At 41.7% G+C, this 72089-nt stretch overlaps 1 protein-coding gene across 1 annotated transcript; it reads left to right on the forward strand.

Annotated features, from left to right (window-relative positions):
* Positions 1 to 25188: 25188 nt before the first annotated feature.
* Positions 25189 to 56676, forward strand: EHF (ETS homologous factor). The gene is made up of 8 exons (XM_089684631.1): positions 25189 to 25291; positions 29689 to 29925; positions 35318 to 35377; positions 37159 to 37218; positions 41304 to 41369; positions 42480 to 42551; positions 47352 to 47547; positions 49536 to 56676. Exons 1-8 carry the CDS (start codon positions 25189 to 25191, stop codon positions 49633 to 49635), a joined length of 894 nt encoding a protein of 297 aa, XP_089540757.1. The 3' UTR covers positions 49636 to 56676.
* The last annotated feature ends 15413 nt before the right edge of the window (positions 56677 to 72089 follow it).

A 72089-nucleotide genomic window follows, 5' to 3' on the forward strand; every position in this document is an offset into this window, starting at 1 on the left:
AACTGGCATCCTATCGATGCCACTGTCAAACATGGCAATGCAGAACCATAGTACTGCCAGAGGAGAAGAGGTTCTCAGCTAGACCCACTTGGTGGCTAAGTATCTAAAATGTGCTGAACTCACCTTGAGGTAAGCAGGGGTCATAAAAAAAAAATATGGGAGGGAGAGTTAATATCCATTTTAATAGCTATCCGGAGTTCAGCTTGGAGGACAATATGGAAAATGTTCTTTTATCATTTTGAAAACCCAGTTTTGCCATCATTTTGATGTCTGAGCATCAAAAGCAGAAGTTCAAAGTGTAACAGGGAATTCTATTACTCTTGGAAAAATTCTAAAGGTAAGAACCTAAAGTTCATCATTTGTAGCATTTCCTGTACAGTAGCTTCTTCCCACAGAAATACTGTTCATAAAGAAATAGAAGAAGTTTACGTTCCGCTTTTTGATATCATTGGAGAATATCATGGGGCAGTATTTGCCCATTTTAGTGCATATGGACATTTTGTTTGAATCTTATCTTGTAAACTCTAATCCAAAGTGCATTTGATTCAGTAAGTATTAGCAACTTTATTTTTTGTGTGTAAATTCTCTTTATTCAATATAAAAGTGTTATAGAGTACAAAACAAAGCCTATTGGGCATACCCAGGCTTAGATCATAACAAACTGAAGCAAACCATAAACAGTAAACGGCAATCTGCACCTTTTAGAACTTTACAGCATAATCACGGTAGCCAATATTAATGGAAAGGAGTAGAGGGGATGGACAACCTCACGGTACAAATCAAACTCAAATATCCCTATAAGTGAACTAGACGTACTAGAGCTATCTCTGGTCGGAAGTGGAGGCAACAGAATTCCGGGATTCCATCCAAATATGCCAAACTTTGGTACAAAGGGCAGCCTCTAGATCCATAAGTGTATTTATAGAGTGGGAGGACCATTGACTAGGTAAGTATTAGCAACGTTTAACAGGCATTTATTAAAACTGAATGTAATGAACAAAAAGTTGAACTAAAATGTATTAATTAATGGACACAAACGATATAAATAAATGACATCATCACTATGGTGCACGTTGCCTGTGCAGAGAGCAGAGCTGTGGGAGGGGCCCAGCAGGCTCCACCCACTGCAGACTGCCTGCAGAAAACTGCAGGAGGGGGCATTGACAAGACCAGTCACCCTGCCGAAGGAGAGAGAGCAGCAGTGAGTGGTCTTTATTACAGGAAGCTCTCTTTTCCTATTATAGGGAATGTAACTGGAGGAGCTGGAACACCCCAAACTCCAAGGTGGACAGGAACAGAGTTTTTGATTTTTATCAGGGACATTTCACTGTTGGAGTATCCAAGACACATGAGAAAGCAGGTATGCATATGCTGAAAGCAGTAAGGGTGCCATACCAATGGTGTAGAGTCCAGATTGGTCTTTTATATGCAATAAGACAGGAAAGCCAATGCGTTTCACATACTCCTCCTTCTGGGTTACACTTAACAACAAAAAATAATGTGTGTGTGTGTGTATATGTATGTGTGTGTGTGTATATATATATATATATATGTATGTATATATATATATATATGTGTGTGTATATATATATATATATATGTGTGTGTATATACTCTTAACATCACCGGTGGGCACCCTGCTTTCTACATATCTTGATATCCCCAAGGACCAGGTCCTTTACTTGGAGCCACATTGGTATGTAAAAGGAGCCTCACTGAAGAGTCTGCTTAATACTTCGCAACTGGGCCAGACATCCTCGGTTGGGAGTGGAATACCAAGGTTATGGCTGCGGCAATGTACCATAACCCTGGTATTTTTTTCTCAGCTGGCGATTGCCTTTCTGCTAAAAGTGATCCTAGCAGTGGATTCGCCGCTGTATCACTTTTAGAAGCGGCGGTAGGGGTTGCCCCCTCACTTTCTGGTATATCTCGGGCTTACCTGGATGATCGGTGAGCCCAAGAAGATCGCGGTGGCTGGGCATAGAGATGAGTGAAGGAAAGATGGCCTCCACTCATTTTTACGGCCTAGGGAGACCGGAACAACATCATTAAGTCACTTCCAGTTCCGGCATAATGTAAACAAAGCCATTATTTTTTAAAGCATTAGATCAATGCTTCTTTTATTTAATGCTTTACAATGTAGAAGAGAGATGTGGGGTCTTATTGACCCCAGATCTCTCCATAGAGAGGATCTGTCACTGCTTATTTCTATCACAAGGGATGTTTACATTCCTTGTGATAGGAATAAAAGTGATCACATTTTTTTTTCTTTAAAGAGACAGTGTAAAAATAAAAAAAGTAATAAAATAAATAATAAAAACAGTTTTTAAGTGCCCTCGTCCCCCTGTGCTCGCCCGCAGTGGTGAATGCATAAGTAAGTCACACCCACAAATGTAAATGGTGTTCAAACCACACATGTGAGATATCGCTACGAGCATCAGAGCAAGAGTAACAATTCTAGCACTAGATCCCCTCTGTAACTCTAAACTGGTAACCTGTAGAAATGTTTAACACCTCACCTATGGAAATTTTACAGCACAGTAGTTTGGCGCCATTCCACGAGTGTGCGCAATTTTAATGCATGACATCTATTTACTTGGCGTAACATCATCTTTCATATTTAAAAAAAAAAAATTAGTTATATATTGGGTCTGATTTACTAAAATTTACTGGAGTTTGGCGCCATTCCATGAGTGTGCGCAATTTTAATGCATGACATCTATTTACTTGGCGTAACATCATCTTTCATATTTTAAAAAAAAATTTAGTTATATATTGGGTCTGATTTACTAAAATTTACTGCACTAGATTTTGCACTCTCCAGATTCAGTAAATCAACCCCATAATGTAAAGCGCTGAGCAAACTGTTGGCGCTATATAAGTCCTGTATAATAATAATAACTGTGTTTTTGTTTTTAATTAAAGTGTTTGTTTTTTTTTTAAATTGCGTTTGAAAAATCGCTGTGCAAATACTGTGTGACATAAAACATTAAGTACAAAAATACATAGATTGCGCTAGTAAAAAAATATTAAAAAAAATATAAAAATAATAATCGTGACAAAAATATATTAAAATATAATAAATCATGTAAAACTCCCAAAAAACTAAAATATCAAAACATTGCATAAAACATTGCACCGCATACCGCTATTTTATTCTCTAGGGCCTCTGCTACAAAAATATATAATGTTTGGAGGTTCTAAGTACATTTTCTAGCAAATAAAACATTGATTTTTACATATATGAGGGAAGTGTCAAAATTGGCCTGGTAGGGAAGATGGTCACTTACAGCACAGAACATATCTAGCGTCTCTTATACATGTTTTCCTCATTAGACTCCAGGGGCTGACTCAACCCACCAGGCTCCATCTGTGGCTAAATAATGACTATTGGGTGGAGTGACCCTCTAAAACATATTTTCTGATGTGAAGGAGCCCTAAGCCTTCAAAATAAACTGTGAGAGAGCAGTTAATCTTGACTGATTTATAAAACAACATGGAAACAATTCAGTTAGGTAGACTGACATTTGGTTTTGCAGTGCAAGTTTCTTTAAGGTTTTGTAGTATTTATTGAAGTCACTTTGCTATTCACATGAAATATGAGAGACTGATTACATCTGCGACAGCATCTTCTTGTGACCGTGTGACTGACCTTGTGCTTTAATAGAAAAGTCTTGTTCAAATATAAAGTAGGAGAGGGCTTTAAAAGGAGGAGCCATTAAAATTTTTAATTTAGTTTATTTAATTTGGTTTTACTTTTTTTCTGGTTCTAGAGCACCAGATAAGGAATTTAGCAATTGTCCATTGCTGGTACCAGATTGGGCAGTCTTTGCCAGCTCTCGAGTGGCTCCAGTGGTTAAGCTCCAGCTCCGGACTCCAAATCCTAAAGAAAGGACTTGTGTCCTGGGCTGATCTAGAAATGATAATTTGACATCGTAAATATCTCTGAAGCAACACCGCCATAAAGAAGTACAAACAGTATCTTCTTAATACTTATTGAGGAATATACTAAATCTGAACAAGTCCCGTTGAATGTGACCAACTACACCGTACTTGGTGTCATTCTGGACTCCAACCTATCCTTCCAGCCCCAAGTCCAATCTTTAACAAACTCGTGCAGACTCCACCTCCGCAACATCGCCAAAATCCGCATGTTCCTAACCCCAGAAACCACTAAACAGCTCATCCACTCCCTCATCATATCACGACTCGACTACTGCAACTCCCTCCTCACTGGCCTACCTCACCGCTGGCTATCCCCGCTTCAGTCGATCCTGAATACGGTTGCCAGACTCTTTCACCTTTCCAACCGCTCCATCTCCGCCACCCCCCTCTGCCAATCCCTCCACTGGCTTCCGATTGCACAACGGATCAAATTCAAAATCCTAACACTGACGTACAAAGCTGTCCACCATACTGCCCCGTACTACATCACTGACCTAATATCCAAGTACCACCCAACACGCACACTCCGCTCCTCACAAGATCTCCTTCTCTCTAGTTCCCTGGTCTCCTCCTCCCATGCCCGCCTCCAGGACTTCTTCAGGGTGTCGCCCATCCTCTGGAACTCCCTGCCCCAACCCATCAGATTATCACCTACTCTCCTCTCCTTTAGGCGCACCCTGAAAACCCATCTCTTCAGGGAAGCCTACCCCACCCCCTGCTAACCTGCCGACCTCCTCCACTCTTCCTACCACTCCATCCCCCACAGCTATCTCCTCCTGTACCACTATCCCCTCCCTCCTAGATTGTAAGCTCGAAAGAGCAGGGCCCTCGATCCCCTCATGTTTTGCATTGTATTGGTATTGTTCTGTCACATGTTCTGTCCCCCTTTGTAATGTACAGCGCTGAGCGAACTATTGGCGCTTTATAAATACTGTATAATAATAATATAATAACTACTCTTAGCTTTACTGTTTCAAGTTAATATTTCCCTGAAGGAATTCTAACCTGTATTTATATAGGGTCTAAAATCCTTGTGCCCAACCTACAACCCTTTAACACGTCTTGTGTGGCCCTTACGGCCCCAGAAATTAGTGGTGTGTGTTTCCGTACCTAGTTACTTACCTTGGGCCAATAAAAGAATAGGTTCCTTCACCTAACTTCTAGTAGTCAGATGATTTGGTTTCTTCTTTTTTCTTTGCTATCCATGTTTTTTCTCTTTTTATAATATTTCCCTCTGATTTCTTTATCATGGATCTTGCGAAACAAATATCAAATATGGAAAAAGTAGGTTTTGAGAATGCTGTAAGGAGTACAGATGTGGAAGATTTGTAAAGGAGATGGAATAACAGTGATCATGAGCAGTCTCATATAATGTGCCTCCAGTCTATGAAGCATGTCCCCAATCTCCATCAATTCCTAAAACATGTCTATAGCCTCCAACCAACTCTTGTAGCATGTGTGTAGTCTCTGACCATCTCCCGTTCCATGTCTGCAGCCTCAAACAACTTTCTGCAACAGGCCCGAATCTAGGAGAGTGCTGGGGTGGGCCGTGACCCCCCCCCCAGATTTTAGATCCATGATCCATGAGGCACTTTAATGGGGACAGTAGATGTAAGGGGGGATCTGATGGGAGTTGATGTATGGAAGCATTTGGATGAGATATCTGGTGTACAGAGCTATTTTGATGCAGGCAGATGATACAAAGAGGCACTATGATAGGGACACCTAACGTAAGGGGGCAGTCTGATGGAGATACTTGATGTAAAGAGGGACTCTGATGAGAATCCTGATGTAGGGAAGGACTGTGATGAGGACACCTGATGTAGGAGGGCACTGTGACTGGGACTCCTGATGTAAGGGGGCACTCTGATGGGGACACCTGATTTAATATGGCACTGTGATTGGGATACATGATGTAAGGGAGAACTCTGATGAGAACCCTGATGTAAAGGAGTACTTTAATGGGGACACCTGATGTAATAGGGCACTGTGATTGGGGCACCTGATGTAAGGGGGCACTCTGGAGACACCTGATATAAAGGGACACTGTGATGGGGACACTTGATGAAAGAGAGACTCTGATGAGAACCTCGATATAAGGGAGGACTTTGATGGGGACACCTGATGTAATAGGGCACTGTGATTGGGACATCTGATGTAAGGGGGCACTCTGATGGGGACACCTGATGTAATAGGGCACTGTGATTGGGACATCTGATGTAAGGGGGCACTCTGATGGGGACACCTGATGTAATAGGGCACTGTGATTGGGACATCTGATGTAAGAGGGCACTCTGATGATGACGCCTGATGTAATAGGGCACTATGATTGGGACATCTGATCTAAGGGGGCACTCTGATGGAGACACATGATGTAATAGGGCACTGTGATTGGGACATCTCATGTAAGGGGGCACTCTGATGGGGACATCTGATGTAAGGGGGCACTCTGATGGGGACACCTGATGTAATAGGGCACTGTGATTGGGACATCTGATGTAAGGGGGCACTCTGATGGGGACACCTGATGTAATAGGGCACTGTGATTGGGACATCTGATGTAAGAGGGCACTGTGATGGGGACACCTGATGTAATAGGGCACTGTGATTGGGACATCTGATATAAGGGGGCACTCTGGTGGGGACACCTGATGTAATAGGGCACTGTGATTGGGACATCTGAAGTAAGGGGGCACTCTGATGGGGACACCTGATGTAATAGGGGCACTGTGATTGGTACATCTGATGTAAGGGGGCACTCTGATGGGGACACCTGATGTAATAGGGCACTGTGATTGGGACATCTGATGTAAGGGGGCACTCTGATGGGGACACCTGATGTAATAGGGGCACTGTGATTGGTACATCTGATGTAAGGGGGCACTCTGATGGGGACACCTGATGTAATAGGGCACTGTGATTGGAACATCTGATGTAAGAGGGCTCTGTGATGGGGACACTTGATGTAGGAGGGACTCTGATGAGAACCTCCAATGCTATGAGGGCTCAGAGAGGGGCAATTGATATAAGAAGACACAAATTCTGTTTAATCATCCCACTGTTGACATTATACCCCCTAATGGTTTATAATGTACTCCCAGATCAGATAGGCTAGATCCGGCCCCGTTCTGTAACTTTATTCACTGAATATTATATGTGGGTCTTTGGTGATGTCAAGGGTTTCTCTTGTGGCCCCCTCTATCTAGTAAGTTGACCACAACAAAGCTATATAGTTAGGTTGAAAAAAAAAAAATACAAGTCTATCCAGTTCAACCAAAAGAAAAAATAAATAAATAGAAAACCTTTATATTTAAAAAAAAGACCTAAAAACACCCATAATGTGTGGTGCAATTAGCCTAGTGGGGGAAAAAGACCTTTCCTTATCCTCCGAAATCTATGAGATATTCCATGGATCACTACTGATCTAAAAGACCCAAAGGCACCCCAGTGCACCTACTGTAGAATGTTGTGATTCTTGAAGCATGCCATGATGAAAAATTGGTGAGACTGTTTTTGCCCCCCATGTTATTTTTTTCCCATTTTCCTTCTCCTTTTTTTCTTCTCCTTTTTTTCTTCACTCTTGTCTTTATTTGCTCTCCATTTGCTACTGAACTCACTTCAAACTGACCCAATAGTACTCTGGCCCTGGTCCTGGACCTGAAACGATGGACACCAAAAAGCACCTTAGAATTCCAAGTGACCTAATGCTTTAAATTGCCATTGGTCTTCAAAAAAGTCAACTTTGGAATAGATTTGGTCCTCATAATATTTTTCTCAAAAGTTTTCTTTTTGAATGCTTTTTGCTTTCTGTTTTCACCTGGTGATCTGGCCAATAACACACCTCCTGTGTTAGAGTGTCCCCACTCTGGCTGAAGGAGTACAGGGGGCACCATTGGATAGTTGCAGTGTCAGTCTGAGAGGAGGCTAGTATTAGATGTTCTAGCAGATTTAGACACACTAACATAACACAGCCAAACTCCAGCTAACACCTTTTTTAAGTAGTTACAGCAAACAATTTATTTTCCTTTTGGGATAATGTTTTTACATAAATACATATAAGCTGATCATTTTAAGCATCTATGTCAGTGCTAAATGGTTTGTCTCATCTCTCAAACTGCTACATCTGCACAAGAGTTTGTTCTTTTGAAAAACAACAGACTTACTAGATCTTGGCTAGATCACCAGGTGAAAATGGAGGAAAAAACCCTAAAAAATAAAACTAATGCAGATGTCACATCTAAGAATTGGTAAGCTGAAATACTATAAATATTTACTTTTGAGGTTATTGCTGTTTCAATTCCATATATTATTATTATTATACAGTATTTATATAGCGCCAAAGGGTTTGCTCAGCGCTGTACAATAGCAAGGGGGACAGAACATGAGACAAGACAGTAACAATACAATACACGAGGGGTTCGAGGGCCCTGCTCTTTCGAGCTTACAATCTAGGAGTAGATTCATAGTACAGTCTAAGATAAACAGTTTTGTCCCAGCCCTCATCAATGCAAGAGTTGGAGACTGAAGATCTTACAGAATGGGATATAGGGAGTAATGGCCAGTCACGTGATGTGAGTATGTAAGAAGTAACCAAAAACCCCTCAGCTAAAATACGAAGAAGTACCAATGCTTTCTTAAAAGATATAACCACTTCTGTTAATGCAGGGGTTTGATTCCTCATTTAGGGTGGTGGTGGAAATATTAAAATCACCCTCGGATGCCCCTGTGGCAAACTGTGTCTCCAGTTTATAGCACAGATATACAACCTAAGTATAAAATCCAGGATTTCCCCATCAGCGCATTTTTGTTTTCAGTTTTACTCATTGAAGTGCTTGGGCATCATTTGCCTGAAAACAAAAAACATATTCCACTTATTTTTTTGTGCACTTAGGATATTATAGTTGATTTCTTTCACTTCTCTCTATCTATCTATCTATCTATCTATCTTTATTTATTTTTTGTATATTTGACCACTATTTGTATTCTGTGTCTTTAAAACTTTCTATAGTACTTTTTACTTTTTTGACTATCTTTTTTTCAGTAAAAAAGGTTATATATTGAAGGTAATGTGGGCCATTTTTGACCTAAAAACAGGTCCAGAGTTCAAATAATTTTCTGTAATGCTTAGGAGCTGCTTAAATCCCATGATACCCTTATAAACACTTTCAGGCTCCATGCACACTAGTGTTTTTTTTAAGCTCAAAAAATTTTTTTTTAGATAAAAAAAACGCTGGTAATAGCATTTTTTTAGTAATGTTTAGGAGCGCTAGTGTTTTATTAGTGTTTTTACAGTAAATGTATAAAAAAAACTGTTAGTGGCGTTTAATAGCATTTAGCAGCATTTAGGAGCCTTTAATGGTTTTTTTTCTGCTGGAAAAGCTCTCCAAAAAACTCTACAAGAACATTTTTTTTTCTGCTCCTAAACGCTGAAGCTCAAAAACGCTACTAGGCTAAAGCAGTGTGAATGGACACAGGAGAACACTATTTAGATTCTAGGAGCAGAAAAAAACTGCTAATAACAGTTTCTAGGAGCTTAAAAAAATGCTAGTGTGCATGGAGCCTAAAGCAGCATTAAAATCCAAAAATGTAATGCTTAGATGTGATGGCTGCATTTGTTTTCTATTTGTCAGGCTTTCTTTCTTTCTCTGTTTTAATTGATCCGGTCAGAAACAAACTTCCTGTATTAGAGTCCCCCCATTCTGGATGAAAGAGCACAGGGGGCACCTTTGGACAGCAGCATTGTCAATCTGGTGGGGGGGGGGAGTGTTAGATGTACTAGGATATTTAAATACACTAACAAATTAAGGCCAAACCCCAGCTAATAATTTATAATCAGTTACAGGAAACAATGTTTTCCTTTTGTGGTAAAGGTTTTATATAAATACATGCTTGAGGTGATTGTAGCCGTATTAGTGCACTTGCAACAGAAACAATTACCGTAAGTACCGATACTTTTTTTATTTGAACTAACTTACAATTTTCAGGACAAGTTTTCAGGGTATGTCCCCTTCTTTTGGACCTAGAAGAAGAGAACATACCCTGAAAGTTTGTCCTGAAAATTGTATGTTAGTGCAAATAAAAAAAGTATTGGTACTTAATTGTTTCTGTTGCAAGTGCACTAATACGGCTACAATCACCTCAAGCATTTATTTGCATGTAAAACCTTTATCACAAAAGGAAAAAACTGTTTGCTGTAACTGATTATAAAGCATTAGCTGGGGTTTGGCTTTAATTTGTTAGTGTATTTAAATCTCCTAGTACAATAAATCATCCCTGGCCATGCGGGATCTCCTGCATGGTAGGGGTTGGGGAAAGACCTGCCAACCTACCCTGTAAAATAATTGCTAAGAAAATTCATGGAAAAAGTAACTTACGAGTGACGGTCCATGCAATCACCAAGGGTCGGATACGACTTAGATAGATAGATAGAAGATAGATAGAAGATAGATAGAAGATAGATAGATGATAGATAGATTGATGATAGATAGATTGATGATAGATAGATTGATGATAGATAGATTGATGATAGATAGATTGATGATAGATAGATTGATGATAGATAGATTGATAGATTGATAGATAGATAGATAGATAGATAGATAGATAGAGAGAGTTCAATAAATAAAACTGTTGTAAGCACCCCTGCTAGTGTTACATGGTTTGTCTCGTCACTATAACTGATACATCTGCAAGAGAGCTTGTTTTTTTTAAAAATAACAGTCTGGCTGGATCACTGGGTAACAAAAGAAAAAAGAAAGCCTAAAAAAAACAAATGCAGACATCTTCGAATTAGTAAGCTGCAATATAATAAATATTTACTTTTGGGTTTAAGACCATTTTAATTTCTTGTTTCCTATTGACTTCAATGCATTTTGCCACAATCTCTGGATTTTCACAAAGATTTGGGGATGAAAACTCTCAATTTGACACCACTATGGTGTTCTTTTATGACACAGAGAATAGCTGCGATTCAGAGGATCGCAGCTATTCTCTGGTCATTCACAGTTTGACACTCAGGAGATCAGGTTCAGCCCTTCACTGGAGATCTGTGTTCTCCCTCCAGATTCTCCAGCCCAGAGCTGGACAATCGGAGGGACCGCAAACTAAACAGAGATAATTCACCTCTCCTTCGTAAACTGATCTTTTACTGTAATCTCGCGAGATTATAGCAAAATCAGCTGTTTCCCAGCGTTTTGAGACCGTTTTCCCTTCCTTTGGAGAACTGATCTACATTTGCTTCATAAATGGCATTCACAGGAGAACTGAGCAGCGATTTATTACTGCTGGTTCATAAACGGACAGCTATATTCTTTAGCTGTACCAGTGATAGTAGTGTCACCCACCCAGCTGTGCTGTCTGGCAGAGGTGTGTGAATCTCAGAACTGCCTGGACAGAGTTGCACATCGTTTGGCAGAAGAGACCATTGACCTATGCGTATTCCATGGCTGTATTTAGCTGTTTGCTCGGAGTTCAGCTTTCACGGTTATGTTGCCTGAGAAATAGACTCACGCAGCGTCTTGGAGCTCACAAACATGCCATTGTTCAGCAGATGGTTATCTGAAACTATAGCATTTTTTTACTGCTACGCTGAGATATTATGCCTAATTGTCAGCATGGAAACAGAAGACACGGTGATATACTAGACAACCCTGTGCACTGGTTTCATTTTTCTGGCCTGTGTTATATGTATACAGGTTGGCAATGAGCCATTGTTACTATTCCTTTACATTGTATAGGGAGTACGTTGCTTAGCAGTTTTGCTGTATTGCATATGGATTCCAACCGACCCAACATTCCTTACTGATTATTAGAGCTGAGCCCTAAAACATGACAAACTAGATATCCTATGGCATGAAAGCACGATAATCCCCTTTGCAACTGTAGTTATTGCAAGTTTTCTTTAGTTTTTGAAGTCTCCTCTGCGCCCCATGGGAAAATTTCAGAATGGGGGGGGAATTTACTAAAACTGGAGGGTGCAAAATCTGTTGCGGCTCTGCATAGAAACCAATCAGATTCCAGGTTTTATTGTCAAAGCTTAACAGAAAAAGCTGAAGTTATTATTATTATTATACAGTATTTATATAGAGCCAAAGGTTATGCTCAGTGCTGTACAATAGCGAGAGGGACAGAACATGAGACAAGACAGTAACAATACAATACACGAGGGGGTTCGAGGGGCCTGCTCTTTCAAGCTTACAATCTAGGAGAGTTAGAAGCTGTTTGGCTGCCATGCACAGCCGCACCAGATTCTGAGTGTTTCAGTTTTAGTAAATCTCCCTCAATGAATTTTGGTCATGGGAGTCCATGTATTGCTGTCTATAGGTATCTATTGATATATTATGTAGACAGTGTTACATAGGGCAGGGGCGGACTGGATTGGGGGGCAACAGCCCCCTGGGCTGCTCTGATGCCCCATAAAAAGGCTGCACTGCTTCTGCGGCCAGGGCCATGGATAAGGGGGTACCACCAGTCCTCCTTTATGGTGCCCAGGCCAGCAGGAGGGCCCATTCAACTAGCAGCTGAAAGCTGGCTTCTTCTGCTCTCCCTCCTGCTGGCTTTCAGCTGTTGTAGAGAGAGCCATACAGGGGATCGGTTCCAGTAATTGCCCCTCCCCCATCACTCTCCCTGTGCACCATACATTTCCTCCTGCTGCCGGCTTCCCTCCTCTCCTTCCCACCGCCAGCTGCAAGCACACAATAGGATCCTTCAGGATGGAGAGTGGGAGAAGGGTCCGGTAAATATGTCACATTTACCAGCCTCTTCCTTTCCTGAATGAACATGGGTGCTCAGTACTGGTCACTCACTGTGTTCATCCATAACTGGAGCATAGTAAACTGTGTTTTTTTTGGGGGGGGAAGGGCCGGGGCCCTGTCAGGTTGGCTGTATAGGGCCCTGTGGTTTCTAACAACAGCCCTGTCCGTGGCAGACATGTGAAGAAGAGGAGGGCTGAAGAGGAGTAAAAAGTCCTTTCTGGTGTCCTAATGAGTTCAGGATGAGAATGAAGACAGAGCAGATGGTATGCGCCATGGCCAACCAGAGGCTGGCTATGTGCCCACCAGAGGCTCTCCTCCCCTGCCCAGCCCTGACTGAGCCACCCCAGCTCCCTCCCTGCAGCTCCCAGCTCGGTCCAGGCGCTGTCCACCCTAACCCGCCCAGGGAGCAGAGAGTACCTGAAGTGGAGCTTCAGCCTGGTATGGGGGTCGGGAGGAGGCAGGAAAGAAGGAGGGAGGGGGGCTGAGACACTGCAACATAGGCCTCTGAGTTGTACTTGCCCCCTGGGCCAAAGGTTGACAGTCAACCCCTGGGAGACATAGGGGATGATTTACTAAAGGCAAATAGAGTGCACACATTGCAAGTGCAGTTGCTCCAGAGCAGGGGCGGACAGACAACTCATGGGGCCCCCAGGCACTAGGGGATTATGGGGCCCCTGTGTCCTTGCCCAAACTCAAAAAAGCCTATGAAAAAGGTACCAGGGGCATCTCATGGGGCCCACTACTGACCCCGGGCCCTCGGGCAGTGCCCGAGTTTCCAAATGGTCAGTCCGTCCCTGTGTCCAGAAGATACAACAGGAAATGAGATGGGGTCTCCGCTCCAGAGCTTAGTAAATGAAGCAAACCTTCACTTTGCAAAGAATACCTATTCATGCAAGGAAAATTTAAAAACAGCATTTTTGCTTGCACGTGATTGGATGATGGAAGTCAGCAGAGCCTCTCCTCATTTACTAAGCTCTGGGGCAATCATCCTTGCAAAGTGCACAGCCAATTTACCTTTAGTAAATCTACCTCATTGCCTCAAATCCAACATTCTAATTTGTATCAAAAATGTTAGTTTAAAAATTAGATTTTTTTTCGCTTTAGCTATTGGAAATCACTGTGCAAATAAGTTTTCTAACGTGTATTTCCTATGATTGTCAGCTCCATCTAGAGGGCATAATGCAGTACTTTCATGAAATACAGCATTCAGGATAATACCACATTATGGCCTCTAGATGGAACGGACATTCATAGGAAACACACATATTAGACAAATTATGGGGATTAATCAGCATGTATTTTTTTGCAATTATCAAACAAATATACCAAAGTGCTTTAAATTTTATAAGTAAAAGGCCTAAAGGGAGCAAATGAGAAAAATAAATTATTAAAGATTGCGTACACTTAAAAACCTAATTGCAGCCAAAGCTTTCAAAAGTGTCAGTAACTGTTAGTAGTGATGGGACGAACATTCCCCTCTTCGGTTCGCGGTCGAACATTTGAACCTAACAAAAGTTCATCCGTGACCTTCAAACCAGGAAAATTCACTACGCGGTAGCTAATTAACCTACTAAAATACCGCATGAGTTGTTTTATGACGTCATGCGGTATTTTAGTAGTGAAATGAACATTCTTTTTCCCAACATGGGAGGGGTGCTTTGGGGCAGGGGGAGGCTTTCCCCCTCAAAGCACTTTGTCCCCATGTTGATGGGGACAAGCACCTCTTCCCCATTATCGGAATCAGGCATCTCAGGGCCTAAGTATAATCCTATGATCCAGTTGATCCAGAGGAAGGCAAAAACTGCCTTATAGGCACAAGAAAGCAAGTGAACCATGCCAACCATGGGCAGTTGGAGCAAGGGCAGGGGCAGACTGACAACTCATGGGGCACCCGGGCAATAGGAGATCATGGGGCCCCTGTGTCCTTGCCCAAACTCAAAAAAGCCTTTGAAAAAGGTACCAGGGGCATCTCATGGGGCCCCCTACTGACCCTGGGCCCTCGGGCAGTGCCCAAGTTTCCAAATGGTCAGTCCGCCCCTGAGCAAGGAAGTAAAGAATGGGCACGAGGTGGTACACCCATTCTATGGCATGCGTTAGGAGGGGGTGCAGTTCTGCATCCTTGCCCTAGATGTTGGGTGAACCTGTCCTGGTACTGGGTACATGGCACTAATGTTTTTAATAGAAAATATTCTGATGGCTATTTTTGCTACTACAGCCCTTATTTTTCTGTTTTTACTGACTACTGGGCCACCTCTTACAGCATTTGCTCGCTGTGATGGTGGCTGGGGTAGGAGGACATAGAATTTATACTTAGGCCCTGATATCTGATATAATGAAATAGAGAGGAGAGCTTCTGAGGACAGAGCTGTTATATGGAAAATGAAGGTGTAAAGTTAATTCCCCACGCCAGTGGCGTCACTAGGGTTGGTGTCACCCACTGGGGTAAAATTATGGGGTCACTCCTCCAGACTGCTCCATGGACCTTCTTCACTGAAGCTGATTGGCTCCGACGACGTAATCACATGACTTGGGCATTTAAGTTCTTTGCGATTTGTTGTCTGGACATTAGATTCGATCACATGTGCAGTTCCTTCCTGTTCCTTAATCCCGCTTATTGTTCGTTTTGTTTAACCCCCCTGGCGGTATTCCCGAGTGTAGCTCGGGGTAAAGTTTCAGTACCACAAGCGGTAACACACTCCGATCTACACTCGGGCTTACCATGCGGCGCTGCTCCGCGATCCCTCGATCACTTACCTTGTCCTGCGCTCCCACGATATCCCTCCTGCAGTGTCCCCTGTAATGTCCTCCGGCGGATGCCGGCATCTGTTATCTGGGTTCCGTTCCCTGCGATGTCGGGACGTACGGGGGACAGAACGGCGGGAAATTTGAAAATGACAAAAAGTGACATTCACTAAATACACTAAAATCACATAGTATAACATTCCTGTATCAAACCATTTCACATACATTTTGTCCCGAGTGCTTTGTCCTGTGCCCTGCCTGCATCTTTACTGTTCTTTCTGCCTGGAAACTGAGAAATGTCCATGGTGTCCAAAAAGTGTCCCTTTAGGTCAAAAGCGGTTTTAGACCGGCTAGAGAACAGTGATAGTAAATCAGAACCACTTGCAGAATTGAGTGATAATGATTCGTGGGGGAAATTCCTCATCAGACACTGAAAACGATTCTGCGACTTTGCTCAGTGATGTGCGAACTTGGCGCTATATTTCACATTTCAGAGTTTTTGGTTTGATTATATTATTGAATTAAATTTATTATTATATTATTTTTTATGATTATTTATTAAATTATCATTTATGATTTCGTGTTTCAAGTTTTATCATACCCGGGATGTTTACTAGACTCTTGTTTGGACAGATTTCAGTGAGTTATTCCTAAAAATTACAGGTCTACAATAAAAAAAAAAAACATATTTCCATGCAAAAAAATTTACCGCTTTGAGCACAGAAATATTGACATAATCAGACCGATATCGAGGTTAATCAATCCAGAATTTGGCGCCACTGCCTTGCAAAGCGTGTGGAGAGGGTCCGGCCAAAATATAATTTCTGCTCTGTCGAAATTACATTTTTTCAGTTTGGTGTCACCCCCCCCCCCCCCATGGTGGTGCGATAGGTGTCACCCAGTGCGGCCTGCACCCCGTGCACCCACCTAGGTACACCACTGCCCTGTACTGCTGCTCCCCATTTCCTGACACCAGTCCACAACATTGATCTCTAGTAATATACTGATTATGCTGACAGCTCTCCTGCTACCCATCCTTTATTTAGCCTGGGTTCACATATGTGCGGTGCGGTATATCGCATGTGATTTGCTCAGGAACCACACCGCATTGCGATTTGTGTGCGGTGCGATTAGAGCCATAGATTTAGTATGTCTCTATGCACACCGCACCCACACCAAAAATGTGCAGGACCCATTTTTGGGTCTGCACTAGAATCGGATTGCATGGGTATTCACACCTATGTGATCCGACTCTGCACATCGCACCTCATTTTGTGGACCGCTTTCAGCGTGTTGTTAACTTAACATACACACCCGCAGCCGTTCCCGTGAACGGGGTGTGATTCTGATGCAGAATTCGCACTGAAAACACTGCAAATTCTGCATCAGGGTGAACCAGGGCTAAGGCTACTTTATGAAACAACCAATGACAGTATTGTCACAGCTGCCACAGAGAGCGGTCACTGGAAGGCCCATCTAGATTTTACTGTGAGCCCCATGATCTGTGGTTATGCTCCCAACGATCAGGTGTATGCACATGGAATGACGGAGAATGGCCATGGACTATTAAAGAAGCAAGCATATGGGTGCATGGGAAAAAAAAACTGTTCCTAAGAAAATCTGTCCCTCTGCTGCTGGACTGTGGAGGATGGAGACCGGGCCACTATATATTGATTGATTACACTTGAGGGTCTTGTACTTGTGCATGTGAACACATTGACCCATGGAAACTTACTGGTCCCCTCTTGTTTGGCAAATTGGAGTAGCACCTATGGAAATTGGCCTTGCGGGTTTCTTCTGTGGCATCCCTTGTGTTTTTATTTGGCCTTCTCGGGTTCCTCTTTGCTCCTATGGAAGTGATAGTCCACAGTGACAACGCTTTTGTGGATATGTGTAGCCATTGTTTTAAAAGCCTCTGTTCAGTCACATGGGTGTCATCCACATGTACCCCTGAGGAAGACATACGACTGGTTGAAATGCGTTGAGTCAACATGTGGAGCGTCTTCTTTGTCATCAACTCATGTGTATTGTTTGTTGAAGTATATGCAGGGCCAGGAGTGGACTGACAACTCATGGGGCCCCCGGGCAATGGGGGATCATGGGGCTCATGTTTCCTTGCCAAAACTCAAATCAGCCTATGAAAAAGGTACCAGGGGCATCTCATGGGGCCCCCTACTGACCCCAAGCCCTTGGGCAGTGCCCAAGTTTCCAAATGGTCAATCCGCCCCTGTGCAGCGCTTTATTTCAGCAGGGGCATGGGGGAATGCAGTTCCGGCACCTCCAGCACCTGCTGTATGTGATGGCAATGGGTACTGGAGTTTGCTGCAGGGTCTACAGATGCTGGCTGCAATCTATTGTTGCTGGAGGGGATATGTTTCTGTGGGGTATCTATTTCTGTGGGGGTATCTATTGTTGCTGATGGGGACCTCTTGTTATAAGAGGTAGGTTTTATTTTGCTGGGGGTCAATTGTTGATGGGAAGGATCTACTGTTGAGGGAGAAATCTACTGCTGCTAGTTGCTTGAGGGTCCATTGACCAACTGTTGTTGCTGGGGAAGAGTGTTTTGTTGCAGGTGGTCCATTGTTGCTGGGGGTGGATCTATTGTTGCTGCTAGGGATCTATTGTAATGCTTTTCTTGTCATCACTAACAAATTCCATACAAATTACTTAGCACCACAAAATAGTATTTGGTTCTGTATTCTTTCAAAGGGACGGTACTGGGAGGTGGGTAGGGGCTGAAAGCAAGAAATGATGCTCAGAGGTGGGTAGAAGCGGAGACTAGGAGTGACTAGGAAAGGGGTAGTTCCTGCACCTGTTCTCTCAGAAAAAAAGCCCTGAGTATATGGATGTGTTTTTATATGTATTTTTAGCATCTGTACAATGAAATACAAACGTTTTATTATATGCATTTGTGATACCAGTAAGATTCTCTATGTCCTTGAAAGTCCTTGGCTACAAAAGATTTGTGTGTTTTTTTTAAGAAACATAGGATGTGGGTATATGGAGACATTGGACCTTTTTCTTAATTTTTGGACCTATCTAAATTTTGCTTTTGCCTCTGTGAACTGTAGTTATGTTGCTGACTATCAGGTGTATGCAGGGCTTTTTTTCTGAGAGAATAGATGCAGGTACTTCCCAATTTTGAGTCACACCTTGTCTTCATCTTCTACCCACCTCCAAGCTTTGCCCTAGGTTCCTCTCCCTACCCACCTTCCAGTACAACCCCATTTAGGGAATACAGAATCAAATATCATTTTGTGGTGTTAAGTAATCTGTATGGAATGTGCTAATGATAATAAAAAAAGCAGTAACATAGACCATCCGGCAACAAGAGGTCCCTCCACCAACTGTAAACACTCCTCAACAAAATACTCCCCCAGAAAAATATAGATTCACCCCGCAACAATAGATCTCTTAGCACCCAGCATCAATAAGCCCTCCAACAGCAAGCAACAAGAGACCCATTCCTTAACAATAGATCCCTCCCAGCAACAATTGACTGCTTGTGAAAATAAGACCTCTACCTCCAGCAACAATAGACCACCAGCAACAATAGGTCTCCCACCAACTGTAAACCCCCACAACAAAATACCCCCCAAGCAAAAATAGAATCCACCCCAGCAACAATAAATCTCCCAGTAGCCAGCATCAATAAACCCTCCAACAGCCAACAATAGACCCATTCCTCATCAATTGATCCCTCCCAGCAACAATTGACCTCCTGTAAAAATAAGAACTCCCCCTCCAGCAACAAAAGGTCTCCCACTAGCAACAATAGACCACCAGCAACAATAAATACCCCCAGCAACAATAGGTCCCACAGCGAAAATAGAATCCACCCCAGCAACAATAGATCTCCCAGCAGCCAGCATCAATAAACCCTCCAGCAGCCAGCAACAGTAGATCCATTCCTCATCAATACATCCCTCCCAGCAATAATTGACCCCCTGTGAAAATAAGACCTCCCCCTCCAGCAACAAAAGGTCTCCCACTAGCAACAATAGACCACCAGCAAAAATAGAATCCACCCCAGCAACACTCGATCTCCCAGTAGCCAGCATCAATAAACCCTCCAACAGCCAGCAACTATAGACCCATTCCTCATCAATAGATCCCTCCCAGCAACAATTGATCCCCTGTGAAAATAAGATCTCCCCCTCCAGCAACAATAGGTCCCCCACTAGCAAATATAGACCACCAGCAACAATAGACCACCAGCAACAATAGGTCTCCCACCAACTGTAAACCCCCACAACAAAATACCCCCCAAGCGAAAATAGAATCCACCCCAGCAACAATAAATCTCCCAGTAGCCAGCATCAACAAACCCTCCAACAGCCAACAACAATAGACCCATTCCTCATCAATAGATCCCTCCCAGCAACAATTGACCCCCTATGAAAATAAGATCTCCCCCTCCAGACCACCAGCAACAATAGATCCCCCAGCAACAATAGGTCTCCCACCAACTGTAAACCCCCACAACAAAATACACCTCAAGCGAAAAATAGAATTCACCCCAGCAACAATAGATCTCCCAGCAGCCAGCAAGAATAAATCCAGCAACAATAGATCCATTCCTCATCAATAGATCCCTCCCAGCAACAACTGACCCCCTGTGAAAATAAGACCTCCCCCTCCAGCAACAAAAGGTCTCCCACTAGCAACAATAGACCACCAGAAACAATAAATCCCCCAGCAAAAATGGAATTCACCCCAGCAACAATAGATTTCCCAGCAGCCAGCATCAATAAATCCTCCAACATCCCGGAATAATAGACCCATTCCTCAGCAACAGATCCCTCCTGCCAACAATTGACCCCCTATGAACATAAGACTTCCTCCTTAGCAACGATAGGTCTCCCCCCACCAACAATAGAATTCCCCAGCAACAATAGATCCCCCCCAGTGACAATGGATAGGTTTTCCAGCACACCGCAGCATCCCTTGCCATTACATATATTCAGTGCCACAAGTGCATTCCCACTGAAAAAAAGCACATGGAATATAGAGACTGACCATGGAATATCAAAGAAAGCGAAAACCGGGCGCAAACAACTGGGCGCATAGGAGAAAACAATCTGTCCACAATTAAGTGTGCAATAATACAATAGAATCCCAACAAACAATGAAAATGTTTTGCAGACAGAAGGGGGTAATGTGAGGAAACAAATCAAAGAGAGAGGAAAAAAAGGTCACGAACGATGACAATATAATTCCTGTAAATGGCTGTGTTTACATCGCGTTAATTCCTGAAAATCTTCTCAAGGTAGAATTACGTTTGCTGTAGGTCCGCTCAGGCAGTCTCGGTGTTCAGACAATCTTTCTGTGAACAGTTGTCAATGAAAGTGAAAAAATTTGAGTCTGTTGACCTGTAGTTAGTAACAAGAGCCTGGAATTAGACAACTTATGTGATAATGTAAGTATATACCGAGCTATGCATTGTTTGGAGAGGAATGTCACGCACGGCTAAGCAATGGATTATGATTCTCTGGAAAGTCAACATTTTGAAAATAACTATGAATTACAGATTAACAGCTCGGTAAAGGTAAGCCATAAGTTACTCATGCAGAGACCTCTTGAAGCATTTTCACATATCTTTGTCAAGAGTTCTTCAGAATTACTGATGCGGGTAAAGTTATTTTTGCAGGGGCGACGTTTGGCTCTGCGCAGCTGAGGTCCTGTCCATTGCAGGGTGCAGCTATCTGCCTCTTCCCATACATGTGTAGGCAGGACACCATAGGCAATGCTAGAGTGGGGCTGTGCTAGCCATTTATAAACAGTTGGAATATATTAATGTCCTGGGTTTTAAAGCTTCCAGGAAGATTTACCTGCTACTTCTTGGCTTAACTTCACAGAAAGGAAGGCAGGAAGGGAGGGAGAAGGTAAGGGAAGAAGGAAGAGAGGGAGAAGGTAAGGAAGAGCAGGAGAAGGTAAGGAAGAGTGGAAGAAGGTAAGGAAGAGAAGGAGAAGGTAAGGAAGAGAAGAAAGAGAGGGCGAAGGTAAGGAAGAGAGGGCAAAGGTAAGGAAGAGAGGGAGAAGGTAAGGAAGAGAAGGAAGGATGAGAGGGAGAAGGTAAGGAAGAGAGGGCGAAGGTAAGGAAGAGAGGGCGAAGGTAAGGAAGAGAAGGAGAAGGTAAGGAAGAGAAGGAAGAATGAGAGGGCGAAGGTAAGGAAGAGAAGGAGAAGGAAGGATGAGAGGAAGGGAGGGAGAAGATAAGGAAGGAAGAGAGGGAGGGAGGGAGGAAGGAAGGAAGAGTGGGAGAAGGTAAGGAAGAGAGGGAGAAGGTAAGGTAGAGCAGGGGAAGGTAAGGAAGAGTAGGAAGAGAGGGCGAAGGTAAGAAAGAGAAGGAAGGATGAGAGGGAGGAAGGAAGAGAGGGAGACGGTAAAGAAGGAAGGAAGAGAGGGAGAAGATAAACGAGGAAGGAAGAGAGGGAAGGAAGGAAGAAAGGTGGAAGGAAGGAAGAGAGGGAGGAAGGAAGTGAGGGAGAAGGAAGTAGGAAAGAAAGGAGAGACAGAGAGAAGGAAGAAGGAAAGAAATGAGAGAGGGAGAAGCGAAGGAAGGAATGAAGAAGGAGGAAGGAAGCGAGGGAGAAAAGAAGGAAGGAATGAAGAGGGAGGAAGGAAGAGAAGGAGAAGGTAAGGCAGAGGAGGAAGAAAGAAACGAAAAGGGGAAGAGAAAAACAAAGTGTGGAAAGCAAGAACTGGTGAAATAAGGAGTGAAGGACAAAAGAAAATAACAATAGACTGAAGGAAGGGTGGATGGGAGAAAGGGTGGCATGGAGGAAGGAAATTAGGAAGGAAGGATGGGACAAAAATATAGGAAGAAATTAAGAAAGTAAGTTATTTGATGGAAGGCGGGAGAGAGGATGGGAGAAGGAAAGGGAATGAATGAGGGAACCAAGGAAGGAAGAAGGATGGACTAAGGAAAAAAAGAGAGTAAGGAAAAAGAAAGAAAAGACATACAGGATATGTATAAAGAATGGAATAAAAGAAGGAAGGGTGAGGGAAAGCATGGGAGGATGGAAAGGATGGAAAGTTGGAAGGGAAGACTGTAGAAAGAAAGTAAAACAATAAAAAAAGGCTGAAAACTGGTGAAATAAGGAGTATAGGACAAAAGGAAGTAAAAATGGGACAAAGAAATGGAAGACGAAGGGAGCAAGGATGAGAGAAAGGAAAGGAATGAGGGAACCAAGGAAGGAGAAAGGATGGACTAGTGAAAAAAGGGAGGAAGTAAAAAAAGAAGAAAAAACACACATGAGATGTAGGAAGGAAGGAATGAGAGGGAGGATGGAAAGAAAGGAGGAGAGGGAGGATGGAAAGTTGGAGGATAGAAAGAAGGCAAAAAGTAAAAAAAGGAAGGATGAAAGAACTGGTGAAACATGTAGTGAAGGACAGAAGGAAAGATGGATAGGAGAAAAGATGGGAGGGGGGAAGGTAATTAGGAATGAAGGATGGGAGAAAGAAATGGAGGGAGAAACAAAGAATGTAAGAATTGGAAGGAAGGACAAGAGAGTAGGGTGTAATTGATTGAAGGAGGAAGAAAGGATGGGAGAAAGAAAGTGAAGGAATGCGGGAACCAAGGAAGAAAGAAGGATAGACTATTAAAAAAAGGGAGGAAAGAAAAAGTAAGGAAGGGTGAACAGGAGATGTATGAACAATGAAATGAAAGCGTGGGATGGAAGAAAGAGAGAAAGAAATGAAGAAAGAACTGGTGAAATAAGGAAGAGAGGACAGAAGGAGGGAAGTAAGGATGTATTGAAGGAATGGTGGATAGGGGAGAGGATGGGAGGTATGAAGGAAGGGAGAAAAAAATGGAGGAACAAACAAAGGAAATAAGTATGGGTGGGAAATAGAGAGGATGGAAGAGAGGGAGGAAGGAAAGAAGGAATGAGAACTAAGGCAAAATGAGAGAAAGGAAGGACAGGAGAACAAAAGATGGAAGTAAGAAGGAAGGAAGTAAATAGGAAGGATGGTTAAGGTGTCATAGGTGTCTCCTAGATGCAGTGTGATTTGCTGTGCTGTAAGCCCATTGTCTGTGTACCCAGTGAAGGTGACATTGTGGTGTAGAGAACATCAGAGTCTGTTATGTGTAAAGTTCCCAGCTGCATGTTCCTAGTTTGTGCTCCGGGATCAGTAGCTCTGTCATAAAACAATCAGGCCCATTGTCAGTGCTGTCACTCAGAATCAGGCAGTATAAAAACATTGAGTAACTGTCATTACAGAGTCATTCATTTTCACTGCCAGGAGGGAGGGCTGTGCAGGTATTGCATTTCCAGTTAAAACCTTAAAAAATATCAATATCTGTAACATTGCCAAGTTTCTCTGCACTTTCACTTCATAGTCACCTCCCTTACAATACTAGTTTTCTTTCTTTCTTTCTTTCTTTCTTTCTTTCTCTTTCTTTCTTTCTTTCTTTCTTTCTTTCTTTCTTTCTTTCTTTCTTTCTTTCTCTTTCTTTCTTTCTTTCTTTCTCTTTCTTTCTTTCTTTCTTTCTTTCTTTCTCTCTTTCTCTCTTTCTCTCTTTCTTTCTCTCTCTTTCTCCCTCTCTTTCTTTCTTTCTCTCTTTCTTTCTCTCTCTCTTTCGTTCTCTCTTTCTTTTTTTCTTTCTTTTTCTTTGCATCCTTTCTTTATTAACAATTTGTATACCACAATGGTGACAATAAAACACCCACATCATTGTGGCTAATACACATCCTTTAATGTATGCTTTCTAGTGCTTTGTGGTGCATTGCATTAGGTGGATCATTCCTTATTAATGGATTGTCAACATACCTCAATGCAGGAAAACTGGGTCCTGCATGCAAAGTATATGTGTGCTGAGGTGCAGTTTACGAAATAATGGCAAGGCATTGAAATGCACATATAAAGCATGGTACTATATATTGTGTTAACTCGCATTATGTTGTCAACAAACATAACGGGGTTGATTTACTAAAACTGGAGAGGGCAAGATCTGGTGCAGCTGTGCATGGTAGCCAGGGCCGGGACAAGGAGTAGGCAGGAGGGACAGCTGCCCTGGGCGCAGCAGGTTACTGTATGGATGGGGCGCCAGTGAGCTCATTGTGATACAAGGCATTCTGACAACTGGGTGACTGCTCAGGGTAGCATTCCCTAAGCGCAAGGGGGGGGGGGGGGGGCGCAGTTTGGCTTCTTTGCCCTGGGTGACTTTATCCTGGCACTGATGGTAGCTTCTAAGTTCAGCTTGTTCAATCAATCTTTGACAAAAATAAAAATGGAAGCTATTTGGTTACTATGCAGAGCTGCATCAGATATTGCTCTCTCCAGTTTTAGTAAATCAACCCCAAGTTCTACAACTATAACTGTCATTCTAAATGATTATTTACAGGTCTCTGAGAGTCCACTACAGGCAGGTCATGTGTCAATGATTGTGTTTTTTGCACTAATTATCAGCTATAGAAGCAAGAGGAGAGAGATGTTTGAATAGCCATAATTAAGATAACGTGGGCTCCACAAATCTGCTCAATTCCTGGCAGAAGGAGACTAAAGCTGAGTTTTGGCGAGTGATAATGTGAAAACCTGGAAAATAGCTTTTTCATCTATTATGAGGGTTAAGGGAAAGATTGAATAAATCCATAGATAAAAGAAATGTAAGTCAGAGTTGGATACCTATCAGGGCCATTGACTGGGAACCTGCCACTACTTCTGGTATACTTGTTACTCCCCAACTGGATTTGGATGATCATTTATGTATTATATACTAATATAATTTTTTTTTCTACAGATCATGATTTTACAAAGAAACAACATTATGAATATTAACCCGAGCCTCAATGCACATCCACATTCCCACCAGCCTTCCTGGACTTCTCCTTATTCCACATGTGAAGGTGAGGGACATTTTGTCAGATGAGGCTTCTATGTAATAAAGGCTGTTCACCCACCTACTCGATCCATCTCTGGCTCAGACAGATGTACAACTATCATACCTTTAAACTTCTTACAAAATTTGACTGGTCAATTCCTTCTCCCTCTATGCCCGTCATAGCCCTCTCCTCTTTTGGAACTGTCTAGTTACTCTTCTTGCTGGTCCAGCTTGTAGCAAGGGTTTGGGTGGTGGTTGTTTTGTCACATCCTCCATGTTTTCCACCTACCTCGTTGGATGCCAAGTCTGGGAAATGCAAGAGGTCTACCCCTCAGGGTGGGTTCCTCTCGGCTAGGCTAGGTAACTTGTACAGGATTTCTCTCTCACCACTTCACAGATATGGGGTACCTTTGTTTTAGTGCCATATTTACCAATGCCCTGGGACAAGGCTGAGGTTGCCATCAGGGAATGCTCCACCTTAAGGTGGGCCTCTACGCCTCTACTCTTAGAGATGTACATCATGTACACTTGCACAACAACTGTTCTCCAGTTACTATTGGGTCCCCGTGTAAATGTACATCTTCCCAGTGTAGCTTGCAATTAGGCGGGCCATGCCGAACACTGACCATAGCCACCTGTCAAGCATTTCCCACTTCCAGTCCTGGTAGCAGCATGGAACCCCGCCATGCATATAGCGTAGGCTCCAAATGTGCACTTAGCTTTATCTCTTGAGTTTCCATACCTATGTACAGGATGGAGACCTCTGCAGTGCAGGTTTGTTCTCATTGCTAAGGGAGACAGAATGCAGCGTAGGGAGTGTCAACAACATCTTCCTCATGGCTAGAGGCAATTCCACCTATAACAGGTACACTTTATGGACAAGCTGCTCGTTGACTATACCTTTGTTGCTCATGACAACCACGTGTGTAACTTGCATTACGGTGACTCTTGGCATGTTAACTCTTCATACTCCATGCGCTAGTGACCCAAGCTGTAGACTAAGTGCAAATTTGTGCCGGTTACTTGCATTACACCCCTTAAGTATCAGATGAGGTTTCAGACGAGGCAAAAGACAAAGTTTCAATGCTTTACTGAATAAAGTGCAACATTAAAAGTCCAACAGAACTTCAAGAGTACAGTCCATTTTCCTCAATCCCTAGTCCCTAATCCTAACCAGGATGCTGTCCTGGTTTACCTGCAGAGGTGTGTCTGTTTAGTTGCGACATCCAACAGAGGCAAGTTTCACAAGCTGGTCTCTTTGGGGTGATCACCAAGTCTTGAAGATGTACAAGATAGTTGCGCCATTCCTGCACCTTTCCCAGATGATTTTATCTGTAGGGTTCCGGGGAGATGGCCAGGGCCAGGCAAGTGAACTGGCCTTCTCTCACAGTAGATCCTCCAGACTCTAGGCCAAATCCAAGGGTATAGACCACCGGTCCTGGACCTGGTACACTGTCCCAATTTATACTCACAGATGCAGTGAGTTGGACCCAAGAACCTCGCCAAAGGGAAACACTAATCCCTACCGTACAGGCTGGGATAGCACATACCTAGCTAATTCTAACCTGCTTACAAGCTTCTCCACCCCTCTCTACTCTTCTTTTATGACCTATGTACACTATGAGAGATCTCTCTACTCTTCATTTATTACCCATTTACACTATGGTAGATCTCTCTACTCTTCTTTGACAACTCATGTATGCTATAGTAGATCTATCTACTCTTCTTTTGTGACCCATGTATGCTATAGTGGATCTCTCTGCTCTTTTACGACCCATGAATGCTATGGGAGATAGTAGAAAAGGCTTTCACTAGAGGTGTCACATCTCAAATAACTACTCATTAAATAAAACTCACAGAATGGCAGGACTTTTGAGGCACCACAATGAATATATTTCCATCTTGATAAAAACAAGATATGTTTATTTGTATAAACTCTAAATTCATTTGCTTAAAATAATTCTAAGGAACAGGAGCATAACTTTACAAAAAAAACCTAGTAATTATATATATATATATATATATATATATATATATATATACACACACACACACACAGTGGAGATATACACTCCTATAGTGGTTGTGATAGATAATGATAGCCCAATGAGTTTCCCGGACCAGTAAAATTCTGCTTCATCAGGAGCCAAATGATCAAATTGTCCTATAGTGTTAAAGAAAGCATATTAATAAAAAAACAAATTAATACATTATATAAAATTGGACATTTGCTGTATGTCGCCCAAAAGTGGAGGTATCTGCTACCCATGAAGGCGCAGGAGGCTGGTGCCCCCTCCTGTGCCTTCATGGGTAGCTGATACATCTGCTTTTAATTTTAGGGTGAGGGGGTCACTAGTTAATAGGAAGCTTTTTTGTATGCTTGTAGAATATAGAACGATATTGTTGTAGGGAAGAACCAAATATCTGATTATTAAGGAGTAGAGAGCACTTGCACACTGTCAGTTGGACAACATTTGCATTGTGTTTGCATATGCTAGCTGAAGATCACTTTAGAGACAGTTATCTCTTTTGTGAACACAAGTGGAGTACAGTCTACATCACTTAATGGATAAGTGAATTTTTATATGTGACTACAGTCAATTCCTACTGATACTCCACATTCTTTCATGAACAAAGTAGGTTAGCAATTTTCTGTAGCCAGTCCTGTTACCTAGACTAGACCCCTCTGCCAGGGAGTGCAGAACAGTCCTGGCCCAAACCTGATTCCAGCCTGCTAATCGGACAATGAAGAAGTAACAGGACACTGATGATAAGTAAACCAAGGCAGGGGCGGACTGACCATTTGGAAGCTCGGGCACTGCCCGAGGGCCCGAGGTCAGTAGGGGGCCCCATGAGATGCCCCTGGTACCTTTTTCATAGGCTTTGTTGAGTTTGGGCAAGGACACAGTTTGGGCAAGGCCATGATCCCCTATTGCCCGGGGACCCCATGAGTTGTCAGTCCGCCCCTGAACCAAGGTTATAAAGATTCACAAAAAGTGCACTTGCACTTTGTGAATAACTACATATGTACCATAGCTGGTTATTGGAAAATCACGTTAATTAGTATTAGGAATATTTTTAATATTTATTTACAGCACATGGGTTTTAGGCTATTTATATTTAATATAATCAGCTGATTGGTGTCATTAAGATACACAAAATGTATGACCTGATTTACATTGTGCTTGTATAGATAGAATTGAGTGCCACACTAATATAAGAGATTTAAAAAAAAAGGAAATATATATATATATATATATATATATATATATATATATATATATAAACCTGTGCTAATAAAAATTACAATAAATAATCAAAAATTAGGTGTATACCATATAGTGGTTGAACACAAACACCCTGATACTAGGCAATAAACAATATATACATCAGAGTGCGGCGCTTAAAAAAGTGACAAATGATTGTAAGAAAACAATAAAAAATGTGTCAAAAATTAGTCCATCCGAAAAATAAAGAAAAGTTCCAGAGGCAATGATGAAACAAAGGAAATCCAAGGACAGTTGTTGTGTCACCAGCAGAAAGGCATGACCCCCTGTTAAGAGTGGTCAATCGCGCTTTGTTAAACAACCCAGAGAGCTGGTCACTCAATCCTCCTCCAGATCACCAAAAGAGTAGATAAAGATCTTCCAAACAATGGATCTTACTTAGGGTAGCTGAACCACTCAGGATAAGACTCAAACATGTAGTAGGAAACATGTAAAGAAAGAGTGCTCCACAACGCATGTATATTTAGTATAATCAGCTGATTGGTGTCATTAACATACACAAAATTTATGACTTGAATTCCATTGAGCTTGTAAAGATAGAACTGAGTGCCACACTAATATAAAAGATTAGCAGACTGATGAGGTCATGATGCGCTGTTACCTCCTGTGAACATGTTCCCAGTGTTAGACTGACAGCAGTAGAACCCTGACTGGCTCATATTGCTATCTTTGCCCCTCCTAGTCTGAATCCTGCTGGGATTGTGGAAAACTGCAATAAAAATAGCTACTGGGTACACACCTGACAGGAGGTCATAGATAATAATAAAAACCCACCAGAGTCTCTTTCATTTTCCATAGAACAGAAAAGGGTTAAAGAATATTTTGACTGGTGCTGAGCTTTAAATAGTACTATTACCGAGGTTTTCACCACCTGACATATTTTTAATTTGCAAATTTATATAATATAATTAGCAGGTGGAAAAACAAAGACTCACAATACCAGGAAGGATGTCAAAGCCTCTCCTGGCAGGAAACAATTAACAATATCAATTATAATTTACATGTGGTGGTGGTTATACTCCTTTCACAAACAGAGCAAAACACATCCAGTTATAATTGGATTTAATAGCTTCTATAAAATCTCCACCTTTTGCCAACTCTTCTTGCCCTGACATGCTGTTTTGGCCATCTGCAGGTTTCTTCGCGGCCCAGTGGCACGACGTCCACCCGCAGTACTGGAACAAATACCAGGTGTGGGAGTGGCTGCAGCAGTTTGTGGACACCAACCAATTGGACGCCAGCTGCATCTCGTTCCAGGAGTTTGACATCACGGGGGAACGGCTCTGCAGTATGACGTTGCAGGACTTCACACAAGCCGCCGGGGAGGTTGGACATATCTTATATAACAGCGTCCAGAATCTCAGGTGGCATGGTGAGGAACTATTAAAGTGTATCCCAAGGCAAAATTAAGAAAACATATTAATTGCATTTATTATTATTATTATTATACATGATTTATATAGCGCCAACAGTTTGCTCAGCGCTTTACAATATAAGGGGAGACAATACAGCAACAATACAGTTCAATACAAGAGGGATAGGAGGGCCCTGATCCTGGGAGCTTACAATCTAACCTGCAATGCATTCATATTTCTGCATGCTTTAGGACCCTTACAGACGGGGCGGACCCGCCAGCAGACCTGTTTGCTCAGCGGGGGATCTCTCCACCGATCCCCACTGAGCAAGCGGATGACAGGTCTGTGACTGCGCTGCTACTGCAGAGCGCACACAGACACAGCCTACTTTTTCCTATCGGGTGGTCCACCTGTCCGTTTCCACCCGACTGTCATCCGATCCACCGGAGAGATGAGGAATGGATCCCCATCCAGATGTTCTTGGTGTACAGGATCGGATTAGATGCAAGACTTGTCCATTGACACCCGCTGGTCCATAGAGGTCTATGGATGGTCCGATCAGGTCTGCTAGAAAATCTGACAGGCGGACCCGATCAGACGATCAGTGTGAAAGGGGCCTTATGCCTGTAAACTGGCAGCAAGTACAGAAAAATGATTCTTAATGTGCCAGATATACAGTATATTGGGGTTGATTTACTAAGACTGGAGAGTGCAAAATCTGGAGCAGCTGTGCATGGTGGCCAATCAGTTTCTAACTTCAACTTGTTCAATTAGTCCTCATGCACACTGGAAATTTTTACAGGGGCTGTTTTTGGCTTTTGAAGTTATTATTCTACAGCTAGTAAACCCCCCAGCATGCTATCCAATGTGTCCATGCACACATAAACTCTAATCAACGTTTCTTGGCAGGGACGTTTTTTGGCTGGAAAAAAACCCCCAGGAATAGTGGGTTCCTATAGGGTTTTTTTAGCTGTAAAAACGCTGAAAAACGTGGCAAATCATGGCAAACCAGCGATTGTGTACTTTTTTTGAGTCAAAAAAAATTTTTTTTTTTGGAGTCAAAAAAATGGAAACGTGAAAACACATGGCAAAACACTGCTAAACACTAATACAAAAACGCTGAAAAATCCACGTTTTCAACGTAACTATACAGAACTAACATTACCAGCGTTGTTAAAACGCCCAGTGTGCATGGAGCCTTAAGCTTTGACAACCTGGAAGCTGATTGGTTTCTGTGCAGGGCTGCACAAGATTTTGCACACTCCACTTTTAGTAAATCAACCTCCATATGTTTAGGATTTCAGAGTTAGAAAGTCAGTGTGGCCATTCCAAAGAGGAAGGTAGAAGCACATTATGGGGTTGAGTTACTAAAAATGGAAAGTGAAAAATCTGGTGCAGCTCTGCATAGAAACCAATCAGCTTGCAAGTTTTGTTAAAGTTTAATAGAACAAGCTGATTGGCTACTAGGCACAGTGGCACCAGATTATGCACTCTCCAGTTTTAGCAAATCAACCCCATGGTGTCAGCCCTGCCCACTCCATTTCTGATGGATTGGAAATAATCCAGTCCTATCCTCATCTCGTCTCCTCCCTCACCCCCTCCCTTGTTTCCATAACCCCTCCTTCACAGGCAGTGAGTTCAGGAAGTTATCAGTTCCCAACATTTCTGGCAGCATCAACAGGTATCTTGTTTGCACGTATCAAACAGATAAACCTAAGCACTTTCTATGGTATATTTAGCCGACCAAAAGGGAACACAAAAGAGAAGTTCATTGTTAAGCTGGCCATACACTGCTATACCAGATTCTTCCATTTACGCAAATAAGGTGGATGAAGGAACCCCCTTGCCAGGACATTGCATTCTGACAGTGCCACTCTTTGCTGTCAGAATACACTGATCAGTGACTACAGCTAACTGACTGCAACTGCTGATCAACGGAAATGTTTCTTAATGTCCCTTTTGACAGCAGTTCACCAGTGCTAAGCCCACACTAGATTGCAGTGTGGGAAACCCACGTTCCGTGTCGTTTCGCGCACCGTTTTCAAACTGCACTGCCCTTGCGGTCTGCAGTGGGTGTGCAATCTTAACAATACCCAAAATGTAGCTCGCAAACGTGGTGTGTTTGCCTGCACTGGATTGTATGGTACAAAACGTCCAGTTGCAGTGTGGTTCAAAAATTGGTGCGCACATGACATGACTTGACATGACATTGGTGCGTGCACTGCACTGAATTAGATGTGAATTGCACAGGAATGTGGTGCAGTTCATGTATGATTCATACGTGGTTCATAATGTGAACAAAGGCTAAGCGATTGACTTCTGTGCAGTAGGAGAGTCTGCATACAAATCCAAGTTTGGTCAGTTCAGAGGGGAAAAAACTTCCACTCTCCATAAAGCCGCCTTGGAGTTTTTGGGATCCTGGCCGACTCCTGGTATCAGTAGGATGCCAAGAATGAAGCCAGGAACAATGTCACTCCAACAAGTGCGCACAGGAGTTACATTAACAACAGCCTCCCAAAGGCTGAAGAGAAAGAGATTCCAGGTTGAAATAAAAGAACAGAGGAGATGGCAGTAGCAGCAGGTGGAGCAGAGATGAGGATTGCAAAGCTGTCAGAGAAAGGCAAACCCAGCGGTAAATCAGGCATGTGTTTGGGTGCATGGACAATGGTTGAGGATAAATAGAAAATGATTGGACATGTACAACAATGCACCAAACTCTACATCAGAGCTAAAAGAAGGAGATTAGAGGAGGAATGAAGGACACAGGGGACGTTCTTTCCAAATAAAGACAATTGGGAACTATATATTTTTTTCAGGAGGAGGACACAACCTCCCAGAGCAACCCATTTTAGCTCCTCAGTTAGGTAAACAAAGTTCAGAGCCAGCAAGTTGTATACATTTCAGCAGAAGTTCCATATCCTTATTGCGTCTGCCTGTTTAGCATATCATGGCAGAAGGCCTACATTCTATGCTTCCTCCTTGGCATATAGACGGTCTGCATTACATACCCATGCATGCAAATCAGACAGTTGCTGCACCAAATTTCCCATATATTTTATATTCAGGAAAATGCCATTGTAATGCAAACTGGGCAAAAAATGCCTGATTTTCATATTTAGTTCCATCTAATATCACATATGTGCTACAGTGTAGTGTGTCTCTGTGCACCTGCGAAAATACATATACCATCAGTTAGTGATTAAAAGGAGTAGAATCCACTAGGTTTTTTGGAATCAAAAATAAATTCTGTATCTCCCTATAAGCAAATTTCTTGGAATACATATCTCCTCTCTGGCCACTGTCCCCCACAGACTTGCCATTTTAAGCTCCAGAACTACTACACTTCAACCCATTTTCTGAGAGCCCAGGCCATCATGGACCCATCCACTGTTAGGGCACCATCATGTTGGCTTAGGCTCATACTATTTCTGCACAGAACGAAAATCAAAGGTATTCTGTAAACCATCAATGAAGGTGGGCAAGATGAGAAAAGACCCATGACCTGCTGGAAGAAATTTGGAATTAGGATATGTATACTGTGTATTTTGTAAAGGGATTGGAAGGATTGGGTTAATTTTAGATGCAGATGGGCTTTAAAGCGATCCCATAATTTGTTTAATTAAGGCAAAGTAACAGGTTTGCGTTACAATAGTGGGATGTCACCATATACTTACCTTCCATTTGCTCCCTTGTCTTGTTTGGCTCTCGGAGTCAGAGACAAACCCAGTAGGTCTTGGGATAGAGGCATATATAACTCCCCTCTGCCTCCCTGTGAGCAGCGTTTAGTGCCAGAATGGTCAATAGGTATAGCAGTTAGGATCACCCATGAATGAAGGTGAGCAAGAAGAGAAAAGACCCATGCTGGAAGAATTTTGGATAAGATATGTATACTGTGTATTTTGTAATGGAGTTGAAAGAGTTGGGTTTATTTAAGATGTAGATGAGCTTTAAAGTGACCCTATAATTTGTTTATTTAAGGCAAAGTAACAGGTTTGCTTTAGAATAGTGGGTGGTATCCATATACTTATCTACCACTTACCATCTACTTGCTCCCCCTGTCATGTTTGGCTGTTGGAGCTGGAGAGAAACCCAGTAGTTATTGGAATGGAGGCTCACATAACTCTCCACTCTGTCTCCTCACAACGCAGTGTTTAGTGCCAGAGTGGTTTCAATTAATTCAATAATTACCGCGCTCTAATACTAATTAAAAAGTGCTCAGTGCTTGAAAAATAATATGAATAAATCAACAATTGATGATACCTTTAAAAAATTGTAAATACTCCTATATATGTGCCAATTAATAAATCAAATAATAATTCATGATAAAAATAATATATAAAGTCCAAAAAATCCAAAAAGGTATAAATGAAAAGTCCCAAGTGCAAAAAAGAAAGTGCTATAGTGTTCAAGTCAAATCAAATCATACTCTCCTTCCAACATATGGTTTGCTTCAATCCTGCAGCTTTATAATTAGCCTGTGTGTCTGTGAGGGATGATCCCTCCTTTGATCCACTCTCTCCTTCTAATATGTGCTTCAATCCTGCAGCCTTGCAAGTAGCTTGTATGCCTGTGAGGGATGATCCCTCCTTTGATCCACTCCTTGTTGTAACAGCCAAATGCATGCAAAGAGAAAAGAATATATGGTGCCTTATCCCAGAGACAAATTCAGATTTTAATTAACTTTCACATTACACTCACATGTTAAAAACATCAATAGCGCTTTTTGTATAGTAAACAACCGCTGCCTGCGGTGGAGGTCTGGCCAGAGGGTATGTACCCCAAGCCGTCAGTACTCGCCGTATCAGTTAATTAAAATCTGAATTTGTCTCTGGGATAAGGCACCAAAATAAATCCTAGATAAAGGTCTATTCAATAGAAGAGCATTTATACAGTGGTCTCTCTGCTGACACATGCCCTGCTAAGTCAGAGTTCTCCAATCAGCAAAGCTCATGCTCCCTGCTGATTGGAGTGCTCTAGCATTACCTAGCAGGGGGTGTGTCAGACCTCAGCAGAGAGACTGCTACATTCACAGAGAGGACAAAGATCCTTCTTTGCAACATGCTGGCGGGAGACAAGCTTTTCTACTCAAGTTGTGGCAGTTTTGTAAAGAAAATGAACTGTAAATCTTTGCACTCCTTATTTTTTAATACACCCAAAATATATAGCTGATCTCTTCAAACCTAATGCCTATGTAATTGATGAGTAAAGAGTTTAGTTCCACTTGACACACCAGTATCCACCATATATGCATTATTGGTCTTATAGAAGCGAATCATTACTATTATTATACAGTATTTATATAGCGCCAAAGGGTTTGCTCAGCGCTGTCATTTTAGACAAGGAAACTTTGCATCATTTGCAGTCATCCATATGCTTATGTACCTAAAGGTGTCAATTTCCTTCTTATAGGTAATTATCAGAGCCAAGTGCTGCAGTCTCTCAATGTTGTCATCAAGACAGAACAACCAGGTATAATTATGGCTTTTTGATAACAATTAGCACAACACGTTTTTGTAGTATTCCTCCTCTTCGGATGGTTGAGAATGGCCCCCTAATAGGTGTGACAAGCGAACATTTCCATTTCAAGGCAGAATCCTTGGCTTATTGTGGGGTAGAAAGAAAGTTGGGTGCCAATCACTGTAATCTTTTTAGATTTTTATTTTCTCAATAAACTTTGCAGTGAGGAATTGAGGCAAAGGATACCCAAAAATGGACACTTTGGGGTTTATTTACTAAAGCTGGAGAGTGCAAAATCAGACTCACTTCTGCATAGAAACCAATCAGCTTCCAGGTTTCATTGCCAAAGCTTCATTGAACAAGCTGAGGTTAGAAGCTGATTGGTTTCTATGCAGAAGGGAGTCTGATTTTGGACTCTCCAGCTTTAGTAAATAAACCCCTTTATCTCAGGTCTTCTAGTAGCAATTAATGTTGTTGCTGGCCCTTAAGGAACAGCCAAGCAGATGGTAATAATTCTGTGTGAGCAGTCGCCGGTTGTTGGTAATGGTAAATGGTTCATCTTCTTTCTATAAGTAGATTTTAGGCCCTTGACCCAATGTGAGCAGTTGTAGGTGCTATAGTTGGTTAACTGTAAGATCTTCTTGCAATGTCCAGCATAGCAGCTTCTACCCAACTCTTCCTTAGACACTCTTCAACACAGTAGACATCTCCTAAGGTTCCCATACACACACAGACATCTTCCTGCTCTGCTCCTTCAGGATCAGGGGCGGACTGACAACTCATGGGGCCCCCGGGCAATAGGGGATTATGGGGCCCCTGTGTCCTTGCCCAAACTAAAAAAAAACCTATGAAAAAGGTACCGGGGCATCTCATGGGGCCCCCTACTGACCCCGGGCCCTTGGGCAGTGCCCGAGTTTCCAAATGGTCAGTCCGCCCCTGTTCAGGATATATGCTCCAGCAGTGTCTGGTGTGTGTGTGATTGCGCTACACCAGGAGAAGAAGGGCTTGGTTCTGATGGATATATCGGCAGTTCATAGTGCCGTAAGATTTGAGAATCTTTATCAAACTCTAACAAAAATCCTTCTATTGCATCTCATCCACTACTCAAGCCCTGAGGAAGGGGGAGGCCTTCCCTCTGAAATGCATTGGGTTCATTTGATACTCAACCTATAAACATTTCAAAAGGACCTCTGAGTGATATGAACTTTTGTACTGGGTGCTCCTCAATACCCACCCCAGAGTTTAGGGTACCCCAGGGTCTGGGGAGACCGGATATAGAGAATGCAGGGTCCGGAGAGACCAGATATAGTGAATGCAGGGTGCGGAGAGACCAGATATAATGAATGCAGGGTCTGGGGAGACCAGATATAGTGAATGCAGGGTCCAGGGAGACCAGATATAGTGAATGCAGGGTCCGGGGAGACCAAATATAGAGAATGCAGGGTCCAGGGAGACCAGATATAGTGAATGCAGGGTCCAGGGAGACCAGATATACTGAATGCAGGGTCCGGGGAGACCAGATATAGAGAATGCAGGGTCCAGGGAGACCAGATATAATGAATGCAGGGTCTGGGGAGACCAGATATAGAGAATGCAGGGTCCGGGGAGACCAGATATAGAGAATGCAGGGTCCGGGGAGACTAGATATAGTGAATGCACGGTCCGGGGTTTAGTAACACTTTAAGGTGATAGCATTGAACAGCAAAGATTCAATGCTATTTTGAACTCGTACTAACTGGCTTTACTTTTCTTGTTATTGCTGAGTCTTTATTCTAAGTATATGTTGTTCATAGATCACAGTTCAGTCACTCCGTGGAAGGATGGTGGGTACCTGTATGAAACCTGCTATGATGGTACGTAAAGACCAGCCAAACTTTGACTACATGATCTTATGAGAATCTCTGTTATGTTCTAATCACACCCACACTTGGATCTCTAGATACTAGCAGCAGCTTACAAGATTTGTTGACAATGAACTCAAACAGTATATATTCAATAAAGCGCTCTAAATGCATAAATAAAATGCCTATATAAACTTCCAAATAGTCCCAATAAAGAGTCCAAAAATCATGAACATTTCTAATGTGCTCTGGAAAAACAGACTTCAGTGTTATCCTTTAACACCATCCACCACTAGAGAGCACACAGAGCCTCTTACCAAAATATACCGACCCTCTATGAATCAAGTGGTCAAATATGGCTTGTTATGTAGAGTTCAGACTAAGTTAACATTTAAAGCCACAAATTTATCCCTATTTACTGATAGTCCCAACAGCTGCACATTTACCGCAAGGCAAATAAGGCGTTTGCCTGTGGGCGGCAATTTTCAGGGGGGTCGCGCTGCCCCTTACTGACAGCGGCTTCCCCAACAATCAGATCAAAGCTCTCTCCTACCCTACTTGCTCTTCTGCTGGTTCCCCACTCCTGCCCCTGCTGATTCACCTGTCCCCAGCATGCCCTATCCTCTCCCAGAGCTACTCTCATCACCTCAACTATAGTTACGGGGCATGGCATCCCCGGCACAGAGGGTACAGCCGATGGCATGCGCAGGGCAGTGCCTGAAGAGGGAGATTCCAGGCTGGGGAGGCACAGCAGCTGTCATTGATGATGGTAATTGTGGCCGGGGAAGGAGGGTTGGGGGGGACAGTGGCACGGTGCTGGCAGGGGAGGGGACGTCCCATTTTAGTGTTGCCTAGGGCTGCACGAGGGATATATTCATCACTGAGTACCAATATCCTCCATTGGGTGCTGCCAGTGATGGCAAGGTAGGGAATGAAGGGACCAAGGAACTGCTTTCCAGAAGAAATGTAAGAACAAACTTTAAACTTCTCTATCCTCACAACATGGCTCCCACAGTAGCATGGTCCGGGCTGCGATTTTAAATAGGCACTTTTTAAATGTATTTAGATTGCTTTAATTTATTGGATATCTCTGTTATATAGAGGGTGACAAGAGCTACCATAATAGCTCCAAATTACAAAGTTACCATTAAAACGAACTGAAAACTTACAGTATTATGGTTCTGGGAGGTGTGGGAGGGGGGATTACATTAAATGGGGTTAACATGTATCTAAAGTCAAAAAAATGTGTAATATATTGCAGCTAATCAGTACTTAAATGTGGTGGCTACTTTAGCTTTCACTTACTAAGCTAAGAACATTTTCAGCAAGTACAGAATGTTCCTGTTGATCTTGCCACAAATGCAGTGTCATTGCCACTTCCTGTGAGCTGACCTTGGAACAAAACCAACCTAAAATATTTTGGGTAAGCTACTAAATCCATCAACCCCTATGTAAGGGACATAAAGAGAGGAAGAAATGTTTGAAGTTCAGCCTGGGTGACAATCAGGACTGCATCCATAGACACAATGGAAGAGTAACTGTAGACACCCTATGATAGGAACTATGTAATTTGCACGAAAACCAGGTGAAAATTGAGGGAAAAAAGGTAACTTATGCAAAGACTCAGTGGAGGCCCTCTTTAATAAATCATTTAAAGTAGTTCTAAAGGCAGAAGGTTTTTTACTTTCATTCAATCTATGCTGTCTGGGTGCAGCTCCCCCCTCAGCTCACCCCAAGACTTACCTGAGTCCCATCTCAATTCAGCGATGTGCATGAGAGCTGGGTCTCTCCTGGGTTTCTCTCTCCTCATTAGCTCCTGCCGCTGTCAATCACAGTCAGTGAGACAATGAGGAGAGAGTGGGGCCCAGCCAGGCTCTGTGTGTGACTAGACAATGTCCATTCACAGGAGTGCAGCTCAGGAGCAGGCCTGCTTGAGTGCCCCCATAGCAAGAGGCTTGCTATTGGGGGGCACTCGGCTGGGGGGAGGATCACCAGCCGAGGGTCTAAAAAGAAGAGGATCGGGATTGATCTGTGCAAAACCAATGCACAGAGCAAGTAAGTAAAACGTGCTTGTTATTTAAAGAAAAATCAAACCCTAGAATCACTGGAAGTCCAAAATGTCCAAAAACCTGTTTCCAGAATAGTTACCTTTATTTGTAATGCCGCTGAACAAGCCATCACCCTCTCTTAGAAGTCCCTGATGCACAGTTTCACCAAAGGTAAACCTCCCTTAATACTACCATATTAAATAAAAAACTGACAGCTCTCTCATCTGATATCATACCGAACTTCTCAAAATCGGGTCCTTGTGGGTACCTTTTTCCCAACATAATACCAATGCCTTGGGCCTATGAAGTGAAAAGTTAGTTGGATTGCCTGCGGGGGTTGTGTTCATTCCCTCTCCAAACCCTTCCAGTGCTTTTCCCCTTTTGCCAACCCCTTTCCCACCCTTCCCCCCCCTTCCTCTTTTTTCCCTTATATCCCTATTCTTCTTTTCCCTCTCTGCATTATTCTTCTGTATCCTTTCTTCTTTCTTTTTAATTTTTTTTCTCTTCCATCACAGCTTCTGTATTCCACACTACATATCTTGCAGAATCATTTATACCAGCCATTTTCAACCAGGGTTCCATGGAACTCTGGAGTTCCTCCAGTGGTTCCTAGGGGTTCCTTGAGCTGCAGCTGATTAACCTCGCATTGGATGATGATGGCATGGCATCAGGGCCAATGTCACTTGGCAAAGCCAGCAGCATGGCACCAATTATCTTTTTACCTGTCTATAAGAGTGGCATTCTGACCACCACTGTAAAGGTTTAATTCTTCCTAATGACCACCAAAGGCATTTTCCCATTTCCTCAAGATGAAATGCTTTCCGTAGGGGTTCCCCATAGGGGTTTGTTTTGTGGTTCCTCTGGGGTGAGAAGGTTGAGAAAGGCTGATCTTTATCAAAATCTAACCCTCTATCATGAGAATTTACTCCACTCTCGTTTTTCCATACCACAAAAAACTGTAGATGTGTTTTAACATCATTTTTATAAATAGGTTCTCATAACCATGTACAGCCCACAATTGTTACTTCATTGAAAATACATGTACATGGCAACCCTGACAGCCTCTGGGGTATTTTCAACCCCTTCCTCTCCTTTCCGCTACCCCTGCTCCCTATCCACCCTTATATCTTCTTTTCTTATTTTCTTTTTATCTTCTTCCTTTTTTCTTACTTTGTTACTTGAATGTCATCCATTCCCTTGTAATATGACCCATATTAATGGCCCAAACATATCAAAGGATGAAACACCTATTTTGATCATCAAAATCCACTCTTATTACTAGTCTGTTAACTCCTGTGACGTTAACCTGTGAGTACATTTGTATGTTTTATGGTTAAAATTGACCATTTTCAAAAAATGTAACCATTAGCCCTATCTTTAATGAGGGTAATGTTCATACTCTGTATCTCACGTACTACTTCTTTATTTGAATATTTTATACCTTCTTTATCTCTATGTTAAAGATATGTGATTGAACTTTATGTGGCCTCAAGGTCATACCTGCTATCGTTTTGCTTAAACAATTCTAGTGGAAGAAAATACATGGCATATTACATTATTTCTACATGCCAGGGGCGGACTGACCATTTGCCAACTCGGGCACTGCCCGAGGGCCCGGGGTCATTAGGGGGCCCCATGAGATGCCCCTGGTACCTTTTTCATAGGCTTTTTTGAGTTTGGGCAAGGACACAGGGGCCCCATGATCCCCTATTGCCCGAGGGCCCCATGAGTTGTCAGTCCACCCCTGCTACATGCTGTAAGGTATGCGTAAGTCTTAGGAAGGTCTAGTAAACTTTAATTTGTTACTGTTATGATGAAGATCAGACAGCGAACATCTTCCTGATCAGTGATTGCATTTTTTTGTATTGTAAACTTCTGAAAAAAAATAATTGAACAAGAAAGTAAAAGTAAAAATAAAAACTAATATAGGCACCTCATTTAAGGACTTAAGCTGCAGTATATTACATTTTTGCTTTGGGGATTAGATATACTTTAAAAGCAGAATAAAGAATATGAGGGAATTTGACTAGCATGCTTGTTGTTTTCCAGATGTATACGATAGTAAACTGTACTGCCGGAACAATCTATCGGTGACCCCCAGTCATTACACTACAGGTAAGTGTCCACACCTTAGGACAGCTATAGTATGTCTGCTGTTAGTCCCCATTTTAGAGTTGTATTTGGACATCCTGCTGCCTAGGCACCCTAAAATGATAATGCTGTTTTGTACATCTCCACCCCTTGCCATGTCATATTATCATTTAGCCAAAACGAATGTTAGGATGTGAAGACCACCAAATAGGAGAGATGGGTTTATGTTTCTTGAACTATAGTAGTAGATAGTAAATCTTATTTATTTATTACAGGTACTTATATAGCCCCGTCAATTTACACAGTGCTTTACATATATATTGCCATTATCTGACCCTTGGAGCACTGTTCCTTCCACTGACACCAAAAGATGAAGCATCATTTTTCCACTGACACCAACAGCAGGGCCCTGTTCCTCCCACTGCCACCAACAATGGGACGTTATTACTTTCACTGCCACCAACAATGGGGCATAATTCCTACCACCAATATAAATGATTGAGCACTATCCCCCCAACTGACACCAGTGATGGGCACTATTTCTCCTCTTTGGCATTATTCATCCTCTTCTGTCCACAGGTGCTTTATAATTTATTTGCTCCCACTGACTACCAAGCTGGAGACATTTTCAACTCTCATTGATGCTGGGGCATTTTCTACTCCCACTGACCTAAGGAACAGTAAACTAAACCTTTGTTCAGAAAGTCTCCTGATCTAGACCGTATATTGGGTCTCCTGATCTAGACCGTATATTGGATCTCCTGATCTAGACTGTATATTGCCTCCAGATCTTATACCCTTTGATGACTCCCTAGCCCTACATTCATGTACAGTAGCCCAGTCTGCACAGGCATTATGCCAACAAAGGAAACTTTAGGAAAATAACTTCTCAATGAAATACACAGTGATCCACATATTTAAGACATATTGAAAGATAGTTGTTGCAATAGTTTTTGCAACCTTCCCCTGTTTGTTTTTCAGGATCTGACCCTACCTGACAGGAGGGGTGTTCATGCTTTATTGTGTGACACCTGAAATAACCCTTTGTATTCTGTACAAGACTTCAGTCACTATTACGCCATCCCTGGCACAGTCCAGCCCCTCAGACAACAATGGTGTTTTCTTTTTGTTTAGGTTCAGCGTACCCAGAATCAGAGGTGAAGAAATTGCAGGACTATCCTCAGAGAACTGGCTCAAAGAAACACAGTGAGTGATTGTTCACCTGCCAAAATATGTATACTGGAGAGCTGATCAGGGGTGCAAGGTGCAGGGGTGGAGAGGCCGCTGTCAGACTTAACGATAAGCTGAGCCTTGGCACCGTCCCAATATCTGAACTAACTATTCACAACTCAGATATCAGTCCCTGAGCTCTTACTTGGTCTGCAATGCTAAACTAGGCATCTACACTCACCAGCCACTTTATTAGGTACACCTGTTCAATTGCTTAACACAAATTGCTAATCAGCCAATCACATGGCATCAACATAATGCATTGAGGCATCTAGATGTGGTGAAGACGACTTGCTAAAGTTCAAGCACAGCCATCTCTAGGATTCACAGAGAATGGTCCAAAAAAGAGAAAATATCTAGTGTGCGACAGTTATGTGGATGAAAATGCCTTGTTGATGTCATAGGAGAATGAGCAGACTGGTTGGAGATGATAGAAAGAAAGGCAACAGTAACTCAAATAACCACTGAGGTTATACAGAATACCTTCTCTGAATGCACAACACATTGAACCTTGAAGCAGATGGGCTACAGCAGCAGAAGACCACACCAGGTACCATTCCGGTCAGCTAATAAACAGGAAACTGAGGCTGCAATTCGCGCACAGGCTTACCAAAATTGGATAGAATAATAGAATATTAGAAAAACGTTGCTAGGTCTGATGAGTCTCAATTTAGAGATGGTTGTGCATGAAAATCAGCAGATCAGCAGTTTTTTTAAATACTTCGACCAGCCCATCTGGCACCAACAACCATGCTACGTTCAAAGTCACTTAAATCCCCTTTCTTCCCCGTTCTGATGCTTGGTTTGAACTTCAGCACGTCGTCTTCACTACGTCTAGATGACTAAATGCATTGAGTTTCTGCCATGTGATTGGCTGATTAGCAATTTGTATTACCAAGCAATTGAACAGGTGTACCTAATAAAGTGGCCGGTGAGTGTACACAACTTGGGATTTTTTAGAAACTGGTGTGCCATAGAATCCAGTTTGTGATTGAAAGGCAAATTCTTTGAAGAACACAAAGTTTATTAATTAAAAAACAAAATATGTTAATTATTTTTTCCGATGAAAGAAAAAAATAATGTTTAAGCAGGAAAAGAAGACCTTGTACGTACCTTTTATATTAACCTATAAATGGTCACCGACTTTAAAATTCTTGATCTGTCCACTTAAAAGTGATGATTTAGCTATTGGTGAATGGCTTTGATACTCCATCGGTGGGACCTCCCTTCCATAGTTCCTTGCTCAGACCTAAAAAAAGGGACAGCAGAAGAAAAAAATGAAAGAGGGGATTAGTTTCAAAAGAGGGAAAGTACATCTAATTAATGGAGCTATGTAGTTGGGATGACTTGGAATCCTCATCCCACTTTCTTTATACCTGGCTCACTACTTCACTCACAGCACTGATCACACAAGGACTTACCAAAGGGCTAAAGAGAACCTGTTATGTAAAATATGGCCTCGGGCTAAAATTTCAAATTTCACTTCCCTTAAAGGAAGTCTTCTAATTTTAAAGTGGAAATTGATTTTTTTGGATAGAGTGGAGAACCTTCACCAGGGATTTACTGGAGTGTCCCTTCTCTAAAGCTTTCCCTTGTTTTTCCGTCCTGTTGACCACCCAGGATATGAATGAAATGAAGATAAGACAAGCATAAAAACCCATCAAGGCCCTAACTGTTCTTGTTCTACAAAAAAAAGTGGCTTTATTGCTGCATGCATACCCAGTGAAAAGATTCAGCTCACCTGTTCTGGTAAATGAAGTCCTAGCCCTTACTCAAAACTAAAAAAAAAAACCATTCTGGATAGAGTTTAACTTCAATCCCTTTATCGTCTAGTTCAAATGGTTGTAAAGGCTGAACGTTTTTCTACCTTCATGCATTCTATGCATGCAGTTAAAAAAATTTCTGTGTGCAACATCCCCCCAGCCCCCTAATACTCACAAAACAAAAAAAAATTGTTGATCTGTCCACTTAAAAGTGATAATTTAGCTACTGGTGAATCCATCGGTGGGACCTCCCTTCCATAATTCCTTGCTCTGTTCCTGTCCACCTGGGATTTTTGGGTATTCCCACCTACCTTTGTCTATTCCAGCTCCTTTTACATCCTCTAATAAAAAATAAATAAAAATCTAGCAGGCAGGGTAAACGGAGCTCCTCTTTATGGGCACAGCTGTTGTGCAAACCAGGGGAACTCATTGTGGAGATCTCACCAAGGTCCCAGAGAGATATCGTCTATCAAACCCCTGAATGTCAAATTTGGGTAGACTCATTTGTAGTTTACGTGAAAATCACACCATACAAAATTGACACAGATAAATTTCTGATAAGGCTTCTTTACTGTAAACTGGTTGAACCACTTACCACCTATTCTTATTCTCTGATTATCTATCAAAAGTATGTGACCAAAATATTGACTCATTGAGGGAAGTTGATTTCCTCAGAAGTCCTGTCCTATTGTGTTAATGGTATGCTTCTGTTTGCTGATTTCATGTAATGTGACTTTTGCATATGAAATGTTCTTAGTACAGCTGTATTTAGATAAATTCCAAGTTGGGTAATATAAGTCACCCATCCCTAATAGGTGGTTGGATTGAGTTTTTTGCTTTATTTCCATTTCCTTTGTATACATTTATCACTATCAGGGGCGGACTGACAACTCATGGGGCCCCCCGGGCAATAGGGGATCATGGGGTCCCTGTGTCCTCGCCCACACCCAAAAAAAGCCTATGAAAAAGCCAATGAAAGGTACCATGGGCATCTCATGGGGCCCCCTACTGACCCCGGGCCCCCGGGCAGTGCCTGAGTGCTCTAATGGTCAGTCCGCCCCTGATCATTATTGAGGAGGCAGACAGGAAGAAGGCTTGAGCAGTCTGTCTAGGTGTATCATCAGCATCAGTTCTGACAGTCTCATGTTTCACTGTGGGTGGGTGGGCGAAGCGATTAGACCACACCATTCAAAAACTTATAAACCTCATTGTAGACACTTTTTTGTGTACAGAACTGAGAAGAACTAGTTTTCATGTGTTAAATGCTGTCTGTGTGATTTCTTCCTATCTATTGTTCTGCTGACACCCAGCAAATAGACACACGGGGCACAAACAAGAGTAAAAGTTTACATTTGTAAGAAGCAGCAAAGATGCCACACCAGCAGTCCAAGTCTAAACTGTTTTTTTTTTTAAATTACATAATCTATGAAATAAGACAGTCAGTGCGTTTTGGGGAGTCAGGCACTCCTCCTTCGTCAGGGCTTAAGTACGAGTGGCGTTCAAGTCAAACTGGGACTTTTGAGCTTACATAGTATTATTATTATACAGGATTTATATAGCGCCAACAGTTTTCTCAGCACTTTATAATATAACGGGAGACAATACAGCAACAATACAGTTCAATACAAGAGGGTTAGGAGGGCCCTGCTCCTTGGAGCTTACAATCTAAGAGTAATAGAGCAAATTTCAAGGAATGGAAACTGCATGTATTTTTTTAACATACTCCCCTGCTACATTTATACACTTATCCCAGTGTATAACTAATGCCTGGAAAGCTTCAGCATAGAAAGATTTGTCAGTAAGCCGGAACCATCCTAGGACAACCGGCTTCACTTTGTCATCATTGTTTTCCTTTCCCACAGAAAGATTTGTCTTTTTGTGCAATTTCACAACAGGTTATGAGTGCATTATCCAGGATCAAGATCAGGGGTTCCATGTGCTGAATGTTCACAGGAATGACTGCTGTGGGAACCACCAATCACTGACAGACATAGGGCCATCTTGAATCGTTTATACCATTCAAATGTCTTACTGCAGCTGAGCGTCTCATCACCGTACTGTGCTTGAAGTCTTCTGTAGATAAGAGTGGGTTTTACACCTTCATTCACAAGAAACTTCATCAGCACACGCTGTTCATGCATGCACTAACACTGTTGTCTGCCATCTTGATTAACGGTCTCTGGACTGGCTCGCGACATGTGCTCCACCTATCAGTAATAGGACACACTTGCCACTTACTACTCCGTGTAGTACCGCCACACTAGCATCTCTTTTTGTACCTGTAAAATGAAAAGTCCTGGTTTGACTTGAACATCCTTCATATTATGTAACCTCAGACATGACTGGATTCAACTCTCAACTGGATTATAGAAAAAATTCAGATTTCTTTTTCTTTATCTTCCTTGCACGTGATTGGGTATTCTGTGTAAAGTGAAACCTTTCCACATTTTATAAGCTTTGGGGCCATTGCCAATTCCCTTGCAAAGTGCAACTTTTCTTGCAAAGTGAACAGTCTATTTGTCTTTAGTAAAAACCTCAGTCTTGGAGAATATGGGCACAGTCTTTAATCAGTAGTAGCCAGGGCTGGGACAAGGGGTGGGAGGGGGGGGGGAGAGGCAGTTGCCCTGGGCACAATGATTTATTTTAGGGATGGGGGCGCCTTACTTTTCTTTCAAGGCTGACAGGAGTAGTGACGGAGGCATCATTACGCCACTTAGCCCAGCTCTGAGAGTGGCAAGGAGAGAGCCAGGAGGCTATGCCGTGTTCTTTCTCCCCCACCTTCTCCTGCAAAGATCCTGTATTCAGAAACCCTTTTGTCAGTTTGGCATCTTTATCCTGGGCACTAGATGACCTAGTCCTGGTGCTGTTAGTAGCTATGCAGCATATAGGAAGCTTTTATCTTTAGTGTGAAGATACCAAAGTGTTGCAAACCTATTCTAAAGAACTGACACCACATTAATGGGTTTGGCTTGGTGAATGTCTTATCTTACTGACAATGTCCTTCTCTCTTCAGACCCTCGTGGAACACATCTTTGGGAGTTCATCCGAGACATTCTGCTCACACCAGAGAAGAACCCTGGACTGATACGTTGGGAAGACCGTTCAGAAGGGGTGTTTCGGTTTCTTAAATCTGAGGCAGTAGCGCAGCTCTGGGGGAAGAAGAAAAACAACAGCAGTATGACATACGAGAAGCTCAGCCGTGCCATGAGGTAAGAGGAACTTCTTATGGTCATCTTGTTGCATGTTTCCTGTTTTCGTTACAGCTTACATCTTGATGCCATCCTTTTATTTGCTCCTCTCCTTCGTGACTGTTGAAAATAGTAGTCAAGCAAATGGGTTTGGGGAAGCTTCCAATAATCATACAGACAAGAACCATTGGAGAGAAGATTATTGGAGGAACTTGAAAATGCTGAACATAATAAGTGGTTCTCTAAAGTTAAATATAATTTGGCAATTAGCTTACCCTCACTATACAACGGTATAGACACATTTTAAGGGACAGTCCACCCAAGATACATTTTTGTGTTCAGTATATAACAGGGAGTTAAAGCAAAGCAAATCTAAATCCAAAACCTTTTTTTTATTAAGTAAGGCAGGAATAGAAAAAGCTTTGTTGGGTTCAGCCTTTTTCAACCAGGGTTCCGTGGAACTCTAGGGTTCCTCCAGAGGTTGCTAGTGAATCCTTGAGCAATGAGAAATTTCTCAGGTAAGATACCATTATCAGCAATAATCTTTGTAACTATCTGTAAAGGGGGTATTCTTCCTACTGACCACAAATGTAAGAAGCATTCTTCACACTGACCATCATGCTAATGCACTATGAGCTGATATTGTAATTATTAGCAGAGGTTCCCTGAAACTGAAAAGTTATTTCAAGGGTTCCTCCATGCTAAAAAAGGTTGAGAATGGATGGTCAGGTTAATGCTATTATCCATTGTAAAGATTTCTATTTAGTTCCTGTCCAGACAGGCCGGACTGACAACTCATGGGGCCCCCGGGCAATAGGGGATCATGGGGCCCCTGGGTCCTTGCCCAAACTCAAAAAAGCTTATGAAAAAAGTACCAGGGGCATCTCATGGGGCCCCCTACTGACCCCGGGCCCTTGGGCAGTGCCCGAGTTTCCAAATGGTTAGTCCACCCCTGTGTCCAGAAGATACAACAGGAAATGAGATGGGGTCTCAGCACAAGTATCTCCAGAGCTGTCCTTCAGAGATTGCACTGCCATCATTATAACTTGTGTTGCCTTAGAATTAGCACGTGTCACATACCTGATAGGAGACTGAAATGATGAGGTTGGCCTCTCTTGTATCTCACGCCCAGGCCCCACTGGAAGTGAAACAGAAGGTACCGAGGGACAGGAGGAACACAAGTGCCAGTAGATGTTGATAGGAGAACTTGCAGCAGGAGATGCGGTCCCAAGGAGACTTTTGGACCGTCGGGTCAGGAACAGCAGCTGTGGTCAATAGTCTAGCCCAGTTTAAGGGGGTACTCCGCTTGTGCTGCAGGGTCAGGATGTGTGGCTTGTCAGATCTCTCAGCAGACTTGAGGAAGGAACACTCAGCGGTACACAGAGCTTGTACAGCAGGCAGGCAAGCATTCGAACAGGAAAGGAAGCCAGGATCAGAGACAGGGTCATCAACAGGCGGACAGCGAGGTACCAAATCATGAGCAGAGCCGAAGTCAGGAACAGAGCCGGGTTAGGAACTGGCAACAAGTCAGGAGCAGAATCCGAAATTAGGTCAGGACCATGCCAGGTCAACAACAAGGGAATCATACAGGATAGTAACAGGGAACAGCTGGGGATCAGAGAGCACTGAACATGGACATGAGCATCCTTTAAATAGCCTTCTAACAGGAATTGTGCATGTGCGTGCATATGTGTGCGTGAGCAAGTGCACATTCTTGCGCAGGCCTGGTCACAGTACTGTGGAAAATACCATGCTCATGCACATATCTGTGCACCAGACATCTCACAGGGATTCCCTGACAGTATGTCCAGTATAAACATGTTTACTTTGTCTTCTGACTTTTTACCAACAAAAACTGCTGTGTTAATATTAGTGCCAGACAATATCATACTATATATATATATATATATATATATATATATATATATATATATATAATTGTTTTTGATTTTGCCCAGAGTTACACAGTAAACTGCTCACATTAACATTCATTCTTATTCGTTTACCAGATACTATTACAAAAGAGAGATCTTAGAACGTGTGGATGGGAGACGGCTGGTCTACAAGTTTGGGAAAAACGCCCGCGGTTGGAGGGAAAATGACAGTTGAATTGCCTCCATATAAAACTGCAACTAATTTATTTATGTGGTGAACTCAGAAGACTTTGGAGAGAACACAGAAGACGTAATGCCAATGGAGCTATTTTTCTCTTACTTGGGAAATAGTATATGTACACAGTTTTTCTGTGACTTGGGGCCTTCTTACCAAATATCGCTGCATCATTCTAGCAGCCTGCAGACTTTTGGACTGGAAATAAGAACATCCAATTACTTGTAATGGCAACAGGAACTTTGTTTAAGGAGCATGTCCACCCAAAACAACTTTCTATTTTATTGATGGAGTGGGGCAGAGGTTGCTACCAAACAAGGTCACTTCTGTCTGGAATTCAAGACGGGAGATCTCCCTCCACCAGTGACAAAACAGTGATCAGATATAGATAAGTTTCTGGGCATCCTGTGAAGATAGAAGTAAGAGGACCTCATTTGCTTATATGGTTTGGCAGACAAAGGCTCCTAGGTCACCATTTTCCAACCTTTCTTTACTACTTAGTGATTCTCTGGCCAAGAACATGTATGCAGCTCAATGAAAGGGGAACTTCCAAGTCCCAAATGCATACTGGTTCAATGCTATAGGGGCAAGGGTTTGTGGACACCTGAACATCACACCTACTATATGGCTAAAAGAATGGGGACACTCCTCCAAATGATTGAGTTCAGATATTTTCAGTGATCGGTATTAGTAATGTTACAGCATACAATTACCTTTAAGACAATTGTGGACTTCCACCCTTGTGGTAACAGTTTGAGGAAGACCCCTTTCTTTTCTGTTCCAGTATGAAAAAAAAAACAGCTGCATAATTACATGGATTGGTGAGTATCTCGGAACCAAGCCTACTGAACACCTTTGGGATGAGTTGGAACTCCATTTGAGATCCAGGTCTTCTCATCCAACATAAGTACCTGACCTTACAAAATACTCTCTTGGCTGAATAGGCACAAGTTCCTATGGAAACACTCCAGATCTTTGTGAAAAGCCTTTGCAGAAGAGTGAAGACTGATATAGATGCTCAGGAGAAAAGAGGGGTCAACTTTTTTATTCATATTTATGGCTTAGGATTAAGATGTCCAAGAAGCTAACATAGGTGTGTTGGTCAAGTGTCCACAAGCTTTTGGCCATATAGTGAGGCAGGGATAAGGATGACAATGGCAGAGTATGCACCCTTCTAACAGTAATAGCTAACATATTAGTATCCTAACAGGTTCCCTTTCAGGATATTTGTGGCACCTACTTGTAAGTTATTCATATATTGTCCTCTACAGACCATGTGACATACATAGAAATGAATAAAGCACTCTGTTCCACTCAACAGTAATTTTGCTGAAAAACTGACCTTAATCCATCACAGCCATGTTGGGGGGGATGAGGTGTCCTCACTGGGATCTCAGACTGCATCAAAGACTTGGTGAGGGATTTACCACTTTCCTGAATATCAAATTCCATTCTGGTTGGCATTGCTCTTTAATACATGTCTTGTACCAAATGAAGGAAGCTGTTTTATGCACTTAAATATTCACAAGGAGCTACTAAAAGCACCAATACACTGTCTTTATTCTAGCTGATCAAGTCCATGTTTATAGACCATGGAAGGGACTGGGAGTGATAAAGTGGCTTTGGTTTTGTCCACAGTACAGGCAGTCCCTGGGCTACAAACATCCGAATTACATCTGACTCATACTTAAGAACGGAGGCAGCATGACATTACGGTGGTCCCAGAGACCCCTGGTTGGCAATCCTGCTGCTCACCGCATGCTGCCACCTACTATCTGGCGGACCTGTCAGCCATCCCACATCACTGCATGGCCAGTTAACCCTTTCCTATGCTATCTAAAACTTAAAAATAATTTTCTGGCTGAAGTTACACTTAAAAAATGTACCTGTTCCAACTTACATACAACGGAAGAACAAACCTACAGAACCTATCTTGTTCATAACCTGGGGACTGCCTGTATATGGCAGTTGTGGGAAAGAGTTTGGAAAGGTGTCACTCTTAACGTTTATATATATATTTTTATTTATATATATATGCAAATTTCATTTAGTGTTGGATAAATAAGGGGGGCTGCAAACCCCGTCTGCTTTTTTTTCTCTTCACTTCCTGTCCCATAGACTCAACAGGAAGTGAAGGAAAATTTCTTTGAAGTGAAGGAACTCCTTTCTTGGGCCGTTGTCTCCTTTGGAAGATATCAGCTTTATGACAACTCAAAATTTCGGATCTTTACTCAGTTTTTTAGGCTGGATGACAATGGCCACAAAGACAATTATAGAGAGTGAATCTCCCTAGTAGAGGCACAAATACCAATAAAAACCTGACAGAGGTTTCTAACTCCTTTGGAACTTTTGGCTTTAGATGCAGTTTAAATGTTCGTACTTTTTATTGAAAAATGCCAGGTGATATGCTGACACTGCTGGGCCTTATAAGTGTCTGAAAAGAAAAGTGTATAAGTAGTGGGTTGCCTATAACCCCTCAATCTCCCTTTCCTTCTGCCACTTCAATGAAAATAACAGGGAGCATCTGATTGGTGGTCACAGGCAACAAAGACTGCCTGGATTTATGGCACATGGTTACAATGGCATCAGAATTTCCTGATCTGATAAGCCTGTACACAGTTATTCACTTTACATATTTATTATGAGTATTCTGTGTTGCCTGTAGTTCTACTTTAATTCTCCTATATAAAATTATTTTTACCTCAGTCTATTAACACTATTTACATATACCCTCCAACCAGGGGCGCACTGACCATTTGAGCACTCGGGCACTGCCCTAGGGCCCAGGGTCAGTAGGGGGCCCCATGAGATACCCCTGGTACCTTTCAGAGGCTTTTTATGGTGTGGTTTGAGTGTGGGCGAGGACACAGGGGCCCCATGATCCCCTATTGCCCGGGGGCCCCATGAGTTGTCAGTCCGCCCCTGCCTCCAACCATGTACCACGCATTGCAGGCAGCTATGTCTTTAAATGACAAACATTTACAAAGGGTCAGTCTTCTCAAAATTGATATTTTTTTGCTTTTGTCAGAATGTGGAAAATTTAGAACGTATTTTCGGGCTGGTGTCCCGGGTGAAGTTTCCCCAACTTTCTGTATGGGTGACCATTAGGGCATTGTTAAAGGCAGAACTTCCTTTCTTCCCTTTTCTCCGAAGTGCATTCTTGCTGCAGATTTGATTTACCAGCCAAGATGGTGCTGGACGCTGGCTGAACCCTTCTTGTTTTATTGGAAAACAGGGGCACAGAAACAAGTAATCACATCCTAACCATGTAGTTCTAGTATAAAAAACATGACATTATGCAATATAATCACTACCCCCTAGCAGTAGAACTGAATCACAGTACAATATATGACATTCATTGTTGCACCTATGACGTTATAGACAGCAGGCTAACAATTCTTTGCATTCCTTTGGAGAGTCCAGTAGTGGCCAACATCCATGTCTCCCTAGTAGTTTTTTCACACATATTTGAAGAATGGACTCTATGGAAGGGGAATAGGAAGTTCAGCATGTAGGAAGGACCTTGGTGTCACTGGGACAGGACGTGGGGAAAAATCTTCTCAACAGGTATACAGGCAGCAGTAATGGTCTGACAAAGGATCTATCCACTTCCCACTCTAAATATAAAAATGTAAAAAAAGTCCTGGTGGGGTAATTTTACCCCCCCTTTCCAATAGCTAAAGGGCCAGTTGATGATTCAACCTCCCAGTATCTACCATTTTCCATATAACAGACCCTTTAAAGCGCACAAATATTTTAAAAACAATTTTTTGATACTGTACTCAACAAATATAATGTAAGAAAATGTGGCTGAAAGACTGGTGCTGTAAATAAGGAAACCTGTGTTTTCCCCCAGTAGGCGGTCACATGATTAGTGCCAAGGCATTGAGTTCTCCCTTTTCCCCAGCCTGTAGTGGAGTGGCAGTGTAAGTCTGGCATCTCATAGGCTATGCCTGCCTAAACTTGCCATACATGGCTTACGTAAGCAGTGTGGACATGGGAATCTCCACTCTTGGCTGATAATTATCCAACCTGCTCAGTCAATTTTTAAACAGACTTTTGTTGAGTCAGATGGTGCTTGCAGGGCCACCCAAGGCCCGCATTTCAGGCAATTCTGCAGGAATTGGCCTAAGTTTAAGCGGTCTATGGCCAGCATTAAAGACCTCACCTGCTCATAAACAGATTTTAATTTCCAAGAGCAGGAAATACAAAAACTAGCTGTCACAGACTTTTTTTTTTTTTTACAAAATCAATGAATTCCTGATGTGCCTCTCAACTTTATTATTTTTATTTATGTCTGTTACAATGGCAGTTCTTTCATATTGTTTGAAACCAGTAAAGTGTGTGCTGGGATTTCTCATCACCGGAGGAGACGTAATTAAAAGGAAGAAAAATGCTTCAATTTGGTTAAAAAAAAAAAGAAGCCTTTCTGACACGGTGTCGGATGAAGTTTTCATATTTTGTATTTTTTTGTTTTTTTTAGGGGAAGGTATTTTAAAACTACTGTTTCATTTGAATAGATAGTTCTCGTACAGAAAAATGTGAATTGTATTGTATAATTATTGATCTTATATTCACTTTTTGACAGTTGTAGTATGTTATTTTTTGTATTTTGGTAATTGGTGAAGATCACTGTATCCTCATATTCAGTGCAACTTTATAGACTGATTTTTATCATGATTCTAAAGGGAAGCATTTACTGTTATGTACTGTTTTTGTGTAAAACAAATTTAGGCTCCATGTACACTAGCTTAAAAAATGGCAGAAAAAAATGCTAATTTTGAGTGTTTTTTTCTACTAGGAGTGTTCAGTATTTTTTTAAGCTGATGTGCATGGAGCCTTATGATTTATGTATGCCTGCTAAGATGCAGATATGAAAGCTCCATTTCATATTGGGATGGTTCTCATTTGTAAAATGAGATAGGGGCATGTGCCACTACTGATTGTAAAGCTAGCCATGAGTTTAGGATTTTTTTTTTTTTTTTTTCCAAATCAATTTAAAAGGGTAATGACATCCTATGGCAGCAGGTCAGATGATCTTGAGGGAAAGAACAATTGAATGGGTTGAAATGAAGCTCAAACATGTAGTTTGTGCATGCCCACATGGTCCAAGCGTGGTCCAGAATGTTCAAGGGAATGTTGTCGGTGGCTGCTCAATTGACCGTCATCATAAATCCATGGCCCCCTTAACCATACTTATACAACTTTACAGTATAAACCTCTCCTCGACACTTTTCCTTACAAGTACATGGTATAGCAGGCACATATCAGGAATAGGAAATATTGGGTTTACATATTCTTTAAAGGATAACCGAGTAGAAAGTGAGAAACAACTCCCATACATCTGTATTCACAAGCTACATAAGTTTGACCCAACTTCTGCAGAGGGGGTAATCTTTATGTACAAGCGAGCAAGCATGCTGATATATTGGGGGAGCAGCAGAAGAAATATGTCTACAGCCAAATATGTACGTATCTACTTGCAATGTCGGCTCAGAAGAAACAATGGAAATGGCAGGAGTCAGTAAAAGTCAGAAGAACAGGAGTGAAGAGCATTAAGTAGAGAGGAAAAAAGGGTGAAGGCATGGCGGCTGGGGATCATGGCACCTTGTCTCCAGGTATAGTGGACTGTTCTTAAAGGTCAAGCAGTTGGCATTCCAAGTTCACAGGGAGAAAGATTTCAACCCATGGAAACTATATTTTTTCAAATGTGGCCATAGTGTCTTATAGTTTAGAAGTATTTTACCATTTAGGAGAGCCCAAGAAACTCCACAGCTAATATCTTGGAGGTTATGGGTTGGGGATTGTCATGCCTTAGCAATGGTTTGTTTCGTTGTTGTGAATAAGGCAGATAAAGTTTAAATTGTTAGCTGGGGGCACCTTCCGGCTTTTTGTTGAGGGGAGCTTCCTATACCTTTCTAAATGTTTTATAGATTTCATTTGTAAAGTTCTTCTCGCTTTTTCTTTGCTGGAATGTCAACCACCATAATTGCTTTTCTGTGAAAGAAATGTTCCCTCAAATGCTTTGTTTCAGTAACCGTGCGATGTGCCTATACTTGGTTAAGAGACAAGTTGTGTAACGCGAAGATAAAAATTCTTGAGTAGCTACTTGACATGCTCATAATCTATATGTCAGCTTCCCCCTCCAAGGAACCTCTCTAGTACACCAGGAGCTCATCTAGGAGCTGGATATGATCTCACTTGGGTCGAACTGTGCCAACACAGGAAAACAAATTTCAAATGGATACATTTGTAGCTGGCAGTAAGGTCCACAAAAAATAGTTAATTTTGCCGATGTTGTAGTTTTTTTTTTTTGTAGTTGTGGATTTATATACTAAGAACATTTTCAGGGTAACGGCACAAAATAAACTGGAAACATAGCAAACATGACCAAGAAAAGTTAAAGTGTATGTCAAGCCAAAAGACATTTTTCATAGTTTTTCAATAGAGGTACGAAAGATTATAGCTCCTTCCGTGTTTTAATGTCTTGGGGCTCTGTTAGAGAGATTTGCCCTCACTTCTATTCCACACATATATTTCCCTAAACAGGTGAAGGAAAATGTGCAACAAGAACACAGGCAAATAAAAATCTGACGGGTTCCAGCCATCCCCTACTCTTCGAAAGAAAATTTGGATTTGCAACTGTGTTACCGCAGTCAAAGTTCTCCTTACTTCATACCTGGTAAAACATTGTCACTACGACAGTGAGGGTAAATCTCTCTAATGGACCCCAGATAGCAGTAAATACCCGGCACGGGTTCTAATCTTTGTTCACTCCTTCCAAAATTAGGAAAAAAGTTTCAGCTGGACACAAACAATCATGTAATGAAGTATCTTCGTATTATTGGAAAAATTCACATCAATCATGTTTTATCTACCGATGGTTAAATGTTTATTCTGTATTTGTACAATTTAAATTTTTTTTTTTTACATTAAAAAAATGGGTTTTTAATGGGGATATGTTTCAGATGTAGCAAAAATGATTGTCAATAAATATTTTGAATTGTATGTAGAAAATAAATTTTGAGATTAAAAACTGAATCAGTTGCATTTGAAGTGTATGTAAACACTAACATTCAACTTTTAGTATTTGCTTCCTTTTGATCTGCTATGTACCATTGGAAGCATTTTGTTCTATCTCTTTAAAAGTGGAGAAATATTTGGAGCTGTCCTGTGTCCTGTGCACACTTCCCATGTTATCTCAAGGAGCCTATTTAGCCCTCCTAGTTCTTATCTTGGACTACGTCTCCAAGACTTCTCCAGGGTGTCACCCATCCCCTGGAACTCCCTACCCCAATCTATCAGACTATCACCCACTCTACTTACATTTAGGCGATCATTGAAAACCTATCTCTTCAGGGAAGCCTATCCCGCCGTCTGCTAATACTGGTATCCTCTACGCTTCTAACCACTCCATCCCCCACAGTTTTACCTATTGTACCACTCACCCCTCCCTCCTAGATTGTAAGCTCTAAGGAGCAGGCCCTCAACTCCCTCTTGTATTGAACTGTATTGTTACTGTATTGTCTCCCATTATAATGTAAAGCGCTGAGCAAACCATTGGCGCTATACAAATCCTGTATAATAATAACTACAGAATAATTATCCTTTATGTTGTAGGGATCTGAGAGTGGGAGTGGTTCAGCAGTCTAGCAAGAGACACAGGACAGGGCTGACACCTCTGAACCCACATAAGGACTAAAGCCCACTTAAAACAATATTAAGCCCAAAACCAAACCTTTAATATATTGTAGCTTACCAGTTCTTAGATGTGGTGGCTGCACTCATTTTCTTTTTTCGGCTTTTTTTTCTCTGGTGGTCTGGCCAGTAACATATCTCCTGTATTAAAGTGTCACCACTCTGGATGAAGGAACACAGGGGGCACCTTTAGACCGCAGCATTGTTAATCTGGGGGAGAGGAGTGTTAGATGGACTAGGAGATTTAAAAACACTAACAAATTGAAGCCAAACTCCAGCCCACACTTTATAATCACGTACAACACTTTTTTTGTTTCTTTTTGGGATAAAGGTTTAACATACTGCAAATAAATAAAAGCTGATCATTGTAAGCACCTATGTCAGTGGTAAATGGTTTGTCTTATCCCCCTAACTGCAACATCTGTGTTCTTTTGAAAAATAACATTGCAAATTACAAAAGTCAACTTTTAAAATGACATTAACATGTTAAAGTTTATATTAGATTTTAGTAATTGGGTTTAGACTTACTTTAATGTCAATAAAGCAGACAATGACTTTGTTGTCAGTGAGCCCAATTTCAATTGCAGCCAGCAGGAGAACAGGAAGTGTTTACTGCTGTGGACTCGGGGATGGTTAAAGTTCAGTTCATTATTTTCATAGCACTTAGTCACTTTATTGCCTCAATCACAAAGTTATCTGATGGAGACATTCCCTGCAGTCTCTATTCACACCTGTCATCTGGAAACCAAATGTTCAAATCAGAAGATCAAAATCTGCAAAATGTGATAGAAGGAACAATGAGAGGAGGAGGATTTGTTGGATAATTGTGTCCATCCCCACATGGAAGAAAAATATATTTTAAAAATATTCTTCCCAAATATATTGACATATATTTGAAATCCTACAATTTTGGCCGTATTCAATATATTTCTAAATATATTTAAATATATTTACCATAAATATACTGCATGTTGAAATACGTTTTTTATATAATACAAAATATATGAAAAATATTTTTTTTAAAATATATTCTTCAGATTTTTTTAACATATAAAGAAGTCATTTTAACATATATTTGTAGATGCATTCCAAAAATGTAGATTAAATGTATTTTGAAAGACATACAGTATATGTATTTTTAAAAATATTTTTCATATATTTTGTACTAAAAATGCATTTAAACATACAGTGTGTGTATATATATATATACACTGTATGTTGAAATGCATTTTTAGTACAAAATATATGAAAAATATTATATATATATATATATATATATATATATATATATATATATATATGGAAATATATTGAATACGGCCAAAATTGTAGTATTTCAAATATATGTCAATACATTTGGGAAGAATATTTTTAAAATATATATATAAAATATATTTTTCTTCCATGTGGGTCGATACACACTTGGCCTTAAGACCCCTTGTACATTGCCTGTGTGCGTGCAATCCTGGCGTTTTAGTGCGGCCAGGAGATACAAGCGTCCTATTCAGCCCCGCTGTCTGCAGCCTTCCAAAAATCAATGGCAGGGTAAAATATGCTGTTGCTGGATGGGGCTAACCACTGCATCAAGTGGTACTCATGTTTAGGTCCCTATGCAGTCAGGAACAAACTTCCAGAATGCAGAATTCCTTTGTTTTTATTATCCAGTCGATGTGCAATTCAATCAAAGTAACTGAATCGGCAAGCAATCGAATTACCGCTCTTTCGATTTATTCTGACTTTGTTTAAATCAGATTCCGTCAAACTGAGTGGATTGGCCAAGACTGAAAATTATCAATTGTGACAACAGCACCAAGATGCTTTTGCTTGTGAATTTGATTGCATTTCAATCAATCAGATTATAGGATAGCATGGTAGATGCAGGGATATGATCGATAATTTACAACTGTATCCTCCAACTAGATTGATCAGACTATGAAATTGCATGGTGGATACAGAAATACCTCAACAATGTAATGTATAATCATATCTTCCAACTATCAATTGAAATCCAAATCCCCATGTGCAGTATATTGAATAGGTTGTCACCTATAAATCAATTATTCCTATTGGGAGAGATTGGAAAAGAAATCTACCAATTTATCAGATTGACCAGATTATGAGATTGCATAGTAGAAACAGTGATGTGATTGATAATTTATGATTATATCTTCCAACTATCGGTCAATCAGATTATGAGATTGCATAGTGGAAATCCTGCCAATAAACCAGTCCATTTCAGATCTAAAAACGCAATAATAGATGGTGTGGGAGCAAAATAATCTGATTTTACAGAGTATAAATAGTTAGTCCGCTCTTAACCACTTGCCCTCCAGAGGATTTACCCCCCTTCCTAACAATTGCGCGGTCATGCAACGCTGCACACAAATGAAATTTGCGTTCTTTTTTTCCCACGAATTGAGCTTTCTTTCGGTCAGGGGTGGACTGACCATTTGTAAACTCGGGCACTGCCCGAGGGCCCTGGGTCAGTAGGGGGCCCCATGAGATGCCCCTGGTACCTTTTTCATAGGCTTTTTTGAGTTTAGGCAAGGACACAGGGGCCCAATGATCCCCTATTGCCCGGGGGCCCCATGAGTTGTCAGTCCGCCCCTGCCTTCGGTGGTATTTGATAGCCTGTGCATTTTTTTCTGCTATAAAAAAAAAGACCGACAATTTTGAGAAAAAAACAATATTTTTTTACTTAAACATGTCCAATAAAAAATGTAAAAAATCAAATTTTTTCATAAATTAAGGCCAAAATATATTCTGCTACATGTCTTTGCTAAAAAAATTTTGCAATACATAAAAATTAATTGCTTTACATAAATGTTATAGAATTTACAAATGGCGGTATATATACTGGGATTTTTTTTAAAATAATGTTTACTAGTAATGGCAGTGATCAGCAATTTATAGCAGGACTGCAGGACTATGGCAGGCATTCTGACACTGGGGGGGAACTGACTTGGTGTCACTGACATCCCCAGTGACACTAATACAGTGATCAGTGCTAATAAAAAGCACTGACACTGTACTAATGGCACTGAGCAGGAAGGGGTTAACATGTGGGGCAATCAAAGGGTTAACTGTGTGCTGTTTTTCATACTGGGCTGTGTGGGTGTGCTTCACTGTAAGCACACTGCTTTGCATGGCTGTGCAAGTGATCACCGGCCAGGATCTAGTGATTGACAGCCGCGGCCGCGAATTGTGGCACGGGTAGGGCAAGCACGTGCCTCGTGCATGTCCCCTACCAGGAAATGCAAAATTACGTGTATATATACATGGTTTTGCATACCTGTGCCACCCTGTAGCAGTACTTCTGCTATAGGGCGGACGGGAAGCGGTTAAACAATGGGCTTGTGGACAGATGCCTGTTGATGGCACCAATGTAGTGAGATTTGGGTGTGCAGTACACTTTTTGCATATACTATATATTTATATATAAAAGCCCAGCGAGGCAAGTCAAGGTGTTGTCGGGCATATTGTAACCAAGCTTTTTTGTGGCATTGGCGCACTAAAGGCTTCTTTCTGGCAGCTCAACCATGCAGCTAATTTTTGTTCAAGTGTCATCGTATTGTGCTCCTTCAAAACATCCACACTGTCTTTTCCCTGAACAATTCTTCTAGCAGTTCTGGCTGAAAACTTTCTTGGTCTACTTGACCTTGGCTTGGTATCAAGAGAACTTTCCACTTCTTAATAAGTGATTGCACAGTACTGACTGGCATATTTAAGGCTTTAGATATCTTTTTACTGTATGTCCTTTTCCATCTATAAAGTTCCATTCCTTTGTTACACAGGTCTTTTGATGGTTCTTTTCTGCTCCCCATGGCTCAGTATCTAGCCTGATCAGTGCATCCACGTGAGAGTTAACAAACTCATTGACTATTTATATACAGACACTAAAAAGGACACAGATGTGGAGAATTAACCTGTAATTGCCATTTTAACCTGTGTGTGTCACCTTGTGTGTCTGTACCAAGGCCAAACAGTCCAGGGGATGTAAACTTTTAATCAGGGCCATTTGTGTTATTAATATGATTTAAAGAGGAGTCAAGCAACTATGTGATAATAAATGGCTTCATATGATCACTATCCTTAAGTAAATGTTTTTTTGGCATGAACAGGTCACATTTTCAATATCAATGCCAACATTTCACGATATCTGCTAGGGCAGCAATGGGCAAACTACGGCCTGCGGGCCGTATACGGCCCGGCGGACCTTTTAATCCGGCCCGCGGAGCTAGGCTCCCGCTAGGCTCCTCTCACAGTCCGCCGTGTGGCATGAAAATCTGTCTCCTATGAGGATCTGTCCCCCTCGACGTATCTGCGCATGTGCCGGAGATCGCCGATCGGCTGCTAATGCCTGAAACTGGCACATGCGCAGATACGTCGAGGGGGACAGATCCTCATAGGAGACAGATTTTCATGCTACACCGGAACGGCGCGGGAACACGGCGAGAGGAACGCGCGGAGCAAAGGTAAGTGAATTGACACAGGGGGGACTTGGGGACTTAATATGGGGAATGAATTACTATATGGGGGATGAATTACTATATGGGGGATAAATTACTATGAGGGAAGAATTACTATGGGGGATGAATTACTATAGGGGGGATGAAGTACTATGGGGGATGAATTACTATAGGGGGGATGAATTACTATGGGGGATGAATTACTATGGGGAATGAATTACTATATGGGGGATAAATTACTATGAGGGATGAATTACTATGGGGGATGAATTACTATAGGGGGGATGAATTACTATGGGGGATGAATTACTATATGGGGGATGAATTACTATATGGGGGATGAATTACTATGGGGGATGAATTACTATGGGGGATGAATTACTATATGGGGGATGAATTACTATGGGGGATGAATTACTATGGGTGATGAATTACTATGGGGAATTAATTACTATATGGGGGATGAATTACTATGGGGGATGAATTACTATATGGGGGATGAATTATTATGGGGGATGAATTACTATATGGGGGATGAATTACTATAGGGGGGATGAATTACTATGGGGGATGAATTACTATATGGGGGATTAATTGCTATGCTTACTATGGGGGAATATTACTATACTTACTATGGATGACACATACACATCATTCATCTACTCTTGGTCCGGCCCCCGGGTCCAATATATGAACCCATTGCGGCCCTCAAGTCAAAAAGTTTGCCCACCCCTGTGCTAGGGTATGCAAATTTTTGAGCACAACTGTATGCTGTATGTATAATATATATATATATATATATATATATATATATATATATATATATATATATATATATATATATATCTGGCAGAATCAACATGTGTGTCTCGTTGCGGTCCAAATGAAAGGTTGCAGCTCACTTCAAAAGTTTTATTTCAGAGGCTTCCTCATACACTGTATATACATACATATATAAATATGCAATGTCATGTCCTTAAAGTCTACCTACTTTAAGATCCTGTATGCAGTTCCTTTGATCATATACATCACTTTGATGCTGAAAGCCCACGGGTTGAATGACAAATTCTGTACCGGGATCATAAAATCTATTTATTTATATTGTGAAATGCCAACCCGAGGCCCACACCTGGCAAATACACAGAGAGACAGAGACAAATATTTATTGAGAATTGTGTACAGTCAACTCATCGCTCTTAAAAAAAGGCCAGGAGGATTGTTGTAAACCAGCAACAGCTGCTAAATAGGCCTCTCTCTGCCACGGAGATGTATTTAAATACAAAATACTGTATGTCTATTGCCCCACCACATGATGGCTTTTTGAAAAATTTTTGTGAACTTCAAAGTAAAACTCAGTGAACTGAAATAAAATCGGGGTGCATCCACTCGGTATTTGGTCAGTCCACCAAGGCAAGATATGGGACTCCAATGATGAGAGGAGGCTCTGTTTCTGCCTGCCTTGCAATCCTTTGGTGTCAGACTGGTCATTTTAAGTGTTAGAACTATAAACTAAGGTGTCCGTTTATGAACCAGCGGTAATAGATCGCTGTTCAGTTCTCCTGTGAATGCCTTTTATGAAGCAGTTCTCTGATTGAAGAGAGAACGGTCTCCAAACGATAGAGAACGGTCTCCAAACGCTGGAAAACGGCTGATTTTACTATAATCTCGCGAGATTACAGTAAAAGATCAGTTTACTAAACAGAGGTAAATTATTGCTGTTTAGTTTGCGGTCCCTCCGATTCTCCAGTTCTGGGCTGGAGAATCTGGAGGGAGAACACAGATCTCCAGTGAAGGGCTGAACATGTTCTCCGCTGATCTCCTGAGTGTCATAAACTGTGAATGACCAGAGAATAGTTGCGATCCTCTGAATCGCAGCTATTCTCTGTGTCATAAATGGACACCTATGTACAGTGATACCAGATTCTCAAAGTAGAACTAAAGGCAAAACCTTTTTCTATTTAGGGTAATGCAAGAGGGAGAACCCTTGTGAGGTTTTTTTTGTCATCTATGCCCCATTGGGGAGATCTCCCTTCACTTCCTGTCCCTTAGCCAAACAGGAAAGGACTTGCCTGATGTACTTTTTTTTATTGCTGATTATTTAGACTACACACACTAAGTTCTGGTCAAACACCTCAAACTGTTGGTATACCTTCTTTTTGAGTGGATTTACCCAGAGATCATAAAGAATATATATATATATATATATTGTTTTGCATGAACATCTAAAGCAAGCAAAATCCTCTCTTGTAAAAGAGGTATAGACTCCAGAGAGAGAAATATCATTCCCCCGGTACAAATCATTAGTAAGACCTCATCTGGAATATGCAGTTCAGTTTTGGGCACCAATTCACAAAAAGAACATTGGGGAACTGGAGAAAGAACAGAGAAGGGAAACCAAACTGATAAGAGGCATGGAGGAGCTCAGCTATGAGGAAAGATTAGAGGAACTGAATGTATTCTCTCTTGAGAAGAGGAGATTAAGGTGGGATATGATCAACATGTATAATACATAAGGGGGGATATGATCTCCATGTATAATACATAAGGGGGGATATGATCTCCATGTATAATACATAAGGGGGGATATGATCTCCATGTATAATACATAAGGGGGATATGATCTCCATGTATAATACATAAGGGGGGATATGATCACCATGTGTAATACATAAGGGGGGATATGATCTCCATGTATAATACATAAGGGGGGATATGATCTCCATGTATAATACATAAGGGGGGATATGATCTCCATGTATAATACATAAGGGGGGATATGATCTCCATGTATACTACATAAGGGGGGATATGATCACCATGTATAATACATAAGGGGGGATATGATCTCCATGTATAATACATAAGGGGGATATGATCTCCATGTATAATACATAAGGGGGGATATGATCTCCATGTATAATACATAAGGGGGATATGATCTCCATGTATAATACATAAGGGGGATATGATCTCCATGTATAATACATAAGGGGGAATATGATCTCCATGTATAATACATAAGGGGGATATGATCTCCATGTATAATACATAAGGGGGGATATGATCTCCATGTATAATACATAAGGGGGGGATATGATCACCATGTATAATACATAAGGAGGATATGATCTCCATGTATAATACATAAGGGGGGGTATGATCACCATGTATAATACATAAGGGGGGATATGATCTCCATGTATAATACATAAGGGGGATATGATCTCCATGTATAATACATAAGGGGGGATATGATCTCCATGTATAATACATAAGGGGGATATGATCTCCATGTATAATACATAAGGGGGATATGATCTCCATGTATAATACATAAGGGGGATATGATCTCCATGTATAATACATAAGGGGGATATGATCTCCATGTATAATACATAAGGGGGGATATGATCTCCATGTATAATACATAAGGGGGGATATGATCTCCATGTATAAAACATAAGGGGGATATGATCTCCATGTATAATACATAAGGGAGGATATGTACTTCATGTATAATACATAAGGGGGGATATGATCTCCATGTATAATACATAAGGGGGATATGATCTCCATGTATAATACATAAGGGGGGGGGGGGGTATGATCTCCATGTATAATACATAAGGGGGGATATGATCACCATGTATAATACATAAGGGGGATATGATCTCCATGTATAATACATAAGGGGGGGGGTATGATCTCCATGTATAATACATAAGGGGGGATATGATCACCATGTATAATACATAAGGGGGGATATGATCTCCATGTATAATACATAAGGGGGGATATGATCTCCATGTATAATACATAAGGGGGGATATGATCTCCATGTATAATACATAAGGGGGGATATGATCAACATGTATAATACATAAGGGGGATATGATCTCCATGTATAATATATAAGGGGGGATATGATCTCCATGTATAATACATAAGGGGGGATATGATCTCCATGTATAATACATAAGGGGGGGATATGATCACCATGTATAATACATAAGGGGGGATATGATCTCCATGTATAATACATCAGTGGTTCATATAGTGAACTCGGTGTAGAGTTATTCCCCCTGAGGTCATCTCAGAGGACAAGGGGGCACTCTTTACATCTGGAGGAAAAGAAATTTAATCTCCAAACACGGAAAGGTTTCTTCACAGTAAGAGCTGTGAAAATGTGGAATAGACTCCCTCAAGAGTTGGTTTTGGCCAGCTCAGTGGATTGCTTTAAAAAAGTCCTGGATTGTTTCTTAGATACACAGAATATAACTGGATATAACATTTAAAGGTAAAGTTGATCCAGGGAATATCCGATTGCCTCTCGGGGGATAAGGGAAATTGGATCATGCTTTGCTGGGATTTTTGCTTTCCTCTGGATCAATTGTGGGTATAGGAATATAACTTTTTCTTTATTTTTTTGGTTGAACTGGATGGACGTTTGTCTTTTTTCAGTCAGACTAATTATGTAACTATGTAACATACTGCTGCTCATAAGGGGCATACAGGTGTGTGGGTTAAAGTGGTTAAACATTTTATTTTTAAAGATAGATTAATTTAAATGAAGACATACTCACATTATAACAAGTTCCACTTGAAAGCGTGTCTGTGGGAATTTGTCCCATTTAAAAAGAGCACTTGTGAGGTCTAGTACTGGTGTTGAACGAGAAGGTCTGGCACACAATAGGAATTTGGGTATATCCCAAAGATTTTCAATAGGGTTGAGGTCAAGGCTCTGTGAAGGTAACTCATGTTCCTCCACAACAAGCTCATCAAACCATATCATTTTGGACCTGACGTTTGGGCACAGTCACGTCATAAAACTGTCACTACAAGGTTGGAAGTACACAGTTGTTCAATTTTTCTTTATATGCTGTAACAAGAACCTTCCTTGGAAACGCCTGCACTCAATAATTAGGAGGTGGTGTCACATAATTTTAACCATATACTGCAATATGTGAGATTATCAGGTGTCCACAAACGTTTGATCATATAGTGTATATTTAATAAATTATTTGATTTTATATAAAGAAACTTTCCTGTGTCATTTACTATAGACCCTAAAAAGTCAATGGCTACAGTTTTTTCTGACGTTTTATATGTACAATCTAGGATATGGGCATACAGTATAGGACATAGAACCTCCATCCAAATCTGTGTGTAATTTCTTTTCACTTTCAATAACAAAAAACAGGACAGATATAGAGAATTAATCTCCCTAATGGGGGACAAGGACAGCAATAAATACATGACCTGTGTTCTGATCCCTCTCCAACTCTATCCACTGGAAAAAAAGGAATTATCCTCAGTTGACCTGTTGAAGTGTTAGGGCAGATTGAGTGTTAAATCAGTTCAAGGGGTGGATTAATGCAGAACTCCTACAAAAAATAAAACAACCAAAATGAATAGCCCATCAAAAGATACAACCAAATGTGTTTTACAGAAATATTCACCTTTTAATCCAGAGATTTCCCCCCCGGTACATTTTTTCATGTCCGGAGCCTGATGGCCAACCACACTCAATCCACTTCGTCTGGATATATTTGGACATCAGTAGAACTGGGAAAGGTAAATATTAAATAAAACATGAACAATGGGCTTTAAACTGTGTTGGTGTCTTTTATTTACGATTTTATACTGAAATGCCCAATGAAATATATAGAGGTCCCAGGGACTTTATGGCAAGAGCTCACCCACCATGATTTTAATTTTCACTATAAATAAAGCCCAACAATTGATAGCAAGTCATATGACCCATTCCATGAACTGCCTTGTTTTTTTGTACATTGTCCAACAGCTACAGGATAGCAGTTGACAGTGGAGGGCCACAAGGGCAGACAAATACTTCAATCTGGCCACAACAGAGCGTGTTCGTTCCACTCTGCAGAACACACCTAATACATCAGTCAACACTGTCTGTATTTAAAATTGTCTTTCAATTAAGCTTACATAAACCTTGGTGACCATTTTATAAGGCTCTCATTGGAACCTGCTGGATTGGCTGAGTCGATAAGAGCCAATAACACACTGGCACACACGGCTGCCAGCCGTTCTTTGATGACCAACTGCCAATTTACACACAGTCTCCAACACCCGCACCTATTTATAGACAGGGCATAAGGTGACACCATGCAATGCTCTTACAAACAATGCCTGTTAGGGAATATTTAAAAAAAAATAATGTTACCATTATAGGTAAAATTTTGAGATTTTGTGGAGTCTTTCTATTTCATTGTTTTAAACTCATGGTTATAAAACACATCAGTATTCAAATCACACCTGTTGGCAAGAAAAAGACTAAGAACCTTATTTTTATCTTGAAAATGTATTTCTTTGTGCCAAGGGAGCCCCTCAATCTTGAGTACACTCTAGGCCAGCCTTTCTCAACTAGGGTTCCTTTACTGAAGATTCTAGGGGTTCCTTTACTATTCCCTAATGTAAAAGACATTTTTCCTCTAGCTGTGCCTTGTTACATGGACTTTAAATATGAGGGGCCCTTCTGACCACCAATGTAAGGGAGGCCCTTTTCCACTGAGCCTTGATAAGTGTGTGTTCGTGTCTTTCCACTGACCACCAATGTTGGTTTGAGCTTCTACAATGATCACTAATGTAAAGGACATTCTTCAACTGTCCACAGATGTAGAGGGTATCTTGTTCCAATGATCCTAAAAGGTCCTTCTCAGTTTACCACTGATGTAAGGGAGGCTCTTCTCCACTAACCATTGATGTGTGGGCACTTTTCCATTAATCATCAGTGTTGGGGGAGTGCTTCTCCATTTTTCACTAATTCAAAAGGACATTCTTCTACTGTCCACCAATGTAAGAGGTTCTTCTCATTAGACAAAGAGTTCCTTCTTTGCTGAGCGCCAATGTAAGGGAGGCCCATTTTCCACTAAACATTGATGTGTGGGCATGTTTCCACTGACCACCAATGCAATATAAGAGGGTAGGGGGGACCAGATAGTGTGAATGCAGGTTCCGGGGTTTAGTAACACTTTAAGGGGTAAGCATGCAGATTAGTGCCCAATTTTTTTTAGGGTGGGGTGGGGGGATTTTTTTTTTTTGATACATAATGCTCATACATCTTTGGGGAGGGGGTGCAATATTGCAATATGGCATGTTCGCCCTGGGATCTAGATCAGACATCTCCAAACTGTGGCCCAGGGGCCAGATGTGGCCCTTTGCTTGCTTTTATCTGTCCCTTGGAGCTCTATTTCATCCACTGATACCAATGAAGGGGGCACAATTCCTCCCAGTGATGCCAACAAAGGGGAACAATTTCTCACAATGACACTAACAATGGGGCCCAATGACACCAATGATGGGGCACAATTCCTCACAATAACACCAACAATGGGGCTTTATTCCTCCCAATGACACCAAGAACAGGGCACTATTCCTCCCAATCACACCGATGCTGGAGCACAATTCCTCCAAATGACACCAACAATGGGAAACAATTCCTCCTAATGACACCAATGATGGGGCACAATTCCTCCTAATGACACCAATTATTGGGCACAATTCCTCACAATAACACCAACAATGGGGCACAATTCCTCTCAATGACACCAACAATGGGGCACAATTTCTCCCAATGACACCAACAATGGGGCACAATTCCTCCTAATGACACCAATTATTGGGCACAATTCCTCACAATAACACCAACAATGGGGCACAATTCCTCCTAATGACACCAATTATTGGGCACAATTCCTCACAATAACACCAACAATGGGGCACAATTCCTCTCAATGACACCAACAATGGGGCACAATTCCTCCCAATGACACCAACAATGGGGCACAATTCCTCCTAATGACACCAATGATGGGGCACAATTCCTCCTAATGACACCAATTATTGGGCACAATTCATCACAATAACACCAACAATGGGGCACAATTCCTCCCAATGACACCAATGATGGGGCACAATTCCTCCCAATGACACCAACGACGGGGCACAATTCCTCCCAATGACACCAACAATGGGGCACTATTCCTCCCAATGACACCAATGATGGGGCGCAATTCCTCCTAATGACACCAATGATGGGACACAATTCCTTCCAATGCCACCAAGGATGGGTCCACAGTCTGGCCCCCCCTAAAATCTGAAGGATAGTAAACTGGCCCTTTGTTTAGAAAGTTTGGAGACCCCTGCTCTAGATAGCCTTGTCCCTGCACTTCTCACTATCATATTTCAAATGTAAGCAGGCTGCAGGATCTTTTAAGGACACAATAATGTGGGTAAGAAATATTTACATGCCAATATTTTTACCGCTCTGCCGGGTCGTATCGGATGTGTCAGAGAGCTGTCATTCTGCGTTGTCCTTTTTAATTAATGTCTAATATCGGGGAATTAATTTGGTCAATATCATCTTCTTAGGAAAAACTGTCAACCCAGAAGGCAAAACAAATGACGTAAAATGCGATCAGGTTTTATTGGCAAGCTGAAATGGCGATGACTCAGTCCTTGCGTGCCTAATCATGACTTGGAGAAGACAAACTGGCATGACATTGAGAAACCGCAAGCAGCTCTGCCTGCGTAATCGCCCGGTAACACCTGCCATAAGTAAATGCAGGAATGAGAAAGAAGAGACACCGGGAGGAGAACCTGATGAACCTACCATGTACAGGGCGTATAGCCAAGACCTTTGTGGATAGAGTATTGAAGGCTTAGAACCCCTGGCAGGTTTTTATTGCCAAGCAAGTGCAAAGGAGGTGCCCAATCCCTTGCCCACACTCTGTGTACAGTCTTCTTCCCCCTCTTTCCCCGCCATGTTTCCCAGGTCTCCCATTGAGTAAAGCGTCACTTCCGGTTTCTGCTGTCACAGCGGCCAAGAAAGAAGCTAATGTAGCACACTCTGTGCTCCATTAGCTACAGTGGAGGACAGATGAGACATCAGGGGTCTAAAAGACCCCTGATGTCTCATCAAAGAGAACCTATACAAGTGAAGGGATGGACGCTGCTCAACCGACCCCAGGAGTCTAATGTTAAGGAATGTTAAAGAATGGCCTCAGCCACCATTCTGGCCATGCCATATGACGCGTTTCACCCCACCCACAGTGATCTGTGACCAAGCTCTGGTGGGCAGAGTGAAACGTATCAGAGGGCATGGACAGAACGGCGGCTGAGGCCATTCCTTAACATTGGACTCCTGGGGTCGACCATCCCTTCACTTATATTGGCTGACACTGGAATCGCTCGGACTCATGCTTTTCTCACTTGCCGGTGGGGTGATCTTTTTCCTTCCATCCACAGCTTGGAGCGGCGCCATAAGGTATATTTTTCACATCAAAGAGAACCTGTCACACCAAAATAGTGTCACATAGGTCCCCTATGTAACAAAAATATAGTTTACTGTAATAATAAAAGTGTAAAAAAAAAATCAAGTTACATCCAAGCACTTAAAGTGTCACTAAACCCTGCATTCACTATATCCGGTCTCCCCGGACCCTGCATTCACTATATCCGGTCTCCCCGGACCCTGCATTCACTATATCTGGTCTCCCACAGTACACACAACATGGAAATGAAATTATTTTAGTAAATATAAACTACTAAATACCTTTTCTCATCAGCAGTTAGAGCAGTCTTGTGACTTCTATCAGTGTCCAGCCGAGTGCATGTTAAAGCTTGTCGGAGGAGTTTTCATTCTGTTCTTGGAGGATGCAGAGCCCATAACTTCTGTCTGCACAGTGCTGATTGGCCCTGTGCTGATCACATGCACTCTCCCAAGAAAAAAAAACCATCTCTATCAATACATACCAAACTGAGCATGTGCAGAGTGTCTCCACACGATATGTTTTATCAGGAGATAAGAGGGGGACACTGGAAGAAGGGGAGGATCAGAGAAGACAGGATCAAACAGCCTTTTTACACAATGCAGAGGATTAACCCCTTAGGTTCCACAGTGAGTATAACAAGCATGCTTTACTGCATCTACAGACTGATTTTACTGTTGTGGGTTTAGTAACACTTTAAACTCCCCTCAAAAAAATGTTTTAAGCCCCCCTCCAGCATTCACACACATAAGAATGTAAACACATGCATAGGGGGTGCCTATGCACAAAATGTCAGTTGCGCTACCCATGATAAATATTGACACACACACCAGAGTGAGAATAATTCTAGCCCCATTATTAATGGGTAACACTAAAATGATGACTTGTAGGCGCTTTTAACCCATTTATGCCTCATATTCCATTATTGGAATGTAGTGATGTGAGAGTTATTTATATCCTACAAGGCGATCGCCGAGGTCTGCACTTT

Source organism: Staurois parvus, unplaced genomic scaffold, assembly GCF_062004578.1.
Source record: "Staurois parvus isolate SC_StPar_1 unplaced genomic scaffold, SC_StPar_1.0 ptg000350l, whole genome shotgun sequence".
NCBI classification, from domain to species: domain Eukaryota; kingdom Metazoa; phylum Chordata; class Amphibia; order Anura; family Ranidae; genus Staurois; species Staurois parvus.

Excerpts from the sequence above, each read along its gene's own strand:
- EHF (XM_089684631.1), top strand. The coding sequence starts at position 25,189 with ATGATTTTACAAAGAAACAACATTATGAATATTAACCCGAGCCTCAAT. Across the intron at positions 35,378-37,158 it reads CATCAAGACAGAACAACCAG|ATCACAGTTCAGTCACTCCG; the intron begins GTATAATTATGG and ends TGTTGTTCATAG. Across the intron at positions 47,548-49,535 it reads AAGCTCAGCCGTGCCATGAG|ATACTATTACAAAAGAGAGA; the intron begins GTAAGAGGAACT and ends TTCGTTTACCAG.